The following is a 70,985-nucleotide window of genomic DNA, read 5'->3' on the forward strand; positions in this document are numbered from 1 at the left end:
CCTGCCGTGGGATGCTGCTTGTCCACCATTCTATCATAGTGCCAGTAGGTTTGAGGTCAGATGGACCCAGCTGCAGATCCAAGCTCCATCACACTAGTGGGGTGACCTTGCAAAAACTCCTTGACCCTGCTAGCCCTTGCATCCTTGTTTATAAAAGGGAGGACCCACAGCGTCCACTTTGTACAGTTACCCTGGGGATGCAAAAAAACACATGGGAACAAAAAGTGCATGACATACAAATGGCCCTCGGCAACTGGCCATTGTTATTTATAGATATTCATAATAATAAACTATAGAAACAGGCACATTAAAAGTCTTGGTGCAGCGGGTTGATGCCCTGGCCTGGGGCGCCAGCATACCATATGGTTGCCAGTTCGAGACCTGGCTGCTGCACTTCCGATCCAGCTCTCTGCTATGGCCTGGGAAAGCAGTGGAAGATGGCCCAAGTTCTTGCGCCCCTGTGTCCATATGGGAGACCGGGAGGAGGCTCCTGGCACCTGGCTTTGGATCAGTGCAGCTCCAGCCATTGTGGACAATTGGAGAGTGAACCAGTAGACGGAAGACCTCTCTCTCTCTCTCTCTCTCTGTGTGTGTGTGTGCGTGTGTGTGTAAGTCTGACTTTCAAGTGAACGAAATAAATCTTTAAAAAAAAAGTCTTGGCTAACCTGACAAGGCCCCTCTAAGAGCCCACATGTTGAACGCTGACAACAAAACACCTGCCTATGTGCACAGAGGCCTGGCCTGCCCTCCTTGGCTTTCAGGCTGGGAGCCTTAGTGTTCTTCATCCCAGCTCTGACAACTGCTCTACCACAAGCTAATGCCCTGTTCATTGGCCTCTGATCCTAGGGTTCTTAGAATTTTTCCAACGTCACACTCTTCCTCCAGGAGCCAAACACATGACTTCTTTTTTTTTTTTTAACAGGCAGAGTGGAAAGAGAGAGAGACAGAGAGAAAGGTCTTCCTTTTGCCGTTGGTTCACCCTCCAATGGCCACCGCGGCCAGTGCGTTGTGGCCTGCTCACCGTGCTGATCCGATGGCAGGAGCCAGGTGCTTCTCCTGGTCTCCCATGGGGTGCAGGGCCCAAGCACTTGGGCCATCCTCCACTGCACTCCCTGGCCACAGCAGAGAGCTGGCCTGGAAGAGGGGCAACCGGGACAGGATCGGTGCCCCGACCGGGACTAGAACCTGGTGTGCCGGCGCCGCAAGGCGGAGGATTAGCCTAGTGAGCCGCGGCGCCGGCCCAAACACATGACTTCTACAGCCTGCAGTGCCAAGTGGAAAGCAGGTGGGATGGTGCTGTGGACATGACTGGCCACAGGGAGAATATTGGGGCTTCTGAGCTGGAGCTCATGGATGATTCAGTGAAGGGAATCCCCACTAGGAGAGGGAGACAGGCTCTTGAACACTGCACCCATACCTACCCTGTCCGCTTTCTCGCCCTCTGCCCTCCTTCACCCAAAACCCCCAGTGAGAAGGGGGACTTGAGACTCTGCATGGAACCTTCCCGATGGGTGATTAGCTCCTGGTTTGGGTCTGGCTCTCAACATGATCCTACATGGAGCCCAACCCACAGGGGCAGCTGGCTCAAGAGGCACCCAGTCCTGAGAGGCGGCTGCCACCTGGGAAGTCCTGTGCCTCAGAACCTCCGATGGCTCCCAATTGTCCCTGTGATAAAAATCCCGACCGCTTGACCAGCTAGGCCTATCATTCAGTTTCCCCCTGACATCTCTCACCCTAGCCCATTGAACCCCAGACACCTCATCCTTTATATTTCTCAGTATGGCGAGTTCTTCTGCACCCTATGGAAGGTTTGCACCTGCTGTTTCTTCGGTCTTGGGATGCTCACCTCGCAGCTCACTACCTACAGAGAGGCCTTCGCCGGGTGTCCTCATGGGATGTAGTCTGTCCCGCCCCTCTGGTTCATCTCTCCGGATCTGATTTCCCTTTCTGTAAACCCCTAGATTTTCCGTTTTCTAATTACTGGCAGGAAAAAGTAAAAAGGAACCTCATTGTCTTACTCATTCACCCCTGTATCTCCAGAACTTAGAACAGCGCTAAGATGCCCACTATTTTTAATACCCAAGGTTAGGGGAAGGGCAGCTGATGGAATTCTAGGTCTAGACCCATCACAACAAAGGAAAGTAAAATTCTCTCCTTGGGCCAATTCTGGCTGCAGGGGTCAGGTGACAGACTTGGAGCAGGTCACAATTTCCCCAAACTGGCCCCAGCCTACCCTAGCAACCAGTTTTCCCAGTATTTCCAGGCGCTCTTAAAAGTCTTTGCCTAGGGCACTGGGCCTCCTTACTCTGTCTTCACCCTAAATTCCTCATTCCCTCTGTCACCAACCTTTTCACTACTTCACCTCGGGTCCACCTTCAGGACGGCTCCCATGGAGCAGCCACGTAAGCGGAGGCTCCTGTGTTTCTCCTGCAACAGCCAGGGTCCCAAGACGAAAGCTCTGACTGACGAAGTGCTGACCTAATGGGAGAGAGATGCGCTGGCAGAGCAGACCCCAGGGGCATGGCCGATCCAAAGACTGCACGCTGCCGCGGGGCGTGGAACACCGAGAGCTGTGTCTGACTCTGACAGACCTCCCAGGCACTGTGCTTCGGGAACACTGCTGCGGGGAGAGCCCTAGTCGGGTAGCAGCCCCTGGGGAATTCACATTTAGCACGTCAGGGTATGCCATCACAGAGAGGAATGATTGCAAGTATATCTGACTCAATGACATAGGAACCTAGGCCAGTGTCCCCTGCACAGCTCCCTTGGCCCCTTCCAGAGGCCACTTCTATGTTTCAATTTTTTTTTTATCGTAAGACGTAGAGTTACAGACAAAAAGAGGGAGAGACAGAAAGAGGGGAGTTCCATCCACTGGTTCATTCCCCAGTTGGCAGCAACAGCTGGGGCTGGGTCAATCCAAAGCCAGGAGCCAGGTGCCTCCTCCAGGTCTCCCGGAGGGTGCAGGGGCCCAAGCACTTGGGCCATCTTCTACTGTTTCCCCAGCCACAGCAGAGAGCTGGATTGGAGGAGGAGCAGCTGGGACACGAACCGGCACCTATATGAGGTGCCAGTGCCACAGGCAGAGGCTTAGCCCACTGCGCCACAGCGCCAGCCCTGCACTTTTACGTTTTGATGACCATTTCACTCATGGGACTTACTCGGGGTTACTGCTTAAAAATCTCCAGCACGTCAAACATTTTCTTCTGCTGTTCCCACATTTTCAGCTATCATAAATACTATGTAATGAAATGAGACAAAAAAAACAGGTTATTTACCAATTTTTAAATTTTTATTTATTTATTTGAGAGTTAGAAACAGACAGAAAGCTCCCACCTGCTGGTTCACTCCGAATGCAATAGCTGGGATGGTTGGGGCCAGCGCCGTGGCTCACTTGGCTAATCCTCTGCCTGCGGTGCTGGCATCCCATACGGGCACCGGGTTCTAGTTCTGGTTGCCCCTCTTCCAGTCTAGCTCTCTGCTGTGGCCCGGGAGTGCAGTGGAGGATGGCCCAAGTGCTTGGGCCCTGCACCTGCATGGGAGACCAGGAAGAAGCACCTGGCTCCTGGCTTCGGATCGGCACAGCACACTGGCAGAGGCAGCCATTTGGGGGCGAACCAATGGAAGGAAGACCTTTCTCTCTGTCTCTCTCTCTCACTGTCTATAACTCTACCTGTCAAATAATTTAAAAAAAAAAATAACTGGGACGGTGCCAGAGCAGAAGCGGGGATCTGGGAACCCCATTCATATCTCTCACATGAGCACGAGGCCCCCCGCTCAGCTGAGTCCTCACTGCTGCCTCCCGGGGTCTGCACTCGCAGGAACTTAGAGTCAGGAGCCAGAGCTGGGCACCAAATCCCATGTGGGATGCAAACGTCTTACTGCTAGGGTCAACACCCACTCCCAATATTACCAATTTTTAGTTCAGACTGTTATCGCACTGCTGCCTGATCCGTTGAGGCCTACTATAGCAAAGAATCGCTTATCAGCACTTCTCCAAGCATGGTAAGGAAGACGTCACGCAGGACCGTTGGGACAGGTGTAAGGACCACAGCTTCAAGGCCGGGTGCAACCCCCAATACAGCAAGTGGGAAGGTACCAGGAGCTGGGTAGGGATCGGTGGAAGGGAACTTGCTAGGAGAAGTCGTCAGGGATAAGGAGGAGTCCGGCTAAACTGACCTAGCAGGATTTTGCTGCAGACTGGGTAAGGTGGCTGAAACCTCGTGACGTGGGGAGGCGGGGGTGATGGGGAGCCTGCTCAGCGATTGAAAGTAAGCAGATACCGGGCAGTGGGTGTTCTTGCTGAATTGACTTAGCAGGGTTCTTTGCTAACATTGGGTTTTACAAGACAGCACCCAGATGAGCCTAGCAGAAGATTTGAAACGCTTGCTAAAGTTTAGCCAAGCAAACAAACTCTTTGTCAAGTTCTCGGTGGGCCTGTGCCGTTTGCAGCGGCTGGACCGATTTCTGGACGAACCAGAAAATCTGGACTTCAGGCCAAGCTCACCCCTGTGTGGGCTCAAAGATGAAAAGATTGATGGCCTCCAGGACTGCCCACGTGGACTGTCCATCTCCCTCCCCCTGAGCCAGCGTGGAGCGACACGGGATCACACAAAGAACACGTGCTAACCAGGCCCAGAGCCCAGCCTCAGGCTGCTCCTTGTAAGCTGTGTGACCCAGGACCTGTGGCTGAACTTCTCTGAGCTCTTTCCACTGGTATAAAACCAGAACAATGTCTACCTGTGGCATTGCTACAGGGACTAAATATGATACGGGCAAATGGCCCTCACCAAGTGGCCACTGCATGGTTGGCTAAGGTGACTTTGGAGCCATTTAAAATGCAGATGACCGCTCCCCTCCCCTCAAGAGTATCATCTGTGGCTGACCCCACCGACTCCAGGGGGCCGCAGCAGCACCCAAGGATGCGTCTCTGTCCTTCCCCTCCATGGGTGGTCCTGTCTTCTCCAGGACTTGCTTCTGCCATTACCTCTTTCCTGTTTCTTGAATCTCTTTGTCCATTGGCTCTTCTCTTGCAGGCTTGCTCAAGTCTTTGAAAACTTAAAAAGCCCGACCACGAATTTCAGGTGTCTTCCAAGACTCGGCTCGCTCTCATCTTCCCTTTGCATGTGTCTTTTCAAAAATGTGAGAAGTTGTAGGAAAACACTTGTATGAGAGGCTGGGGGGATGGATCACGCCCCTTGGGCTGAGACAGAACTTCCCAGAGCTGCTCAGGACAGGCTAGGCAGCTCCCCTGCTCTTCCAAGAGCTGGCGTGCATGGTGGTGGGCAGGGAGGAAGCCCTGGGATCCCAGCGGACGGCCGGAGCAGGCTGGGAAGGACAGGACAGCGGCTGAGAAATGGAGCCCCATCCGCCCTGGTTCTTCTCCGTGCTGCAGGAGATTCCAGGGGAAAGCCGAGCCTCCATTGTGGCTGAGCCCCAGCCTGACCTGGGCAGGGGCAGGTTGCCTGCGGCTCGCCTCCAGGACCCCGAGGATTGTACTTAAATCAATCCCAAGCCACATCCTCAGCTTCTCCTACAGAAAGTCCATGTGCCGGGGAGGGGTGGGGTACTTCGCAGGAGCAAGCCTGCGCCCCTTGGAAATGCTGGGGAATCTCACATTCCATAAAACACTGGCCCTCCAAGACCACAGGAGACGGGGCAGCTGGGGTTAAGGAAATCAGAATGTGAGCTCCTTGCCATTCCAAACTGGAGGGAAGGTGCCCAGGAAACCACGCTGACCCTAACTGTCCAGAGCCGGGCTCCCCTTCTTCCTCGCAGATGGCACCACTGGAGCCCCCGTGGGTGGTCAGGCCCCCATGGGGGGGAGCTCGGCTGGGATGAGGACCTGGAACCCGTCATCCCGCAGTGGGGAGAAGGATGGAGGTGGCGCGTGAAAGTGGGGTGATGTTGGGAAAAGGCACCAGCCTGACTCCAGCACTCAGACTGGCTTCCACGGCTCTTCCTGTGCATTTTGAGGGTTCTGGGATCTCGGCTCCTAGGCAGACGGGAAGGCAGAGGAGAACGGGTGTCACAGAAGCAGCCGTGGTGTGCACCAGCCTCTGATGGCTAAGCATCCCAGCAGGCTTCACGAAAGAACAACCATACTCTGTTTCCACCTCCCTCCCTTCCACTCCTCAACCTGCAGCTTCCCACCAAATCCCTGCCACCCCTGTTACCAGGGTTACCAAAGACATCTTTTGTGCAGAATCCAATAGGCATTAAAAACTTCTTTTTTTTTTTTTAAATTCTAGAGTCAGAGAGAAAGAGACAGAGTGCTCCCATCTGCTGGTTCACTTCCCCAGCACCTGCAGAGGTCAGGGCCAAAGCTAGTAGCCAGCAACTCAGCTCGGGTCTCCCACATATGTAGCAGGAATCCAACTACTTGAGCCATTACCAGGGTCTGCGTTAGCAGGAAGCTGGAGTTGGGAGCCAGAGCTGGGAATTGAACCCAGGTCCTCCCATGTGGGATCCAGGGTGTCTTCACCTCTAGGCCAAATGCCTGCTGTGATTGGATATTTTAGGTCCTTTTTTCCTGGGCCGCTCTTGAGAGTTGCCATGCCGCCTTCCCCTCGAACCGCTTCCCGGCCCCTGCGAAGCTTTCCTTCTGCCTCTCCTTCTCTGCTCCCAGGCTTTTGTCTGCATGGGTTTAGCCTCTGCCTGCACCTTAACAACAACCTGCTGGGGCCAGCGCTGTGGCGCAGCGGGGTGAATGCCCTGACCTGAAGTGCCGGCATCCCGTATGGGCACCGGTTCTAGTCCCGGCTGCTCCTCTTCCAGTCCAGCTCTCTGCTATGGCCTGGGAAAGCAGTAGAAGATGGCCCAAGTCCTTGGGCCCCTGCACCCATGTGGGAGACCTGGAAGAGAAGCTCCTGGCTCCTGGCTCCTGGCTCCTGGCTTCGGATCGGCGCAGCTCCGGCATTGTGGCCATTTGGGGAGTGAACCATCAGATGGAAGACCTCTCTCTGTTTCTATCTCTCTGTAACTCTATCTTTCAAATAAATAAAATAAAACTTAAAAAAAAAAAGAAAAACCAATCTGCTGCCCAGGGATCTTCCTCTGTGTCACCTGGGCAACCGCTCCCGGTCTCGGATTTTTGTGGGTAACCTGTCCATGTGTATGGCCAGCGCTGTCTTCTCTGAGTGCCCAGCGGCTAGAATATACCTGGAGGCCGAGCATCTCCACTGGGAAACCCCACAGAGGCCTCCAAAATTAACATTTTAAAGTGTAAACTTACTACATTATTTCCACTTTGATTCACCGCCTTCCCTCCCAGATTCTACAACATGAGCCATGGGATGTGTGCCCCAGGGGTCCATGTAGGAGTTCGCATTGCCACCATCTGCTCCAACATCCCCTTTGGACGCCACCATCTTCCTTATCCTTCCTTGTCACATTCTGTTCCAGGGGCCGGCACTGTGGTGCAGCAGGTTAAAACTCCATCTGCCGTGCCTGCATCCCACTCCAGCGCCGGTTCGAGTCCTGGCCGCTCTGCTTCCGACACAGCTCCCTGCTAATGCGCCTGGGAAAGCAGTAGAGGACGGCCCAACTGTTCAGGCCCCTGCATCTATGTGGGAAGCCTGGTAGAAGCTCTGGGCTCCTGGTTTCAGCCTGGCCCAGCCCTGGGCTGTTGCAGCCATTTGGGGAGTGAACCAGCTGATGGAAGATTTCTCTCTGTTTCTCCTCTCCTCTCCTCCCCTCCCCCTTTCTGTGTGTAACTCTGATTTTTAAATAAACAAATTTTTAAAATAAAACAAATATACACACATGTATATAAATTAACACTGTGTGCCCCAATACCAAGTCATGGTGCCATGTGCTTCCTGAACGCTCCACTGTGCTGGTCCACAATTCCCCATCTTTCTGCCGCCGCTGTCCTCCTAAACCACCCATGGCCCAGTGCCTCGTGAAACTCCGGCTCCACCCTAGAGAGCACTGGGAGCCAGGGATCCTGTTGTCCCTCTTGTCTGAAAGCCATGAAGGACCCCCTCTCACCCCTGACACTCCCGGGTCTCCTTGATTCAGCCCGGATGGATTTCACAGCCACCCAGCCACCCCACCCGCACTCAGGTCAAACTTGTCACTCCCACGACTTGCCACGCTGTTTCTGTTCTCCCTGCCCGGGGCTCCAGAGGCTGCCTATCACCCTCCCCGTGATCATAGGTCCTGGGAAGAGGAGCCATCCGTCACCTGAGACACTCCTTAGCTGAGATGCCCGTGCAGGCTCCCTCTTCAATGTGGCTGACTCAGAACCTGGTTTTACCAGCAGGCTAGGAACAGGTCTAGGGTCCAGCTTTGGGGCACAGGAAGTTAAGTCACCACTGGCAACAGCAGCACCCCATAGCAGGGCAGTGATTCGAGTCTCAGCTGCTCTGTTTCCTACCCAGCTCCCTACTAATGTGCCTGGGAAGGCAGGGGCAAGGATTGGCCCAAGTACCTGGGCCTCCAGGAAGACCTAGATGGAGTTCTGGTCTCCGGTATTGGCCTGGACCAGTGCTGGACATTGCAGATATTTGGGAAGTGAACCAGGTGATGGAAGAGCTCTCTCTGTCACCCTGCCTTTCAAGTGAATAAATAAATAAATAAATCTATCTTAAAAGGTAGGGGGGGTATTGTGGCAAAGCAGGTTAAGCCTCTGCCTGCTACATTGGCATCCTATATTGGCACTGGTTCAAATCCTGGCTGCTCCACTTCCAATCCAGCTCCCTGCTGATACACCTGAGAAAGCAGCAGAACATGGCCCAAATGCTTGGGCCCCTGCTTGGCCCCGGAAGAAGTTTTGGGCTCCTGACTTCAGCCTGGGCCAGCCCCAGCCGCAGCAGCCATCCGGGGGAGTGAACCAGCAGATGGAAAAAATCTCTAATCTCTCTCTCTCCTTCTCTGTGTCTCCTCCTCTCTAACTCTATCTTTCCAAGAAATAAAAAATAAATCTTAACAAAAAAATTTTTTTTGAAAAAGAATAGATCTACCTCTCAGTGGCAGACTCAGACGAACTAACTTCTTGGAAAACCCATAAAGTCTGCATAAGAAGAGACTCTTGTCCATAAGGACTTCGCCTTTACTAAGCACTGTGGCACCACGCTGTGAGACCGTAGTGCTGACAGATGTCCCATGGAAATGAATGACAATCGGTCAGATCATCAGACCACCGGATAAACAAGGCCTCTGGTTCCATACCCGAGGAGGGGAGCAGGCCGAGACCTTTGCTTAGCTGCCCTCCGCCATGGCTAACCCCTGGGTGGTCACCGCCAAGGCTAGTCTCTGTGATTCCTTTCTTATCTCCCTCGTCCACTGTGGTTGGGGCGCTTCTCGCTCATTAATCCTGCAGCTTGGAGCTGGCGCTGTGTTGTAGTAGACCAAGCCTCTGCCTGCAGCGCCAGCATTCCATATGGGCGCCAGTGGTTCCAATTCCCATCCAGCTCTCTGCTCTGGCCTGGGAAAGCAGTAGAAGATGGCCCAAGTGTGTGGGCCCCTAAACCAGGGGAGACCTGGAAGAAGCTCCTGGCTTCGGATGGACCCAGCTCCAGTCATTGCAACCATTAGGAGAGTGAACCAGCAGATGGAAGATCTCTCTCTCTCTCTCCCCCTTCATCCTGCAGCTACCACTGACGGGGCCTGGTAGCAAGGCCAGCCCTGTGGCTCAAGCTCAGACCTCCTGTGCATTCCTTCCTTTGTGAGCTGAAACTTATTTGCAGTTCTCAATGGAGGCCTCTAAGTAGCAGCCCCACGGAAATTAGAAACAGTAAAGTGAGTCCGTAGTGATGGAAGCAGGGGCGGAGGGCGAGGGTGGGAGGCTGGGGGAGAACTTCAAGCAGCGATCCCCCCTCCACCGCCATCTCCTCTCCGGCACCGTCTTCAAAGGCTGCAGCAATGTGATGGGTTAAAAGCTGGCACGGCAGATGGAGGGGCTCCAGGCTGCTGAAACTCGGCCGGTGTGGCCGCTGGTCTGGGTTTTCACAAACCCTCAGGGTGAAGGTGACCTGGGGAATCTCTGGGCACCACTGACCTGGGCAAGGGCCCAGAGCCCTCCTGCAACCACGCCCAGGGAGACCTGCTTCATGCTGGGGTCACCCTGAGGTTAGGAAGCCGCTTTACCCTGGTAAAGGCCCTGTTACTCGCCTGCGGTCTCAAGTTCTAACGCGCAGAAGGTACGGGGCAGGAACCAAATGGAATTGCGTGTTGTACGTCTGTTTGGGATAAGTTAACTTCTATTCATTCTGCCTTCACAATTTCACAATATCCTGGTTCTCTTCTCTTCTTGATTTTTTAAAAATTATTTTTATTTGATTTGAAAGGTAGAAGAACAGAGATCTTCCGTCTGCTGGGTCACTCCCACAAAGCCCCACAGTAGCCCCAGCCAGGTCTGGCCTAAGGCAGGAGCCAGGATGGCAATCCGGATCTCCCGTGAGGGTGGCAGGGACCCCAAGTACTGCAGCCGGCACACAGGGCCTCTCAGGGTGCACATTAGGAGGAAGCCGGGCCGGCAGCGGAGGAGCTGGGACTTGAACCAGGCACGGGTGTCCCAGGTGGCGACCGCACCACGCTGCAGAATGCCAGCCCCAAGCCCTCGCTTTCTCGGAGGCTCCTCTCCGGCTCCACTACCTCCCGGGTTCTGATAGCGGGAGCTCTCCAGTCTGCTCTTGCGCAGGTTCCGCGGGAGGTGCTGGCCTATTCTCTCAGGCGAGGCTACCCCTCGCCACCTTCCGCCTTCACGCCTCCCCCCACGCCCACTCCACGCCCACTGCCGCGACCCTCCATGCCCACTTCCCCACTGCGTTCCTCCTGGGGATGTGCCGCCATCCCCTCCCTGTGGTTCCAACCCGGACCCTTACTGACTCCTCCATCGGTCGCTTTTGTTCCATGCCGGTCAATGCCACAGCAGCCAAGGCCTCCATCGCGGGTGAGCTGTGATTGGCTCACCTGTTCCACCTGCCGTCTCTCCTCGCTCTGAGCCACCCACAGCGCAGCCTCCTCGGGCTCATGTTCACCAGACACCCCTGTGACAGGGAGGCGACCACCACGGAACAAAACTCAAGCACACGCCCCGCTCCTGGCCCTAAGGTCCGCCCCCAGCCCTTGGCCTCCGCTCTTGTCTCTTCCCAGCCCTTCCCTCTGGGACTGGCCTCCAGGACCGCATTATTTCAAGCTCAACTTTTTTTCCTGCTGTTCCCTGAGTGTGGCCTTTTGACAATAAAATTGGCCCATAAATGTGTTTTCTGAGTCCACATCTCCAGCTAAAGGCAGTTCTTTCTCCTAAGAGGGGTTCTGCAGACCATCTGTGATCTCAACAGTGGATGTCGGGCCGGCGCCCTGGCTCACTTGGTTAATCCTCCGCCTGCGGCGCCAGCATCCCATATGGGTGCGGGGTTCTAGTCCCGGTAGCTCCTCTTCCAGTCCAGCTCTCTGCTATGGCCTGGGAGTGCAGTGGAGGATGGCCCAAGTGCTTGGGCCCCTGCACCCGCATGGGAGACCAGGAGGAAGCCCCTGGCTCCTGGCTTCAGATTGGCACAGCTCGATCTGAAAAAAATACAGTGGATGTCATCTCCCTGCTGCAGAGTGCTGGAGGGGCACAGGAATGCAGGCTACAAAAGGGCCAGTGGCTTCCTGGGTGTGTCCCTTTCCTCAGGACCAGCAGAGAGAGGGCAAGAACTGGAGATCCAGGGGCCACAGGGCCGCCCGAGCACGCAGCCGTCTCCCGGCCAAGAAGGCAAACCCGTACATTTCCGGGGACAGTGTTCACAGATGTATCCAGATAACACCACTGCTTCCTTAGTGGACATCTCTCTCTGCATCCTGGGAAGATTTAGAATTAAATGTAGACGGGGCCGGCGCTGTGGTGCAGCAGGTGAAGCTGCTGTCCGCAGTGCCGGCATCCCATAAGGGTGCCAGTTTGTCCCAGCTGCTCCACTTCCTATCCAGCTCCCTGGGTAATGCAGAGAGAAGCAGAGAGAAATATCTGCCATCCACTAGTTCACTCTCCAAGTGCCTGCATCAGCCAGGGCTGGTCCAGGTCCAAGCCAGGAGCCAGGAACTCCATCCTTGCTTCCCACTTGGGTGGTGAGGAGCCCAAATCCTTTAACAGAGCTGCTGGTACTCAAACTGGCACTCTGATATGGGATGCCAGCATTGCAAACAGCAGGTACACTGTGCCATAATGCCAGCCTCTAATTAGAAATACTTTTAGGAGCTGGTGTTGTGGTGTAGCGGGTTAAGCTGCCACCTGCAATGCCAGAATCCAATATGAGCACCAGCTTGAGTCCTGGCTGCTCCACTTTGATCCCGCTCCCTGCTAATGCACTTGGGAAGGCAGCGGAAGATCGCCCAAGTGCTTGGGCCCCTGCAACCTATGTGGGAGACCTGGGGAAAGCTCCTGGCTCCTGGGTCCTAGCTTTGACCTAGTCCACTCCTGGCTGTTGTGGCCTTTTGGGGCGTGAACCAGCTGATGGAAGATCTCTCTCTCCCTCTGTCTCTTCCCTCCCTGTAACTCTGCCTTTCAAATAAAATTAAAAAATCTTTACAAAAACTACTTTTAATGTTTAATAAAGTATCTAAACATCTGTCTTGTAATGCTAATTTTTAAATGTATAGTTAACTGTTTTAGACTTTTTATTTTTAAATTAAAAATTCTTTAAAAGTTTACACACTGTTTTGGAAGTTTACAAGTCACCATATGAATTATCTTAATTTATTAGTTTAGTGAGAATTAATTAAGAATTTGGGAAGGTTTGTGAATCATAAAATTGAAGTGTTTGAAAAAATAATCAAATTATTAAATTAATAAGTGCAGTTTAAAATGCTTAACCAACTGGATCAGACATCAATTTGCTAGAACTATAAATAGAATAATAAACTGTTTAATATAAAGAAGGATCTTAATCTGCAGGTAATGAATATTAATTTTTAAATCCGAAGTGTCATTTTAGGGTGACAAGCTCTAATGCATTTTAAAAATCTCTACCTTTTCTTTTTCTTTTTTGTGCTGCTCTACAGCAAGTTCACAGGGAGCTCTCCAAATCCAGAATGTAAATTCTTCCCAGTAGTGAATCTCTGGGAGAGGGCGGTTGAGGCCGGGTGAGTAGGCAGCAGGTGCGCGCGCTGAGAGCGTCGGAGGTTAATAAAAATGACACCTCGTGAACTCTGACTTCTTACCTTCTTTCCAGGCTGCTTTCTCCAGCCCGCAGATGAAGATTCTTGCATCACCTTCAACCTTGCATTTCAGAATCTTAGCTGTCATTCCCTTATCTCCGTCTCTCTACTCGTGGCCTTAGCCCAGAGGCTTCCATTCAGAAGCACTGTGTTGATTGCACCACAGTCAGCCCAACTCCATAGACTGGAAACTCTGGTCATGTTTCACTCTTGCCTCACTCTCTCACCCAATCCTGATGAGCCTTTCCATGTTAGGTCTGCTTTCTTCCAACCTTTCTCAGTGACCATTATCATCCAGGGCCCCAAGGTCTTAACAAGGATTTCAGCCCTAGTCCTAGGTCAGTCTCCCTCTTTGGGGTTCATTCTCAACAGAGCTGGCACAAGAGTCACCAAATTCTGTTTTTTTCACTAATATTTCATTTGCTTGAGCATTTACCAACTCTCTAACATCTGTCAAATAAAACCCAAGCTGTCCTTGACCTCCATGGTCTTTCACTGATGGGAAGTACTCCTAATCTTAGCATCTTCATCTTTATTATTTCTTTTCTTCTTTTTTTTAAAGATTTATTTATTTATTTATTTATTTGAAACTTAGAGTTACACAGAGAGAGAAGGAGAGGCAGAGAGAGAGAGAGAGAGAGGTCTTCCATCCGCTGGTTCACTCCCTAATTGGCCACAATGGCCAGAGCTGAGCTGATTTTCGAAGCCAGGATCCAGGAGCATCTTCCAGATCTCATACTCGGATACAGGGGCCCAAGGACTTGGACCATTTTCTACTGCTTTCCCAGGCCACAGCAGAGAGCTGGATCAGAAGTGGAGCAGCCAGGACTTGAACCGGTGCCTATATGGGATGCCAGCACTGCAGGCAGCAGCTTTACCTGCTATGCCACAGTGCCGGCCCCAAATCTTCATTATTTCTTGATGAGACCTGCTGTGGTTTGAGGTTATCTGCCAAACTTCGTGTCTTGGAAGCTTGGTGCCCAGGCTGTTGATGTTGGGAGGTGCTGGAACCTTTAAGACATAGGGCTTGGAGCTGGCATTGTGGCATGGTGGGTGAGCCTCTGTTTGCAGTGCTGGCATCCCATATGGATGACAGTTGAAGTCCTGGTTGCTCCACTTCCTATCCAGCTGCCTGCTAATGCACCTTGGAAAGCAGCAGAGGATGGCCCAAGTGCTTGGGCTCCTGCATCCATGTGGGAGAGCTGGAAGAAGCTCCCGGCTCCTAGCTTCAGTCTGGCCCAGCTCTGGTGTGAATCACAGGATAAAAGATATTCTCTCTCTAACTCTGCCTTTCAAAGAAACAACAAGCAAATAAATAAATTAAAAAAGAGGATCAAGTGATATATTTTATATGACTGTATTTTGTGCACTACAAAATTCTGTTCAAACATAGGGTTGGGTAGCTGTGCTGTGGCTATAAAAGCCGAGGATTTGGACTTGGAAGCTGTACGTGGAAGAGTTGAGTTCTTGCCAGTTGAGTTTTCAGCATCAACTAAACTTCCCTGAGCTGAAGCGGCTTCACCAGGAAAACGGCTCTAAAATGCTTCATGTTGAAGGAGTCGGGAAGATGAAGCAAATGGTCATCAATAAAAGCTTTATACAAACTTTGAAGGACCAATGTGCATTTCTCAGTGACGAGGAGGCAGGCACTTGGCTACTAAATGTTTACAGAGAGACCAATACGTGTTGACTTGATGACTCAGAAACAGTTTAAGATGAGGCCCACATACCAATATGGCGCAAGTAGCATCACTTTATGAATGGCTTATTGTGGCGGAAAAACAAGGAGCTTTAAGGATTCAAACGCAATGAACACTTCTAACCTACAAACGAAGTAAACAGGACTGCAGGCATCAAAAATGGCATCCAAAAATCTCACCGAAAATCAATATTTCTTTGAAAGCAAGTCAATATATTTATTCAATTAGGAGAGACTAGTTGAAAGTCATGGCCTTCATCTGCATTCTGTCAATTTCTGGGCCCTAGGTCTGAAATTGACTCAATATTTTCTCATTCACCATTGTTTGTGTTGGTTCCAGCAGATATTAGTGGCACATCATGCTGAGCCCTGTTTTAAGCCCTGGAGATACACAAGTGAAGATAGTTCAAGTTCCTGGGGATTTACATTCCAGCAGGAGAGAGATAACTAGTTACTAAACAAAATAATTACAGATTATAGTAAATGCTAGGAAGCAAGTAGTAGAGTGGGAATGGGGTTGGGGAGCACTCTAGATGGTGCATTCAAGGAAGACATCAGGGAGGAAGTGACATTTAAGCTGAGGTTGGAGGACGAAGTAGAGAACCACACAGGGAGTGCAGGAGGGAGCAGACCAGACTGCTAGAAGGGTGAGTGAGGACGGAGCGAGCTGCCTGTGTTCAGAGGCCTCTGCGGTTGGAGCCTGGGAATTTAGAAGTCTAGTCACAGATCATGCAAAGTTGGTGGGTCTTGGGGAGGAGGTGTATGAGTTTTCTTCTATGTGCAGTGGAAAACCACTAAAGAGGCTTACATATTATTGGAATGTAAATGGTGCTATTTAAAAAAAAAAACATATTCAGTGTTATAATACTAAGCTTAGTTAGAATTGATCCAACATATATGTTTAAAAGAAAACAGACGGAGTGGGCAATTGGCCTAAGCAGTTGAGACACTGATTGAGATGCTCACAGCCCACTCTATAGTGCCTGGGTTCAAATCCTGGCTTCACTTCTGAGTCCAGCTGCTTGCTAATGCAGATCCTAGCAGGCAGTGAAGTTACTGCAAGTAGTCGGTTCCCTGCCACTCATATGGGAAATCTGGACTGAGTTTCAGCACCCGGCTTCAGCCTTGGCCCAGTCCTAGCTGTTGCAGGCATTTGGGGAGTGAACCAGTAGAACCGAACTCTCTCTGTGTGTCTGATTTTCTGCCTCACAAATAAATAGATAGATGAACATATAAATAGATAAGAAAAAAGACCAGGCATTTTGAAATTTGGGCTTCTTCCATGTGGGTGGGGTGCATTGAGTAGGGGCTGCCACAAATTTCACCTGCTGTTCTCATTATCCATCTTGGGAAACTAGGATTCTTAACATTCCAAGTGCAGGCTGCTTTCTGGGTTGTGGAGATGAGGCCTTGCAGGTCTGTTTTTAAATAGCTTCTTAAGGCTCTGTAGTCATAGGAAGATGACTGGTACGGACAGATCTCTGCAGGACGCTAACAGGAAGAGAAAGGCTGTGTCCAACAATGATGTGCTGACACTGTGTATGCATAAAGCATCTTTGGGATGCCTAAGAAACTCATGGTGTTGGCCACACCTATGGCGAAGAGATCTGGGTAGCTGGGGGATAGGATGGGACAGGATTCTTATTGTATTTCTTTTTGTCTCTTTAATATTTTAAACAACATGAATATTATCTATTTAAAAATTAATTAAAACCCTAAACTTTTTTCTTTTTTTATTAAAAACTTTTATTTAATGAATATAAATTTCCAAAGTACAGCTTATGAATTACATTGGCTTCCCCCCTCCAAACTTTTTTTTTCAATATAGATCCTTATCTGAAAGGAAACAGACTATGTTCCAGGTTTGGTGAGGAAGAATTTGCATCACTGGACAAACATGAAGTTGTTCTATCTGATTGAAATCTAGACCTATGACGTCCGATACAGTAGACACCACCTTAGTTGTGTCTACCTTACTTCAAATCAAATTGAATTGAATTGAAGAAGTGTGGTCCTTGGCCATACCAGGCATATTGCCAGTACTCAGTAGTCATATGCCTCACGTGACTAATGGCTACCAGATTGGACAGCACAGATGTAAGACATTTCTCTCATCACAGAAGGTTCTATTGGACAGCCTGCTGTAGACTTATGCAAAATATTGCCAGAGTTATGCAGGAGCTCTTAAAACTTGAGATCAATACATAGAAACTCGGGAGTACAATAATTCAAATATATTCCAACACTAATTTTCCTAAGATGACTCACTAGAACGACATGTTGAGATGCAATCAAAACTCCCAGTATTAGATTTCTAAGGTAGGCAGGGACATGTTGGAAAGGTGCCTACACACACAAATAATTTTGTCACTACAAAAAAAAAAAATCAGTTTGCACCAGTGTAGACACAGGCAGTTATAGCCTGAGCATTAAAGAATTATTTTTCTAAATGTAGATTTAAGTAAAACTAACATGCTTGCTGTTTACTGAATTTGGCGCTCTGCCTGATATAATAAATGAGTCCATAGTACTAACATGATAACAGGGTGAGTAATGAGATTCAATTATATTCAACATCTTAAGTGCAATTTGTCAACTTTTCTCATTTTTTGCTATCAGTATGCACTCAAAGCTTTTCACAAAATGTATTTTAACCAACCATAGTCATCATTTTTCTATTGATATTCAAATTGATAGAATTTAATCAATGGAAGTCCCTTGAAGCTGGTTTCTGCATTCTTTTATGTACTACAATATTTTTTAAAAACATCTTTGCAGGGCCGGCACTGCATGGGCACCCCATAAGGGCTCAAGTTCAAGTCCCGGCTCTCTACTTCCAATACGGCTCTCTGCCATGGCCTGGGAAAGCAGTGGAAGATGGCCCCAGTCCTTGGGCCCTGCACCCTGGTGGGATACCCAGAAGAAGCTCCTAGCTCCTGACTCCTGGCTTCGGATCGGCCCAGCTCCAACTGTTGCAGCCATTTAGGGAGTGAACCAGCAGATGGAAGACCTCTCTCTCTCTCTCTCTCTCTTTCTCTCTGTCTCTGCCTCTCTGTAATTCTGCATTTCAAATAAATAAACATTTTGAAAAAAGATAAAGCACATTACCACAAGCTTAAAAAAATAAATAAAAGCATCCTCGCTGGGGCCGGCACTGTGGCGCTTCAGGTTAAAGCCCTGGCCTGAAGTGCCAGCATCCCATATGGGCACCAGTTCTAGTCCCGGCTGCTCCACTTCCAATCCAGCTCTCTGCTGTGGCCTGGGAAAGCAGTAGAAGATGGCCCAAGTGCTTGGGCCCCTGCACCCATGTGAGAGACCCGGAAGAAGCTTCTGGCTCCTGGTTTCGGATTGGCGCAGCCATCTGGAGAGTGAAACAGCGGATGGAAAACTTCACTCTCTGTCTCTACCTCTCTCTGTAACTTTCAAGTAAAAATAAAATAAAAATCTTTTAAATTTTTTTTAAAAAGTCTTCCCTTAAAAAAAAAAAAAAGCATCCTTGCTTTCTGACCCAGCAAGATGTTCCAAGACTCACTGGTACCTTCTAAGGCTGAGACATGCAATTGGTATGTCTCTATGGCATGCTGGTTCTTTTCATTGAAAATGGCATTTGATCCAAAAATTTAGATAGCAGACACACATACGATCATGTTTACAATGGAGCAAAAATATTGTTTCTTGGACATTTCAATGAACAAACCAAGAAAAGATATATGTTGTTAAATGGTAATGGTTTCTATTAATATTTCCAACTTAGTTCTCACATAACCACAAGCTTGCTTCCACTTTTTATTTTTTCAGATGATAACTGTATTTCCCTTTCTTTATAATCAATGAAACATTCAGTTATCACTCCAAATAAAAATGTTGAATTCTTGGCAAAGTTAGCAAAATTGCTTTTATCTGCCAATGCAGGAAAGTATAAGATAGTAATGCAAATATTAATCCTAACAGTAAAACCATTGAATAACATTCACATTTTTCTTTGCTTTTCTCTTCTAATGTACCTCACTAAGGATGGTCAGATCAATTATTTTGCCATTCATGATAGCTCTTCGTCCTGTGTGCTTGTCTAATATTTACAAAGGTATGGTCTAGTCCTCTTGTCTTGGTTCACATGTGGACATGACAGGCAGGCAGACAACTGTCACCTCTGAGTTCTTGGATGGCAGTGATTCTTTTTTTAAGATTTATTTATTTGAAAGTCAGAGTTACAAAGAGAGAGAAGGAAAGGCAGAGAGAGAAAGAGGTCTTCCATCCACTGGTTCACTCCCCAGATGGCCGCAGCAGCCGGAGCTGCGCTGATCCGAAGCCAGGAGCCAGGAGCTTCTTCTGGGTCTCCCACGTAGGTGCAGGGCCCCAAAGAGTTGGGCCATCTTTTACTGTTTTCCCAGGCCATAGCAGAGAGCTGGATCAGAAGTGGAGCAGCCGGGTCTCGAACCAGTGCCCATAGGGGATGCCGGCACTGCAGGCAGTGACTTTACCCGGTACGCAACAGCGTTGGCCCCTGCAGTGACTTTCAGCTTCTCACTTTTTTCTCATGAAAAACTAGGATTCTTTTAAATATGCAAATCATCTTATCAATAGTTAAAAAGGCAGATAGGCTATCTGCACATTATATTTTTAAAATAGATTTTTATATAGAAGGAAATGAATGGTGTTCCAGAATTATTAGTGAAAATGAAATGGTATCACTGAGTAACTTGTTATAGCAATTTTTAAAATTTGCAGTTATTTATTTTAATTTTTACTTGAAAGGCAGAGAGACAGAGAGGGGACTTTCATCCTCTAATTCACTCCCTAAATGCCCACAGAGGCCCGGCGCTGGGCCAGGTAGAAGCCAAGAGCCAGGAACTCCACTGAAGACTCCCCATGTGGGTGCCAGCGACCCAGGTACATCAGCGATCGCCTGCTGCCTCCCAGGCACAGTAGCAGGAAGCGGCATCAGAAGAGGAGTAGCCAGGACTTGAACCAGGCATTCTGATATGAGATGAGGGCATTCAAAGTGGTGACTTCGCCTGCTGCGCCACAACGCCAGCCTTACCTGAAATAATTTTAGCCAATTAACAACAGATTTAAAATTTTAAATTTAGACACCATAACCATAGATTTCCAAGACCCACACTGAACACACATAATTCTGTCACCATAAGCACTCCATATATACAGATGAGGATGCACGAGGTTAGCCATCATTTGACATAAATGTATTTTCTTGTTCAGCCTATGAATGAGCCAATGGAATGATTTCTGGAAGGAATTTGTGCATACTTGGTTGGTTTCCTAGAAGAAAAATAAATAAATAAATAAATAAATAAATAAATAAATAAATAAAATCAGGACTGCCTAATAGTAATAGTGAACCAGAACTGATTTGCCCTTACATCTGATGGGTAGATCACGTGGGACTCCCTGAGCTGCCTCAGTGCGCCAGCAGAGCCTGACTCAGAGCGAGTGGCACTGTTGTCTCATGCATTCCCGGTGGGCCTGGGGCTGGAGTCCAGCTGCATGCTGACCTTCTCTGGGCCTCACTTTGCTCTCCCGAGCTGTTGCTTTGAGCAAGAAGGCCCGTTATGGGGTGGTTACTATCAAATTAGAAAAACTCAGCCTGGTCACGCCTCTACGTCCCAACTCCAGCTTGTACACAACGCACCTGTTTGTGTCCCCACAGCAGCCTGGGCTCATCCTACTTCCACACCATTTATTGCGTTGTTTCATAATGGCCGGCAATCCTGACACCTTTCATACCATATTTTACTATTATAGGACTTCAGAAAGTATAACCTTTCAGTTGGGAGTTGCTGTTCCCTCATTACTTGCATCAGATAGGCCTCCTGAGGTTAGACTTAAAGACTTCATGAAACCACTGAACTCTGATTTATCTTACATAATGAGATACAAGCTTTTTGTATAAATATATATATATATATATATATGTATATATATATATCCTAGAGAGCAGCAGCTTGGAAATTATTTATAAATCTCTAAGGAAGTTCAAAGAGTCAAGTTTTCTAGGGAACTCTGCAATCTATGTACTAAGACTTAAAAATAAGACAGGTGAGTTGTCAGGGGTTGACGTTGTTGTACTTTCTTCAAGGTAGAGATGCTCTTGTCCGTGTCTCTACCTGCGATGTTTGAAGGCACTAAACGTATCACCCAGTGAATATATGTGGAATGAGTAAAGCACACGAATGTCAATACATACACCTTTTCTTAATCACCAGCCCAGGAGGGCTGTCCTGTAGTCACCGACCAGAGGCTTTAGTAGGACCTGGACTTCAGTCTAGCTCTCGAGAAAAGCCCAGGTGACAACACGGAGAGCTGAGGTGTGCTGCCTAAAGGCTACACAACCATGAGCTTCTACTGATTTGGTGACCTCTGCGTCAAATTCAGTTCTCCACAGAAGCACCTTTACTGGGTTATGATTAGTCATTGCTGAGTTGGAACAAAGGAAAAAACCCACAGGACATTGTTGCTGTGTTGAGAAACAAAATCACTATTTAAGACAACTGCCCAATCCTTTAGAAAGTAAGCTCAATGAGAGCAGAGACTTGGCTGTTCTCAACATTTTATATTTTAAAAGATTTATTTTTATATTATTCATTTGAAAGGCAAAATAACAGAAAGAGGGAGAGACAGAGATAGATTTTTCCATCTGCTGTTTTGCTTCCCAAATGCCCTCAGTGGCCAGGGCTGAGCTAAGCCAAAGTCAGGAGCCAGGAATTCCGTCCAGGTCTCCCATGTGGGTGGCAGGGACTCAAGTACAGGGGCCATCCTCTGCTGTCTCCTAGGTGCATTAGCAAGGAGCTGGATCAGAAGCAGAGCAGCCAGGACTCAAAACGGCACTTCAATATGGGATGCCATTGTCATAGGCGGCATTTTAACCCACTGCAACACCAGGCTGGTCCCTTAATATTTTTTTGTAGTGTTATAAATATCACACAATGTGGGCCTAGAAACATATTTAATTTATATTGGATGAATGAATGAATTTTATCACCCAATATCCTTTATGTAAAGAACTATACAGTACGTTCTTTTTTGATGTACTACATGAAGAAAGTTAGTCTTCCTGAATAAAACTGGTGTGCATTTTTTCACTAGACAGCATGAATTTGTTTCTCTTTGACTTCTCTTCCAGGAAGACCAAAGTGAGCCATTCCAAGAATATATTAATTGGACTTCCTTTGTCTCTCCTCTTTCTAGTCTAGTCCGCCACAGCCAGGAATTCTTTATGGAAAAAATCATGAGACCAAAAGATTAGATCCTGTGTCCCCTTTTCATTCGAGCCCCAGTCCATTTCTCCCGTACTCAAGGCCTCATCTATTTGTTCTCTCCTTGTCCCCCTGTCCCACTTGCCTTTGCCTTCTGCCATCTGCCATGTTTCAAATATGAGATCCATCATCCCCTTAGCACAAGCAGTGTATTCCCACCTCCAGCACATTTCTGCTACTTTACAATACTCTTTCCTCTCATATCTCAAGTGCTGATCCTCCCTGAACTCCCTGACCAGAGACTTCATTCTTTTTTAATTATTATTTTAGAATGTGATTTGTTTGTTTTCATTTTATTTGAAAAGCAGAGAGACAGAGAAAGACACATAGAGAGAGATCTTCCACCTGCTGGTTCACTCCCCAAATGCCCGCCACAGCCAGAGGTGGGCCAGGAGCCTGGAACTTTATCTGGATCTCCCACACAGATGGCAGGGACCCAAACACTTGATATAACCTGCTGCCTCCCAGGATGCACATTGGCAGGAAGCTGGATCCAAAGCACAGCAGCCAGGACTTGAATCAAGCACTCGGATATGGAATGCAGGGGGCCCAGTTAGCAGCTTGTACTGCCTGTGTTTGAATCAAAGTAGCTCCACTTATTATGACTCAGTTTCTTCATTAGTGCTACTGTAGTTACTGCCTGGTAAGGTTATGTAAGGATTCAATACAATTTTACCCATTTTCAATATTAGCTACTAATATTCTCCCTCTCTCTAACTCTTTCAAATAAAGAATCTTAAAAAAAAACAAAAACAAAAACAAAAACAAAAAACCAGACATTTACTTATTTGGAAGTTAGAGTTAGAGAGAGAGAAAGAGAAAATCTTCCATCCTCTGGTTCATTCCCCAGGTGGTTTTAATGGCCAAGGCTGGGTCCATGCCAAAGCCAGGAGCCAGGAGCTTCATGCAGGTCTCCCACGTGGGAGGCAGGGGCCTAAGCACATGGGCCATCTTCTGCTTTCCCAGGTGCATTAGCAGGGGGAGCTAGTTCAGAAGTGGAGCAGCCGGGGGACTTGAACCTGAGCCCATAGGGGATGCCAGCATCACAGGCAGCAGCTTAACCCACTACACCACAGCGCTGGTCCCTGGGTGTCTCTTAACAACAGGGACGTGTTCTGAAAAAATTGTGTTGTTGGCCATTGTGCCATTGTGCTCACCTCCTGCGATGGGCCTGCAGCAAACCCACAGTAGAGGTCAATCACTCGAGATAGCTTCTTGGAGCAGTTAGGAGGTCTACACAAGAGCGGAATGAAGCTGCTTCCAGCATAACATGACATCCTGTTTTACAGTCACCTTTTTTTTTTAAGAGTACACTCTAAAACAATGATAGTCCGTGAGCATTTAGCCCACCTGTTAAGATGCCCATGTGCCTGGGCTCAGTTCTCACCTCCAGCTGCTGACTCCAGCTTCCTACCAACACAGACCCTTGGAGGCCACAGTGAGAGGACTCAAGAAATTGGACCCCTGCCACCCACGTGGGAGACCTGTACTGAGTTCCCAGCTCCTGTCTTTGGACCCTAGGGGACATTGCAAACATTTGGGAAGTGAACCAGTGGACAAGTGCCCTGTCTCTTTCTCTGTTTGTCAAATGAACAAAAATTCTTCAGAAAATGATTGAGCATGGTCTAGTAAATACAGATCAATAACAATATTTATTAGCACTACCAGGTATTATGTGCTATACATAACTGAATTACTATATTTTTGCTATATGATTGGCAGTATAGTAATTTGCACCAGCATCACACACGAGACGATGAATAGTGCATTGCACTATGACATTATAGGGGCTATGATGTCACTAAGCAATAGGAATTTTTCAGCTCCATTAGAATCTCAGGGGGACCATGATTGTATATGTAGTCCAGCCTCGACTTAAATGTCATTATGCAGTGTGTGACTGCATTATCTTACTTAAGTCTCACAGTCATTCTATTAGGTAGGAGGTAGTATCTTGGTTGTAGTAAACACGCATTATACAAGTACACTGGTTTAATACACATGACTGTGGCATCCAAAGAGCACTTTGTAAGAATCCTTGGTACTCTGAGATTTCCTTTCAGTTTCCTCTCAATATTGTTTCTTTTTTCTTAGTCTGTTTATGACCCTGCCTGGGTTTCTGTTTCAAGATTCAGGTCTTCTTACTTGGCAGCCTTTTTCTCAGAGCAAGTGACAGGTTATAACATCCGACACACACTCCTGGGCCAGGACCCAACTTCAAACTCTTCTCCAAACCCTTTGTTCTGGGTAGGTATGAGGAAAACACGGAATGCACATGGAAGAAAGTGTAAAATCTGACTGAGAGTCATTACAGGACATCCTTCTGACCGTGGACATGATCATTCATTGTCTTTCTCCTCACCCCAGCAAGCTGGTGTAGGAAGACACTAATAATCGTTGAAGCATTACTTGGTTTGGGTCTTATCATGACATTGTATTAGATTTTTCTAAGTCGAGGACTTAGGGAAGGTATCCTCTTTCCGATGGGAGGAGGCTGTTCTATCCACTCATCTTCCCTCTCATACATGTATCTCAGTATTATCTAAGGACCTTAAAGTGCCAGTCAATCTTGGCTTCGTCTTGCATCATACAGGATACTCTAAACTATTATGGGCTACATTCTGAAGACACATTGGATAGAGACTGGAAATTATTTATACGTGTCCAGTGAAATTCAAGTGCACAAATTCCCTGGAGAACTTTACAATACAGTCATTTAAATAAAACAGGTTAATTGAAAGAGGTTGATGTCATTAGACATTCTTAGGCCCCCACAGTGAGATGCTGCACATATAAAGACAGGATTCTATCCCACAGCTTGCAATCTAAAATTAGATAAACACAGGCAAGCCAGACAAACATAGGCAGCACTTTTTTTTCAGCCAAAAAGAAATGATGGAAGAGAAAAATGAACATAGTGAGTTAAAAAGGCAAAGGGAATTGGCAAATATTTTATCTCCTGCCTTTCATCTGTAGCCATAATTAGCTCTGCAGAAGCAATGGTATTAAGTTAAAGAGGGAGGCTGTGTGAGGGTCCCTGACGGATGTTGGAACAGCACCCCCAGTCTCAGATGTCCGGAAACTCCTTTTGTCCAGCACTCCTGGTAAGTCCCCACTTGCCTGACTTTGGGTCCCGAAAGTCTACTATCTCCAAGCTCAGCACCAGGCCTGACAGCCCGACCAGCATGTTAGGAAATACAGCTTCCAACAGCTGATGGAGTTTGGAAGTTACACTGCAGCAGGCCACGTGCTCTGGAGGTGAGCAGCCTGGGTGCCCACGTGAACTTCAGGTTGAGACTCCCCGTTAACCCCCATCCTATGTGGTCAGTCCACAAGCCAAGTTCACGGCCAAGCCTGGCTGACTTCCTCCCTGATGTTAGGTTACACACACACACACACACACACCCCTAAAATGTGTCTGGCTTCAGGCTAGGTGGTAGGGATGCAGGTAAATATGCCTTCTTTTGGAGCTTACAATTTATTTTGGGAGACAGCTGACAGAACATTTTAATACAATGTGGTAAATGCAGTGGCAGAGGGCTGGTCAGGGTGAAGCTCTAAGCAAAGCTACCCAGCCAGATTGGGTGGTCAGGGAAAGGTTACTGGAAAAGAGCATTCTGAGAGCCGGGCAGAAGGAAGGGAGCCAAACGCCAGAAGAATAGGTTTTAAAAAGAGAAAGGGCGGGCGCCGCGGCTCAATAGGCTAATCCTCCACCTTGCGGTACCGGCACACTGGGTTCTAGTCCCGGTTGCCCCTCTTCCAGGCCAGCTCTCTGCTGTGGCCCGGGAGTGCAGTGGAGGATGGCCCAAGTGCTTGGGCCCTGCACCCCATGGGAGACCAGGAGAAGCACCTGGCTCCTGCCTTCGGATCAGCGCGGTGTGCCGGCCGCAGCATGCTGGCCGCAGCAGCCATTGGAGGGTGAACCAACGGCAAAGGAAGACCTTTCTCTCTGTCTCTCTCTCTCACTGTCCATTCTGCCTGTCAAAAAAAAAAAAAAGAGAGAGAGAGAGGGAGGAAAACGGTCAAACTCCACAGCTGTCAGGTAGAACGGATCTGGAGAAAGTCTGCTGGACTGTCAAGTAGCAGCAGGTCAAGGGCGGCCGCGGGCAGGGAATTCAGGAGGTGAAGGCAGCCCCACTGCCCCGCAGGCTGAGGAAGTACAGGGAGATAAGACACAAAGCGTGGCTGAGAAAAGAAAGTGAGGGGATGATGTCATCAAGGGAAGTTATGTTTTCTTTTTGATCAGCAGGGCAGGTTTCTAATCAGAAAAGAGCTGATGGGAGATAAAGAGAAAAAAGATAATTGATGGACAAAGGGAACAGGTTCTTCCTTCCAGATTTCACTTTTGTTCTCTTGGGATGGGCTCTGATCCTCCTCCTGATGCTACGAGCTCCGAGGCAGACCTGGCTTCTAGTTTCCCTTGCATGGAATGCACCTCCCTAAGAGATAACAATGACATGGACTAAATCACACAGAAGTCCTGATGGCCGACTCCCTTTCCAACAAATTAATCTAAGAACTAATGTGCCTACAAACACGTGACATACCTTTCTAGTTTAGAACACTTGCGTCTACAATTCAGGGCTCCCATGTCCCATGTCCTGGAGGCTTAACTATTAACCAGACTAACCAATTGGAAGGCTCTTGGTTTGAAATGGATTTATAACAAAGAGGGCTTTAGAGGGTTATTTAATCCAGGCTCGGGTGAAAACTGAGGGCAAGACCCCTATAACCGCTGGCGTACTCAGCCAAGACAGTGCTTGCCAAATTTGCTCCATGACAAATCTTCACCTTCGTTGTTTATCAGCATACATTACTGAGGCCATCAGAAACTGCACCCTCTGTTTCCTCCACAACAAGTATATGAAAAGGTCTTGGGTAGACCATCTTAGTAACTATGTGTGAGTTTTGGTAATTTTAACTATTGGTGTAAACTAATTTCCAAGTTACAGGAGGTGATTTTCTTCCACTCTTTTTTTTTTTTTTTTTTTAACAGGTAGAGTTATAGACAGTGAGAGGGAAAGACAGAGAAAGGCCTTCCTTCTGTTGGTTCACCCCGAAAATGGCCGCTATGGCTGGAGCTACGCCGATCCGAAGCCAGAAGCTAGGTGATTCTTCCTGGTCTCCCATGCGGGTGCAGGCCCCAAGCACCTGGGCCATCCTCCACTGCCTTCCAGGGCCACAGCAGAGAGCTGGACTGGAAGAGGAGCAACCAGGACTAGAACCCGGTGCCCATATGGGATTCTGGCACCGCAGGTGGAGGATTAGCCAAGTGAGCCAAGGCGTTGGCCCATCTTCCACTCTTTTATACTGAGAACACCTCTTCCATTATGCTGGCTTGGTTTTTCATATTGTTTAGTAATTTAACAAAAATGCCAAAATGAAGTTATGTCTTCTTTTAAACTTCAACAATGGCACTTAAGAAAAAAAATCGGAGCTGACAGCCAAAAAGAAACAGAAAATTGCTGCAGCCCAATAAAATGCCAGAATTTGATTTTTTTTTTTTTAAGATTTATTTTACTTGAAAGGCGCACTTACAAAGAAAGGGAAGATACAAAGAGATCGATCTTCCATCCACTGGTTCACTCCCCAAACGACCATAATATCCAAGGTTTGGGCCAGGCCAAAACCAGGAGCCAAGAACTCTAGCCAGGTCTCCCATATGGGTTGCAGGGGCCCAAGCACTTGGGCCATTTTCTGCAGCTTTCCTAGATGCATTAGCAGGGAGCTGGATCGGAGGTGGAGCAGGTGAGACCTGACCCATTAGTCAAATGGGATGCCATGTCCCAGATGTCCCAGGCAACAACTTAACTCACGACGCAATAATGCTGGTCCCTGTTGCACTTTTTTTTTTTTAATTTATTGGGGGTCCCGGTGCTTAGGCACAGCAGGTTAAAGCCCTGGCCTGAGGCGCCGGCATCCCATATGGGTGCTAGTTCTAGTCCTGGCTGCTCCTCTTCCGATCCAACTCTCTGCTATGGCCTGGGAATCAGTAGAAGATGGTCCAAGTCCTTGGGCCCCTGAACCCATGTGGGAGACCTGGAAGAAGATCCTGGCTCCTGGCTTCAGATCAGCACAGTTCCGGCCATTGCGGCCATCTGGGGAGTGAACCAGTGGATGGAAGACCTCTCTCTCGGTCTCTACCTCTCGCTGTAACTCTTTCAATAAAATAAAATAAATCTTTGGAAAGGCACAGTTACAGAGGCGGGTGTGTGTGTGTGTGTCTTCCATCCGTTGGTTCATTCCCTAACTAGCTGCAAACGGCTGGCCGGATCCGAAGCCAGGTGCCAGGAGCTTCTTCTGGGTCTCCCACATGGGTGCAGGGGTCCAAGGACTTGGGCCATAGCACAGAGGTGGATCAGAAGTGGAACAGCTGGGACTCAAACTGGAACCCATATCGGATGCTGGGGCTGCAGGCAGTGGCTTTACCTGCTAGGCCACAGCACCAGCTTGGCACTGATTTCAATGCTTGTATTTATTATGTGCCAGGGAGCTCATCATAAGCCTCTTGAGAACAGGAATTGGTTTTTGTCTGTCATCTATTCCCCTTACGCACAAATACAGTACTTACCATTTTGTAGGAATTCAGTGAACACAGGTAATAGTGGGTTGATTTTAAAAAAGTTTTAATATAAGAGGCCTTCAAAAAGTTCATGGAAAATACATCTAATGTAAAAAAAAAATACATGGGTTTAAACTTTTTTGCACCAAAATACATTTTTAAAAGATTTTATTTACTTTATTTGAAAAGCAGAGTTAGAGAGGCAGAGAGAGAGAGAGAGAGAGAGAGAGAAGAGGTGTCCTCCATCCACTGGTTCACTCCTCAGATGGCCGCAAGGGCCGGAGCTGCGCCGATCCGAAGCCAGGAGCCTCTTCCGGGTCTCCCATGCAAGTTCAGAGGCCCAAGGGCTTGGGCCATTTTCTACTGCTTTCCCAGGCCATAGCAGAGAGCTGGGTTGAAAGTGGAGCAGCCAGGACTTGAACCAGCGCTCACATGGGATGCCGGCACTGCAGGCGGCAGCTTTACCTGCTATGCCACAGCACCAGCCCCTAAATTTACTCTTTATTTCTGTTTTTCCACAGAACTTTTCAAAGTACCCTCCTAGATTTGTCATTTGGTAATACAAGTATCTTCCCAAAGCAGAGTCCTAAGTTTTTTGCTCTTTTAATAAAAGCACACAAGGCAACATGCTTTTCATAAAACATTACCTTCCTGCTACCAAGACTGGGGAAAGCGCATTTGTGAGTGATTCTTTTGGTTTAAATTCTGAAATTAAATGCGATCAGCTATCAAATACTGGCATGCAGATATACACAGCGCACACCTGGCAACACAGTTGGCATTTATCAACACTTATTGAATTAAAGAACGAATTGGGCAATCATTCAACCTGAAGCTGTTCCCTCACCAGTAAAATCAAGTTATTACTTCTCCACCTCCCACCCGAGATTACTGTCAGGAACACACGACAGAACAGTTGGGGAAATGGTTTAAATGCTGTAAAGGCTCATCACCACCTTCCGGCAGATTCTGTATGTTGACCTGTCACTCCCATGAGCTGGCATTTTTAAGGCTACCAAGTGAATCTAGTGTTTAATTAAAGCTCACAACGAACGCAGGAAATTATTTTAAACATTTATAACTGGGGCGGTGTAGGCCATTCCTAATTCTGTCTGGTTGCGGGGCTGCGGTGCCACGTACCAAACGGCTGTGACCAACTCCCACTCTCAGGACAAACTCGTTTTTCTCCGGTGTGCGAACAGCTAAGCTAATACACACACAGCACGAACCAGGGACCCCAACCTAGCACCCCAAGGCAACGCGTGGTCAGACCCCCCCAGCCACGGCCGCCCCGACCGCCGCCAGCGGCGACCCGGCGACACCGCGGACAGCGAGGCTCGGCGCCCAGCCTCCCCTCCCCCTCCCCACGCAGCCCCGGGCGGCGCCGCGGGCCCCTGGCCCCGGACGGTTGGGGTCCCCGAGCGGTGGCCGGCGCCCGCGGCCAGTTGGGCAGGGCGAGCGCCGCGGCCGTTGAGGACTGCAGCTCCCGGCAGGCACCGCTTCCGCGGCCGACGCGCGTGGCGGCGCTGCCCGCTGGGAGTCGTAGTGCGGTCCGGGTAGGAGGAAAGGGGGAAGCAAGCCGCCGCCACCGGCTCCCCCCGTGCACGTCTCGGACACTGGGCCTGGAGGGGCCCTCGCCGGCCTACCCGTGCCCGGCGTCCCCTCGGAGCGTGGGGAGCGCGGAGAGGGACCCGGCGCGGCGGGAAAGAGGCCCCGGAGGCCGCGCACGTGCGGGGTGGTTAGCGCTGAGGAACCCGGAAGCGCCGCGCACCGCCCACCGCGGCGGGGACGGGTTAACGCTTCCTGCGGGTGGAGGTGGGGGCGGGCTGTGCGCCACGAGGGGCAGCCCCAGCCGACTCCGCCGAGCAGCGCCTGCCAGCCGGCCCTCCCTTCCCCCCCTCCCGCGGGCCCTACGCCGCGAGGCCCCGCCCCCGGCAGCGGCGCGTGCGCAGAGACCCCGCCCCTCCGCCCAGCCCCACCCCCACCCCCGCCGCCGCCACCTCTCTCCCTTCCTCTGCGCTCTTTCCTCCTCCTGCTCTCTTCCCTCCTCCCCCTCGCCGCCTTGACTCCGCCTCCTCCGGCGCTGACGCTCGCGTAGGGCTCTGGCGTCAGACGCGCGGGGCGGGGCGGGTGCGGCGGGGGTATAAGTAGAGGGTGCAGGAGGCGGTGCTTCCCCTTCTCCCCGGCGGTTAGTGCTGAGAGTGCGGAGTGTGTGCTCCGGGCTCGGAACACACATTTATTATTAAAAAAATCCAAAAAAAATCTAAAAAAACCTTTAAAAACCCAAAAAAAAATTTACAAAAAATCCGCGTCTCCCCCCGCCGGAGACTTTTATTTTTTTTTTTTCCTCTTTTATAAAATAACCCGGTGAAGCAGCCGAGACCGACCCGCCCGCCCGCCCGCAGCAGCTCCCAGAAGGAACCGAGAGACCGAGGCCTTCCCCGACACCGCCACCCTCGCTCCCAACCGGCAGCCCGCAGCCAGCGGCAGCGGATCGCCCCGGTTCTGCGGCCGTTGAGTAGTTGCCGATTCCGGTTGAATTTTGTCCCTCTGCGCTTGCCCCCGCTCCCATCCCCCCCGGCGCCGGCCCCCCGGCCCCAGCACTCGCCCTCCTCCTCTCACGGAAAGGTCGCGGCCTGTGGCCCTGCGGGCAGCCGTGCCGAGATGAACCCCAGCGCCCCCAGCTACCCCATGGCCTCGCTCTACGTGGGGGACCTGCACCCCGACGTGACCGAGGCGATGCTCTACGAGAAGTTCAGCCCGGCCGGGCCCATCCTCTCCATCCGGGTCTGCAGGGACATGATCACCCGCCGTTCCCTGGGCTACGCGTATGTGAACTTCCAGCAGCCGGCGGACGGTGAGCGCCGGGCCGGCCGGGCGGGCGGGCGGGCGGGCCAGGCCATGAGGCCCGGGCGGCGGCGGGCGGGCGGCCCCGGGGCGGGGGTGGGACGGCCTGTCACCCACCCGGCGGGGCGACACCCCTGGCCCGCGCGGCCGGCCGCCCCACGCCCCCCGCGTGCCGGGCCACTTCCTCCTCCGCGACCATTTTCTCGGCCTCGGCGGCTCGGAAACTTTGGGGGTGATGACGCGCCGGGCAGGGCGGCTGAGATGTCCGGTCCCTGCCCGGCGCTCCGGCCGCCCGGCCGCAGCCGCGCTCGCCGGCGTGGGCGGAGGCGCTCGCTCCGGCCCGGCGTCCCCAGCCCGGGGAGGAAGTGCAGCTCGGTGCTCGGAAAACACCACGTGTTGAACCCTGGAACCCCGCAGGCCGAGGCCTGTGCCTGCTCCCGGCCCAGTCGCCTGGGGGAGCCACCGGGCCTTAGTTAGGATGAAGTTGGAGGTGGGGAGGAGTGGCGGGGGTCCGGGGCCCCGCGGCTGTGCCGCTCCCTCGGAGACCGCACATGGCCCGGCAGGCTCTCCCCGGGGTGCGGCAGCGTGGTGGGCGGGGGCCTGGGCCCCTCGCGGCCCACTCGATCCCCTCCCTCCCCCGGTTTCGCGGTGCTAGTTAATTGGTTAACCGTTCTCTGTCTCCAAGGGTAGCTTCTGTGGTCTCGGAGGGCTTTTTCTAAAGACTGCTCCGCGATGGTGGTGGTACTTGGTAGGGGGCCCGGCCCGGACCCCTGAGGTGGTTGGAGTTTGTCTTTTATTTTTAGCAGTGGCTCAGACTGTCCTGGAGTCTTGGGGAAAAGTGAGTATTGAGTGCAGACTAACCGAGGTGATGGGCGGGCGGGAACTGCCGCCAGCCTGGTCTTTTTACATTTGTGTTCAAAAACAAAATTTGGAAATCAGGGGGAAAAAAAATCTGAGGCTTGATGGGTTTTCGTGTCTGGCCCGGTGGACTTGCAGAACCAGCTCCTCGTGATATGGCCCGATTTTCTTTCCTCTTCTGAGCTGCTTGGATCCGTGTCAAGTGTTAGAAGATGGGGAGAATTCCTTTTTATTCTAGGGGAAAGGGTCTTCGAGGGTGGCCTTGGCGCTTTGATGTCATTAAGTTCCCCAGCGGGACTGGGGTCAGCCGCCAGTGCTCCCCCGGGTGAAGTGGGTAGCTGTGATTGGGGTGAGCAGGAGGTGACGCGGAGCCCGACGTTGGGAAGCTGCAGTGCAGGCTCCCTGCCCTTTGGCTCTCCAGCCGGAGTTGCGAATGTCACTTCCTGGCAGCCCTCACTCTGGGCACGCGTGTACCTGGAGATCAGAGAGCGGAACTCTGGAGAAGACGTGATTGCGTGCTAGAGACAGAAAATGGCAGCTTGGACGTGGCGGTAGCTCCACGGTGAATGTTTTTAAATCCCCAAGAACAATTGTTTGAATTTCTTGGGACTTGAAAAGTTGGACTTCCGGTTACCGTGGTTACGGTATACTGTGTGATCAGTCCCTCCAAGTTGACTAGTACGGTGACTGCTCAAGAGAAGGTCGCATTTTTCTGTCTTCTATTTCTTTGGTTTCTCGATGTACGGTTTACCATCTTTCCAGATAGATTTTGGAGTGTGTGTGTTTTCCCCTCTGCATTGATGGACTTGTAGAATAGCTTCTGCAAGTGACCAGTATTCAGTTAATGAAAAGAGGCTCAGCAAAGTCAGCTAAAAAAAAAAAAAAAAACCACTAGGGGAGCTGAGTGGGTGTGGTCAACTGATAATGAGCTGACAGCTGTGTATCATCAGTATATTCTAGAAACTGGAACATTCATTTATACAAAGAAGTGCCTGGAAAGTTTGTCCTGTCGATAACTTTACATTTACTTTGGAGTGGAATTTGTGTGTTTCAGGATTTCAATTCGACCGTTTCTCCCTACTTAGGACTTACTCTTTGTACTTAAGGATAGAATTTTCCATTTAGGATCTCAACTTTAAAAAATGTTTCTTTAATGGTATAGGTACACATAATTCAGTCCTTTAGAAACCCTCATTTTTAACTGTAAAATAGGTATTTGAAATTTTCTGGCACTTTCCAGAAGTAACTATAGTAAATTGATTATCAATTGTGAAGAAAACTAAAATGATAAAATTGAGATAAAAATTAATTGTGCGTCAAGAAAGCATTAAAAGTGAGTTGTGAGTATTTTAGAGCTGATATTCAAAAATTCTGTAATGACACAACTAAGCATGTCCAACTTCATCAGTTTTTGAAGGGATTTTCAAACCTTCCTTTGGCTTTGCGTTGTTTTTCCCATGGGAATAGGAAGTTGTGCCATGAGTCACTGAAATGCCCCCCATAATTTAGGAGACTTTGTTTTTTAAGGCTGTTGAATAGTTTTTGTATGATACTGGCAATGATAAGCAATGAAGTGACCGATTCTGGCAGATAGGAAAAATGTAAAATGCTCAAGTCTGGAAACTGCTTTGAGCCTGTCAATAATGTGCAGTTGCCTAGTGTCTTATATTGCTCGTTAAACAGGCTGTGGATGAAGAACCTGGGTTTTAGTTTTACTGGATACAAAAAGGTACCTTTAATGGCAATTAAGGGAAGAGATTGTCTCAGAAAAACGTTAATTAGCAATATGCCGCCTCTGAGTCTATGGGAAACTTGGGGTTTCTGGTATTTGTCTTTTGGCACTCTGGACGGTCAGAGGCTGAGTCCAGCTGTGGGAGCGGGTGCCCAGCCACCACCCCGGTGCCGTAGCTGGTGTGGCCTCCAGTGGCCGCTGAGTGTGGAGTAACCTCTGCTCATGTCCCCTCTGCAGCGGAGCGTGCTTTGGACACCATGAACTTTGATGTGATCAAGGGCAAGCCAGTACGCATCATGTGGTCTCAGCGTGATCCATCCCTTCGCAAAAGTGGAGTAGGCAACATATTCATTAAAAATTTGGACAAATCCATTGATAATAAAGCACTGTATGATACATTTTCTGCTTTTGGTAACATCCTTTCATGTAAGGTAAGCAAACATGAGACGAGTAAACACATTTAGAGTGTTTACCCACTTTTAGTTTAGTCCTTAAAATAGTCATTGCAGTCTGTTAATGAGGGGTGTCTTTACTTCCTAAATACTTAGGTTAAATGGCTGACAGATGATCTCTGAACACTGGAAAAATGTTGATAGCAAGTAATGAAAAGGGGGGTGTTTACTTTTTCCCTAGGTGGTTTGTGATGAAAATGGCTCCAAGGGCTATGGATTTGTACATTTTGAGACGCAGGAGGCTGCTGAAAGAGCTATTGAAAAAATGAATGGGATGCTTCTAAATGATCGCAAAGTGTAAGTATAAAGAGTCGTTTTTGCAGTTCTGTTTATTCTAAGTCCACTCTTTAAAAGATACTGTGCTTTTAATAGGTAGAGTGGAAATAAACTGCATCTTGATAAGAGGTTTCATAATTATCTTTTTCCTCAGTGTAATATACAGATAATGTTGAATTTAGTGCAACTGGTCAGCATTCAGAACAAAAAGAAGCAAGATAAGTTACCAGGGACATAAAACTTTTTCAAGATAGGTGTATTTGAAAACCAGGACTTCGTTCACACTTAACATGAATACTTCCTGATTAGGTTGGTCCATGTCACAGTCGAGGGAACTAAAGCTGAAGTATTAGTTTTGACATGTTAGTAGGAAAGACGAGTTGACTGACTTGACGTAGCAAGTGTTTTTAGCCTCAGTGCCAGTGCGTTTCTCTTAACCATCTGGGGAAATTCAGCTGTAAGGTCACACGATAAGGCCGGAAGTGATCTCTGGGAGTCTGTTGCTGTGTGACCCGCATCACTCTTCAAGGTGTGGGTCCCCCAAGTCTCGTGGGGAGGGCTGTGATCTGTATCGATTCCATAACAGGGGAAAGCCTTTGTCACAGACGTCTCTGAAATCCAGTGTCTTGTAGTGCTCACAGAGGCCAACTCCTAGAAATGGTTCCCCTCTTGAAGTGAGAATACTCACCGCCGTTAGTCCAGGTGGAATGCTGCTGTCTGAAGTCTGACATGCTCCGAGTTGGAAGTGGCGGGTTTTAGTATATTTCAGATTTTTTAATTAGGGGTCCTCTATGCAAGTATCTCAGAATGCAAAAACCTTGGATCTCTGAAGAAATATTTCTGGTTCCTGGCACTTTGGGTAAGGAATACTCAAACCTGTACTCAACAGGTGAAATGCTTGCCAGCTGTGTTTCAGAAAAATAATTAAAAGTGCCTCACACTGGTGAGATCCAGAAAAATGAAGTGATTGAAGCCTTTTGGAAAATAGATTGTATATATATTCCTAAAATGTTTGTGTTACTTTGAATCACAAGGACAAATATAAAGCATATAAGACTAATAACGTGGAAAATGCATGCCGTATTTTCATGGGGATAAAGAAATAAGACAACACATGCATCCATTACTGAATGTATGGGGGAAAAAAATTAAAGGTTTTTATATCATTCTGTTGATAATGCTGCAGTTAACACCAAGCTGTTTTCTGAAGGTACTTCTTAAGTTTTGTGGAATATGGAATTAAAAGATGTTTATTTCACTGCAGAAAAATCTTGAAATCACACAGGTTTTTTTTTTTTTCATAACATGTACTTTCCATAAACTTTGTAGACCCTTAATATGTGGATTTCAGAAATTTTTACACCAGGGTCACTTTCCTATCAACCATGTAAGCGCCCTCATGTCACCAGTTGTAAGTTCTTATCTTAGGAGCTGGCACTGAGGGCTGGAGCCCCTCTGCAGAGCAGTTTCAGGAAGGCTTTGACGTGGGTCCCTTCCCTGGCCCGTTGCATGCTGCTCTCAGGCGGAGTTGCACTTTGACCCGGATGTGCCTCCCGAGGAGAAAGTGCTTACGGAGAGAAATGTTGCATTATTGTGATTGTGCTTCAGAGGCTTGTTCTTTTTAGTTCCTGTGTTCAGTGAAGACCCTGTTTCTGTTTCATAGTAAACGTTTTGTTAGTCTGCAAATTCTTAGTAACGATTTGAATATCAACAGTCTGTTTTAATTGATCGACTTTATTATAAGATAGAACCTGATGTTGTAGTCCTTACATATTTTAATAGATTTGTTGGACGATTTAAGTCTCGTAAAGAACGAGAAGCAGAGCTTGGAGCTAGGGCAAAAGAGTTCACCAATGTTTACATCAAGAATTTTGGGGAAGACATGGATGACGAGCGCCTTAAGGATCTCTTTGGCAAGTTTGGTAATGTGTCTGAATTAAATTTTTATATTCTGTCTCTTCCTTTCTGTATTTCCTTCTGCCTTTCAGATAAACTAATAGATGTTTGCTCTCAAAGTTCTGAATAATTGCTCAATGCTTAGTTGTGACCAATATGTCAGAGAAAAAACTGAGATGCCTTTCATGGAACTTAAAAGTACTTGCAGTTACTTGAAATAAGCTACTGGCTGTTGGACAGACTACAATGTAGCATAAAATAGAGTTTTATCCAGTTAGATTAAAGGTTAATAGTGTTGGATTAGCACAGTAAGGTGTGAGTGAGTAATTAGAACAGATTATAAAAGGTGTTGCTTTTAAGATGCTGGATTTGCACATATTTAGATCTACCCCCTCCAAGTCATGCATTTGCCACAGCCAGCTTACAGTGGTGTGCAGTCTGTAGTTACAGGGGGGAAGGTGAGTCAGTCTCAAAAGCATCATGTTTGAGCCATTTAAACTGACGGTTTTCAAAGGTGAAGCCTTTGCAGTGATAACCTCCTTAGAATGGCCTTCTCAACCAGTGGGATCTTAAAATACTGTTGCCTTGGATTCATACATGATGTCATTTAACTTGAAATTAATCAGCTGTACACCAGCCTGCCTTTGAGGAGTGGTAGAGCAGATCAGTGGTTTGCTTAAGCCCCCTTAACCTTCTGTTAATAGAGATGGCGTGTGTGTCTGTGTGTGTGAGAGAGAACTACCAGAGCAAAGAATAAGAAAATGTATTGCCAGCCTGCATTGAACATATGCTCCTTTGAACAAAAAAATATTTTGCACAAAGATAAATCATTTAAGGCAGAAAATGAGTGACTTGTTTTACCTCTTACTCCAGATTGGTTTGAGCCCCGCCTTTTGTGTTTCAGCTGGTCTTCCTCCTTAGTCTTTCTTCAGTGAGGCTCTTTCTAAGGTTGATGCTCACTTAACCTGGATGAGTAATGCTATGTGAGTTGACCACCGCGTATGTAGACACGTCAGATATTTTCACTTTGTCTTGCAAGGTGGAGATTAGAAGATTAGAAATAGGCCAGGAGTACATAAGAAAGTCTCTATTCTCACACATCCTCCAAATTCTCTGATTAAATTATTGATAATCTTGATTTCCTCCACATGGCCTGAGATTTACGTGTGTGTGTGTATGTTTGTGTGTGTGTGTGTATACACCTGCCTCTCCCGTTTTGAGTTTCCCTCTTCTCAGAAAGGGAAGGGGGAACCTGTCTTAGGAAGCCCACCTGCTTCAGGTGACTGAGCTGTGTCTGAATGGAGGGCCAGCCATGTACGCCCTCCACTCCCCTGTTGAAGATCAGCTGGGTGAGCGCTTAAGGAATTAATACTTCCACTATCAAATCAGATTTTTGGCTAAGAAGAACTGTTAGGCTAAGAGTAAAACATCCTGTCTTAAAAGAAACATACAGGGGCCGGCACTGTGGCGTAGCAGGTAAAGCCACTGCCTGCAGTGCCGGCATTCCATATGGGCGCTGGTTCAAGTCCCGGCTGCTCCACTTCGATCCAGCTCTCTGCTATGGCCTGGGAAAGCAATAGAAGAAGATGGCCCAATTCCTTGGGCCCCTGTACCCACATGTGAGTCCTGGAAGGACCCCCTGGTTCCTGGTGTCAGATCAGCACAGCTCTGGCCATTGGCAGCCAATTGGGGAGTGAACCAGCAGATGGAAGATCTCTCCTTCTCTCTTCCTCTCCCTCTCTCTCTTCTCTCTCTGTGTAACTCTGACTTTTAGGTAAATCTGTAAAAAAAAAAAAAAAAAATACATTATTTAATTGAAGGAAGACTTTAGAGAATAGGAATTGCTTGCTTTCTTAATGGAAATAAAGAGCCTTAGAAGAGATTTTTCCTAGGGATCAATTTCTGAAGTCTTAGGTATTTTTCTTTTAATTCCATTTCCCTCCTACCATGGCTTTGCTTTTTGTATGTTGAAAGTTGACAACTAAATATTGTGTGGAATATCTGAATTATTAAAAAAAACCTTATTTTTTTCAGGACCTGCCTTAAGTGTGAAAGTAATGACTGATGAAAGTGGAAAATCCAAAGGATTTGGATTTGTAAGCTTTGAGAGGCACGAAGATGCACAGAAAGTAAGACTTAAGGGTACTAATTCAATGTAATGTGACCACCTCTGCGGTGAGGAGGGGGTATATAGCTGAGTTGCTCTGGTATTGAAATTTCTGTGCATACCAATGGCTGTTTTATATGTTCTTGTGTTGTTTTTAGTGATTTACACTTAAAGCATTGGGTTTTTGAGAATGTAAATTGGGATCCTACATTGGGGATGAGTTTTTTATATAAGTTTAACATGAACAAGTTTCTCTTACTGTTAACGAAGTTAACTTCTACGTTACAAGTTACTAATTAAGATTTTGTTGTGATTTCTGCAAGGCTGTGGATGAGATGAATGGAAAGGAGCTCAATGGAAAACAAATTTACGTTGGTCGAGCTCAGAAAAAAGTGGAACGCCAGACGGAACTTAAGCGCAAATTTGAGCAGATGAAGCAAGATAGGATCACCAGATACCAGGTTCAGTTTTAATTGAACAAGCAAAATAAGACAGGGATGAGGAAACCTATTTTACATGCATTTCAGTTACTGCAAGGTAACTGGAGGGTTTGAGAGGGGGAAGGAGAAGAAACATGGGGTGAAATAAGTATGTGTAGGTGCAACTGTGGTTTCCCTTATACTTCTTCTACAGTTGTCCTTTCTTTTTATTAGGGTGTTAACCTTTATGTGAAAAATCTTGACGACGGTATTGATGATGAGCGGCTCCGAAAAGAGTTTTCTCCATTTGGTACAATCACTAGTGCTAAGGTAAAATGACATGATAGCACACTTTGGAGCATTTGGGAGGGAAAATCTGTATGTGGAGAGATCTCAATGTAGCACGGGTGTGAGTGGGTAGCCAGCAGTTCCCTTCCAGATCAGTAGCAGATCTTTTCATTTTCCTAGAAAAATTTTGCTTCATTAGTTTAAAAACTGAAGCTCACATTTGAAGTGGGACTTGTAGGATGATGGCCTGTTTTCTGCAGTCGGTGAGTTCTGAACTCACATACAGAAGGCTGCAGGGGGCCACCTGGCAGCTGAAATTCTTGCTTGGGGAGCCGGCATCCTGTATTGCATTGCCTGGGTTCGAGTCTGCCACTGCACTTTGATCCACTTCCTGCTAATGCAGATGATGGCTCAAGTACTTGGGTCCTTGCCATCGAGTGGGAACCCAGATGGAGTTCTGAGCTGGCTTCAGCCTGAACCAGCTATTGAGGGCATTTGGGAAGTCAATCCATTTTTCTCTCTCCCCTCGCCTGCCCCATTTGCTTTCTTCGAATAAGGTGAAAGTAAGTTATTTTTTGAAGACTGCACTTGGTGACCATAGTTACTGATCCTCATGTGATATGTGTACTTCTAGAGTCTGTTGAACTAGTTATTTTACTGGCTAAAAAAAGAAATTTATTAGGGGATAATTGTTACTACAGTTTGTGTATACAACTCATTCTAGGTAGTCAGATCCCACCCCTTGTCCCCTAACGATAGTAAAGATAGAGATTATATTTCCTTCTCACAGTCAAATCAGAAACTAGTCCAAATCCTGAACTTTTGATTTAGGAACTTCTGCTCTAGATGTCTGTGTCCTGTGTCCGTTGGCCAAAAGGCCTTCTGCATACACATAATTTTGCTGGGGTAGGGGAAAGCAGTAAAGGGACAATCACAGCCACTAATCTGGACTGACCCCGTCTGTGGTCTTTTCTACTGAGCTTTCCCTGGCAACCCATAGACCAAGGGAGCTTCTGTGATGGTGAGGAAATGTTTTAGGTGAGGTCGCATACAGTTAAAAATGCAAATGCTGTGTTGGAGCATTTTCTGAGAGTACTTGCAGTGTTAAGGGAAAGGGAATTCATTCCTGAGTGTCCATGTAGTCCCTGAGTCGTTTAAATGGACCATTGTGCATCTGTTTTATTTTGAACGGATGACGCGTGCATGTTTTTAAGGGAGAACTCTTATTACATTAAGTCCTATGTGGATTATAACACTCAGGTGAGAAGGTTAGCAAGAATTTATTCTAGAGGAGGTCTAGTTTGACTTGCCAGAATAAAATTTCAGATTTTTACAGTGAACGTCAGTTTAGTAGATCTTGAATGTATTTAGATATTTAAAATTTAAACTTAATTGCCTTTCCAAATTAGCTATCTTGAAAAGTTGACTGTTTACCTCGTTCCTTCCTTTGGCTTTCTTGCTTGGCTAAGATAATATTTAATGTGTGGCTTGTCCTTAGTATTGGAACGTTAAGGGGCAATTTTGAATACAAGGTGATCACAGCATTAGCTGGGCTTAGGTATTCGATTCAGCAACTGGTGTTCACCATAAGTGGTAATACTGATTGTGCCATTGCATTAACTTTACATTTTTCTTCTCTCTTACTAGGTTATGATGGAGGGTGGTCGAAGCAAAGGGTTTGGTTTTGTATGTTTCTCCTCCCCAGAAGAAGCCACTAAAGCAGTTACAGAAATGAACGGTAGAATTGTGGCCACCAAGCCCTTGTATGTAGCTTTAGCTCAGCGCAAGGAGGAGCGCCAGGCTCACCTCACTAACCAGTACATGCAGAGAATGGCGAGTGTGCGAGCTGTGCCCAACCCCGTGATCAACCCTTACCAGCCAGCACCTCCTTCAGGTTACTTCATGGCAGCTATCCCACAGGTGGGTTTTAGGAGGAACCGGAGTTTCAGGAGAGTCGTTTCCTGGGGGTGGTGCCCCCAGAATAGGAAAGGCACAAGATGCCAATAGGAGGGGAAATGGTGATTCAGTTGGGTAAGCACTTGTCGCGTTGTTTGCCTTTCCTCTAAGCCTGACACACCTTTGCCTGTCTTTCTGCAGACTCAGAACCGTGCTGCATACTATCCTCCTAGCCAAATCGCTCAACTCAGACCAAGTCCTCGCTGGACTGCTCAGGGTGCCAGACCTCATCGTAAGCCGCTGGGTTGGGTTGGGTTGGGTTGCGTTTGCTTTTTTTGGGGGGGTGGGGAGGTGTTTGTTTGTTTAATGGATGTTCATTTTGGGGATTCTAGCATTTATTAAAGGCGCCCACAAATGCCTCACCATTCCTGTCATAATTAAACAGGAATGTCTGCTGGTTTTGGTTTTTCCTATTATGAAAGTTGGGGGAATAGATCCAGTTCTTAGTTTCCTATTGGGTTATTCAGTAGCTTTAAAAGATCTAATTGTGTGTCTTCACCTAGGAGTGTTGAGGTTCTGGCAGTCGTGCCTTGCCCCTTAGAGAACAGGGCTGCCTTGTAGGAACACCTGGGCTTTGAGGAAGGATACATTGTTTGAGGTTTACTAAGTACTTGCTTCCTAGTCTGAAAACAGCAGCTGTGAAACTTAGCCTTTAAATGTTAGTACAAACCCAGCTCAGAAAATACAGCCTGAACATTGACTCCGTGAGTTGTCTCAGTTCACGTCTGTTCTGTCTCTAAACGTAGCATTCCAAAATATGCCCGGTGCTATCCGCCCAGCCGCTCCTAGACCACCATTTAGCACTATGAGACCAGCTTCTTCACAGGTTCCACGGGTCATGTCCACACAGCGTGTTGGTGAGTCTTAGCCCTTCCTGTACCAGTTGATCTCTAATTCGAGGTAGCAGGGTAAAAATAACAAGAATGTTCTTCTCCTGTAGCTAACACATCGACACAGACAATGGGCCCACGTCCTGCAGCTGCTGCTGCTGCAGCCACTCCTGCTGTCCGCACCGTTCCACAGTACAAATACGCTGCAGGCGTTCGCAATCCTCAGCAACATCTCAATGCACAGCCACAGGTTACCATGCAGCAGGTGTGTGGAGTCCCGTGACAGGCCTTGGTTGTGTAGGCAGCCGTGGAGGGGAGGTCAGGCTATCGGAACATCTTGCTAGTTGCTGATAGGATCTAAAAAGGAACTAAAGGAATTAAACAAGACTAGAGGAATTAGACTAAAGGAATTAGATAAGCAGCCAGCAGTGTCCAACCTGAGTTACTTGCACGTGGTTTGAGATGTTTGTTTGGGATAGTTGTAAGGAAGAAATGAAAGAAAGTTTTGGGGTTTTTTTTGTTTGTTTGTTTAAATTTATTTGAGAGGCAGAATAACAGAGGGAGAGATAGAGGTCTTCCATCTAATTGTTTGTTCCCCAATGGCTGCAACAGCCAGAGCTGGGTTGATCCAAAGCCAGGAGCTTCTTCTGAGTCTCCCACGTGGGTGCAGGGGCCCAAGCACTTGAGCCATCCTCCACTGATTTCCCAGGCTATTAGCAGGGAGCTGGCTGCTCCACCCCATATGGGATGCTGGCACCACAGAGGCTTAACCTGTTACGCCACAATGCCTGCCTCAAGAGTTTTATGTTGGACTGTGAGATTGAGATTGAACTCATTTTGTTCTAACCCTGGTACCAAAACCCATCATAGAGATGGGACTATAAGGAATACCTGGGTAAAAAAGTGATAGCTATCAAATGTGGTTATGTCTGTTGAGCATTTGATATTAATTAGGTTTCTTAGTCTGTATTTCTCATCAGTCACTCTAGTGGTTGTCCGCTGATGACTTTGATTTTGCTATTGCCTCTGTATGTAAAGCTTAAGACTCTTTCTGTATTATGTCTAGCCTGCTGTTCATGTACAAGGTCAGGAACCTTTGACTGCTTCCATGTTGGCATCTGCCCCCCCTCAAGAGCAAAAGCAAATGTTGGGTAAGTGTGTTTGTCCCACCTTCTCAGCGACAGACTGGAAGGACAAGGATCACTTCGGCATCCTTTACAGTTAAAACTAATGGGGTAGTGGGATTTGAATTGGCTTAAACCTAAGTGCCATTAAATTCTTAATTGTAGCTTTTTTTTTTTTTTTTTAACTTTTATTTAATGAATACTTTTGAACGTTTGTATTCCTAGGTGAACGGCTGTTCCCTCTTATCCAAGCCATGCACCCTACTCTTGCTGGTAAAATCACCGGCATGTTGTTGGAGATCGATAATTCAGAACTTCTTCATATGCTTGAGTCTCCGGAGTCTCTCCGTTCGAAAGTAATTTACATTTATCATTTGTCTAGTTGCTTCTTTTATTATGCATTTCACAGCTTTTTATGGGAACTTAACTCTACAGAGTGTTTACATAGTGCTTTGTGTAAGCCATGCGCGGTGCTAAGAGCTTTGTAAATATTAATTGTAAATACATAACCTGGGCTGCTCATTATCCCCCATTTAATGTAGATAGGGAAACTGAATCATAGCAAGGCTGAATAAGCTGCCCAGTGCTCACCAAGCTAGTGAGTGGCAGAACATCATTCAGGTCCAGTCAGCATCTGTGTTCATCACTGCTCTGCTATTAGCGAAAGGAGGAAAAATTCACTGCTGGTCAGCCTTCTTGCCCCCCCCCCCTTTTTTTTTTTTTTGCCAAGAAGCACAGGGGGTTCCATAGTGAGCTGACTTCAGAACAGGCCGTTCCACACTGATCCAGGGGAAGGCTTGACCGCTCTGCAGTGTGTCTCCTTAGGCCTGTTCTCTGCCCGTGTGTTTCCCTCCGTAGGTGGATGAAGCTGTAGCTGTACTACAAGCCCACCAAGCTAAAGAGGCTGCCCAGAAAGCAGTGAACAGTGCCACCGGCGTTCCCGCTGTTTAGAGTGAGTGTGGTCCTCCCCCCTCCCCCCTGCTGGCTTATGTTTAAACTTTGTTTCTTTCATCTTTTCTTAAAAGTTAGTGGAGTATATTTTGAAACATACTTAGGAAAAATGTCTTTATAGGTAATTGAAATGTATTGTTAATTCGCAGAGAAGTAGAAATACAGATACAGAGAAATGAAAGGAGATCTTGCTCTTGGATTGACTGGAATTGTTTGTCACAGCCTTGTCTTAGCTGCTCTGTAAGGGGCTGGCTCTTGTAGTTCAGACCTTTCAGTAGTGGATGTCGGCTCCAGTACTTCGTTGCTGTTTCCCTAAATAGCTTTGGTTTTTTAACTGCTAGTGCTGCTGTAGGTTTTATTTATTCAAGATTTTTTTTTACATTTACAGATTGATCAGGGACCACGAAAAGAAACTCGTGCTTCACCGAAGAAAAATATCTAAACATCGAAAAACTTAAATATTATGGAAAAAAAACATTGCAAAATATAAAATAAATAAAAAAAAAAGGAAAGGAAACTTTGAACCTTATGTACCGAGCAAATGCCAGGTCTAGCAAGCATAATGCTAGTCCTAGATTACTTATTGATTTAAAAACAACAAAAAAACCACAAAAAAATAGTAAAATATAAAAACAAATTAATGTTTTATAGACCCTGGAAAAAAGAATTTTCAGCAAAGTACAAAAATTTAAAGCATTCCTTTCTTTAATTTTGTAATTCTTTACTGTGGAATAGCTCAGAATGTCAGCTCTGTTTTAGGGAACAGAATTGATAACTGAGCGAGGAAACGTAATTTGGATTATAAAATTCTTGCTTTAATAAAAATTCCTTAAACAGTGTGTGGTTCTTTTTTTTTTTTTTTTCTCATGGAATAGCTTAACGGTACTGAGCTGGAAGTAGCTGGCAGTCTTTTCCATGAAAAAAATGTAAGATATAAAGATTTTAGTTTTGTGTAAAAAGGGCACAGGAGACAGTTCCTCTAATGTGTTTTCTGGGCTCAGATTTCCATATGAATTGGACCAACAATACTTGTTAAATAATCCTAACATTTCATATACAAAACTGACAACCATTAAGTTTTGAAATCAGGCCAGTTGATGACTGGGAGTTTTTAGCTAGATCATTAGTTGAAACTCTTAAGTGATATAAGAGAAAAAACAACTACAGTATTGGGAAAACAGATACTGTTACTTTGGATAGTAAAGCAGGTTCGTTTTAAGCTGCCTTTTTTTTTTTTTTTTTTTAACTGGTTGGCTCCCCAGATGACTACAACCCGCAACAGCCAGAGCTGGAGCCAGGAGCTTCTTCCAGGTCTCGCACATGGGTGCAGGGGCCCAAGCACTTGGCCCTTCTGCTTTCCCAGGCCATAACAGAGCTGGATTGGAAGTGGAGCAGCCAAGACAAACCAGCGCCCATATGGGATGCCGCTACTGCAGACCAGGGCTTTAACCTACAGTGCCACAGCAGTGGCCCCTCAAGCCTTCCTCTTGAGAGCTCTGTGTTTCGGTAGTTGATGTTTATGCTGTAGTAGTAGCTCATTAACTCACTTGGATCATCGCAAATGGAGGTGCTCACCTCCCTGCAGCCCAGGACCATATCTTTCTGCGCACCACTAGAAGAGTTCCCCCCTTTTTTTTTTTTTTTTTTAAAGATTTATTTTTATTTGAAAGAGTTAGAGAGCTAGAGACAGAGAGAAAGGTCTTCCATCCGCTGGTTCACTCCCCAAATGGCCGCAACAGCCGGAACTGCGCCAATCCGAAGCCAGGAGCTTCTTCCAGGTCTCCCATGTGGGTGCAGGGCCCCAAAGCCTTGGGCCATCTTCTACTGCTTTCCAGGCCATAGCAGAGAGCTGGATCAGAAGTGGAGCAGCCAGGTCTTGAACCGGCATCCATATGGGATGCTGGTGCTTCAGGCCAGGGCATTAACCCTCCTGTGCCATAGCGCCAGCCCAAAGAATACACTTTCTAAGTTGGACTTCTGGTTCTCATTACCTGCTAGAAGTAACTAGATTGCCTTTGGGAGCAAATAAATCCAAATTAAAACCCTGGCCTATGACAGTGATAGCCCTCCCTTCTGTAGCTGGAATGTTTCTCCCTGCAGCGGGAACCCCCACCCTTCTACCCTGTGGCTTAAGTCTGTCTGTAGAGGTCATACTAATGATTACATTTTGCCTGGTCTGTGTGTACCCCTTTAAGGGCTGACTGTTCATTGAGATGACAGGTTTAAGATTTGCCTCAAGGCTTCTGGAAAGCAGAGAGGTGAGTATATACCATGCTACTTGAAATTCTGATGGAAAGTGGTTCAAAATGGAGTAAGCGTTAGGGACAGGGTTGTGAAGTTTCCACAGTAGCTTCAGAATCTGCTGTTGCCAGTAGGGGTGGTACGGATGGTAGCTTTCCATACCTTGAGTGCTTGGAACTCAGTGTTTCTGGTGGGTACACAGATCATGCCCGTCTGTCCTCGAGATGCCTGCGTGTCTTAGGTATCACGACTTTGCATGACTGTTGGGCCGGAGCCAACAAAGGTGGGAGGTAAACTTCACAGGCATTATTTTAGGAAAAGTTAAGCTGAAATGTGTAACTCCAAAATCAGTCCCCAGGCTGCCTTCAGTTGTTAGTGGACGTGTACAGAGCAGCAAAGGATTTCAGCCACCTGACGGCCACTGGCCTGGGATGGGGCTGACATCCTGCCTTCCTGTTGGAGCTATCCTGGAAACCAGTGTGCTTCTGTCTAAGGGAGTGCACTGCTGTTGCTAAGCTCTCAGGGAGGAAATGAGGTGTTAGGTCGGTCTTTTTCAGGCAGCGGGGCCGTTGGCAGTGAGTTCATTATTTAAATACGTGGTTAGGGTGTCCTAAATGGAAAACAAGGGTATGTTGAATCGAGAACGGGGCAGGCTCACGGCAACTTAAACCTGGGTTTCCTGTAGACGGTGATTCAGTATTTGCTAGTGCGGTGTTTGTGGTCACTTCATAGAACCTGACTTCATGAAGAACAGGAACTGACAATACGTCATTCATCTACAGTGGCTCTGGAGTGGAAAGCTGCTGTCACTGGGCTGCCACGTGTCCTGTGTAAGGCATGTGTGTGGGTGGCTGCATCACCTGGACGTGTTGACATGAAGTTGATAGGTGACTTCGTTTTGTGGCTGCTCCATGTATGATGACCAGTCCAGTTCCTCCCCTCCACGTTAACGTGTGTGCTAAGACCCGTGTGGTTGAATGAGATGAGCTACACCTTGACAGTGTGCTGTCTGGGGAGATGCCTTTCCCTCTAGCTCAGCGGATGGGCCACCAGTGAGAGGGGAAATTTCTCAGTCCTTGTAGATAACGTGGTCCCTGATTGCTCACTTAGCAGTGAGTGTAGAACTGAAAAAGATCGGATACTGAGGTTTAACATATTTATTAGATCTTACGTAGGCAAAGGGAAGGCAGAAAGATGGGTGGAAGCGAACAGTACACCAGCTAGTACTCTCAATCGGGATGCACACCTCTGCCAGGGGACCCAGCCAGCTGTGCAGATGTCACAGAGCGAGCAGGCAGGGCAGACACACTCGGACGATGCCAGAGCTACAAGGATGAGGATCTCCCTTTTTCTAGCTTGCTGCTACTGCCTCTGCTGTCGGTGTAGCCTGTCTTCAGACAATCTCGTAGGATGGATTTAAGGGTTCTTGCTTACCGCTTTGTAGTGACACATCACTTTGATTTGTCTCGGGGCAGTGTTGCCCCAAGCCTCTGCTTTCAGATGCTCTGTGAATACTGGGCAGGATTACAGGGTAACCTAATTCAGATTGACTGTTGTAACCACGGCTGGAAAAGATTGCATGATGTATAAACGGAGGAAAACGTGCAATTTACTTTTACAGACAAGGGTGCTTTCAAAAGTTCACAGGAAGTGGACATTTTGAAAAGTCTGTGTGGATTTCAGAATTTTTCTCAACATGTTGCACTGTATGGACTGCCAAGCATTCTTTAGGACCCTCTGATCATTTTCCTAAACTGCTCATTTTCGTATTCTGGTGTGTCTTGGAACTGGCGGGCTTAACCCACTTCAGCCTTTAATAGACTTAGCCTTTATCCACATGACCTGTTTCACTTCTGTGCCAGTTAGGAGGAAATCAACCTTTTCTCCTACTAAAGACGACATTCCCACCAAATGGGACGTGTTACCTTTCAGATGAGTGACATCTGCTAGTTCAAGGCAAAGCTACCTCCAAGTGGGGCTCCTAGCTGACTCCGGGGTCTGTGCTATTAACTTCTGGTTTAACTTAGCTTTTATTTCTTTAGTTTTTAGTTTGTTTTTTAAAGATGTTTGTTTGAAAGGTAAAAAGACAGGGAGACACAGATGTTGTTCTGATGGTTCACTCCCCAAATGGCCCCAGTGGCTAGGGCCAGGAGCCCATAATCCATCTGGATCTCCCATCAGGGTGACAGGCCCCTTAGGCATGAGCAGGGAGTTGGATCGGCAGCAGGGCAGGTGGAACTTTAGCTGGTAGTCTGATATGGGATATCATTGTCACAGATGGCTGCTTAACCCACTGTGCCAAAATGCTGGCCCTCTTGCTAATTCTTGACCATTTTTTGGTGTTTTCTTTACCGATGATATTAATAGTAGTTTCTCAGAGATTATTTTGGTCACTTAAACTTAGCTTTCATCTGAAGGAGCAGTCATGATTGGTAGAAGTCCCAGTTCGCCCCTTAAAATACATGGACCAGTGAGCTCTTGGAGAGATGGTGAGTGAGCTAGCACGTGGGAGCGCGGTTAGAAGTCTTCACACCGGCGCCATGGCTCATTAGGCTAATCCTCCGCCTGTGGCGCCAGCACACCAGGTTCTAGTCCCAGTCGGAGCGCCAGATTCTGTCCCGGTTGCTCCTCTTCCAGTCCAGCTCTCTGCTGTGGCCTGGAAGTGCTGTGGAGGATGGCCCAAGTGCTTGGGCTCTGCACCCGCATGGGAGACCAGGAGAAGTGCCTGGCTCCTGGCTTCAGGTCAGTGCGGTGTGCCGGCTGTAGCGGCCTTTGGAGGGTGACCAACTGCAAAGGAAGACCTTTCTCTCTCACTGTTCACTCTGCCTGTCAAAGAAAAAAAAAAAGAAGGCTTTGCATGCTGTAAGCAGCTGCCCTTGAACTGGCTTCTGACCACGCCCCTATGTGGCCATGAGGAAAAATCACCCCTTGCCTCGCTTTTTAAAGTTGTTCTTAGGGCCGACGCTGTGGCCTGAAGCACCAGCATCCCATATGGGTGCTGCTTCTAGTCCCGGCTGCTCCTTTTCCGATCCAGCTCTCTGCTATGGCCTGGGAAAGCAGTGGAAGATGGCCCAAGTCCTTGGGCCCCTGCACCCACGTGGGAGACCGGGAAGAAGCACCTGGCTCCTGCTTCGGATCAGCGCAGTTCCAGCCGTTGCGGCCATCTGGGGAGTGAACCAGCAGATGGATGACTCTATCTCTCCTGTCTCTGTGTAACTCTGACTTTCAAATAAATAAATAAATCTTTAAAAAGAAGTTCTTTTAATTCCACCCAGAGTTTAAATTTTACTTCTTGTTGAGGTACCATTTATATAGAGCTAAGTCTAAAGCTCTAAAGACAGCTTTCTGATTGCTGACAAGTGTTTATACCCACGCAGTCACCTCCCACGTAAAAAGAATGGACAAACATTTCCAGTCCGTCCAGGCTCCCGGGGGGTCCCCACTCAGTTCATTTTTGCCCCTTTCCCAAGAGAAACAGCTTTCCTACCTCTATCACCATACGTCCATGTTCGCTGTTCTTGCACGTTGGATGCTTGGCTCCTGTCTGCCATTATGTGTGCGAGCTTCACATGCACAGTAGTAGTAGTTAGCTCATTTCTGTGTGTGGTATTCCACCTTGGACTGCATCGCAACCCATTCTCTTGCTGATGGAAACTTGAGTTTTCAGTTCTTGGCTGTTTAGAGAGAAACGCAAGCCACAGTGAGGTGGCAGATAGAATCTTGGGTGCCGCAGTGATAATTGCTCTGCTAGGGCCACCAGCAAACTACAACTTGATTTATTGCACTGAACCACAGCCAGAAACTCCAGACAATGCAACATTGATTTTTGCAGAACAATCAATGTCTTTACATTGATTCCGAAACAAAGGGGAAATATCTTCAAATCTCTGAAAAATGTGAGCAAGTCTTAAAATGTGGACTGCTAATGCATTAATAAAAATGTCTTGAAATGGATGCTAGTACCTCGTGCCTTTAACCTACAACCTCCTTTTTTCATTTTTTAGCTTTCCTCAAGTGTTAAGGCTTTTTCAAGATTTTATTTATTTATTTATTTATTTGAGACGCAGAGTTACAGTTGGGAGGGAGGGGGACACAGAGAGAGAGGTCTTCCATCGGCTGGTTCACTCCCCAAATGGCCGCAACAGCCAAAACTGGGTGGGTCGATCCAATCTTCCAGGTCTCCCACATGGGTGCAGGGGCCCAAGCACTTGGGCCATCTTCCACTGCTTTGCCAGGCCGTAGCAGAGAGCTGGGTTGGAAAAGGAGCAGCCGGGGCCAGAACTGGCGCCCATGTGGGATGCCGGCACCACAGGTGGAGGCTTAGCCCACTACGCCACAGCGCTGGCCCCTGGAGCTTTTTCTATTTGAAGACAACCAACTACAGAGAAACAGTGCATGGAGCCATCCCCCCTGAAGACAGGGTCCCGGATGGGAGGGACTTCAGCAAAATGGAAAACGCAGATTGGAGATGCTGTTCGCTGCTTGTTGAATGACTGGTTCGAACAGCCCATAGCATTTCATCTCAGGTGACGATTTTTGAAGTGAGGAACGTATTCCTTGCATAATGCTATACATTTTTACTTTCCATGGAGAGAATTTCAAGCTTAAAGAACCTTACATAAACAGTACTGAGAATTTCCACCTTCTCTGTGCCCAGTTCACATCTGCTTTTTCATTCTCTCCACGTGTTTGCTTCAGAACCGTGTTAGAATGGACTACAAAGATCATTCCCCTTTACTCTGTGTTTCCCAAGCACAAAGGTCTTTTATGTGACTGCAGGAACTCAACACTGATGACCACAGAAGTCGTGGGTCTTGACTTCGCCAGGCAACTCCCACGGTGTCCTTGGTAGCCTCCCCCACCCCAAGCCAGGATGTTGAGCCTTTGGTTGCCTTGTCTTTTGGCTTCTTTCATCCGCTGCTTTCTCAGCCCTTTTTTGATTTTTGTGAAAAGGACGACCCCCCCCCCCCCTTTTTTTTTTCTTTTGGACAGGCAGAGTTAGACAGTGAGAGAGACAGAGAGAAGGGTCTTCCTTCCGTTGGTTCACCCCCCAAATGGCCTCTACGGCCGGCACTGCGCCCATCTGAAGCCAGGAGCCAGGTGCTTCTCCTGGTCTCCCATGCGGGTACAGGGCCCAAGCACTTGGGCCATCCTCCACTGCACTCCCGGGCCACAGCAGAGAGCTGGCCTGGAAGATGAGCAGCTGGGACAGAACCAGCGCCCCAACCGGGACTAGAGCCCAGGGTGCTAGCGCCGCAGGCGGAGGATTAGCCTAGTGAGCCGCGGCGCAGACCAGGACCCTATTTTATGAATGTTTTTTAGTTAGGGTTCATTGGAAGCTCTGCTTCTGATTCCAGCTTCCTGGGGATGCATCCCTGGGAGGGCTCAAGTAGTAGGGGCCGTGCCACCCATATGGAATGAATTTAGGCCTGGCCCAGTCGCAGTCATTTGAGGAATGAGCCAGCAGATAGAGATCTCTGTTTTTCTCTCTCTCAGATTAAAAAAATTCAAGGTTTATTTGTACCTCCACTTGGACCAGGCATTTCTCTAAGGAGCCCTGGTGCCTTGAGCAAGGAAAGACGCTTACCAAGATGAAGGCGTTCGCTTAGGTCTGCTCTTTGCTACTGATCTGGCATTGCTTCCAAGTCAGGAAATACAAGTTATACAACCCAACCCTCACACGTTCTCCCCCATCCCATATGTGCATCTCTACTCTCCCCCAGCAATGTCAACACATTCACTCCAGCTCGCCGAACACAGGTGGCAGTGTCCTCACCACTGCACCCCCACCTCCACAAACCCCAGCCTCCAGAGGCAGTTCCAAACACCTCTCCCGGATCCAGCATATCGGATTACTTTTCCCCTGCCCTACCCCACCCCCTCCCGGCTTATTTACGATAGTCATTTGAAATGCAATTGGATTTCTTTCTTTCCTTCCTAGACTTAATAGCTGAATCTCTAAAGCACATAAAACAGTAAAGGCTTACTGTTGGATTTTTTTGGTTGTTCAGGTGAATTCCTGGAAATGGGATTGCGGAGGCAGTTTTCTGGGGTGTCACCAATTCCCGGGCGGCCTGTTGTCCCCTCAGCCATGAGCGATGGTTCTTGTCCACAGAGCATGCCACTCTAGTGGGTGAAAAGGGAAGGGCAGTGTGATTTAAGTTTACACTTCTCTTGCTGTGAATGAAAATGAACATTTTTTTTAAAGCTTTATTTACTTATTGATTTATTTGAAAGGTAGAATAAAAGAGAGGAAGAGACAGAGGTCTTCCATCCACTGGTTCATTCCCCCAGACGACCACTACAGTTAGGACTGAGCCAGGCAGAAGCCAGGAGCCAGGAACGCCATCCTCATCTCCCACATGGTTGTCGGCATCTGCTTCTCAGGCATGCTAGCAGGGAGCTGGATTGGAAGTGGAGTAGCTGGACAGGAACCAGGCCCTCTGAAGTGGGACGTGGCGGGAGGGCGTCCCAGGAGGCTGCTAATCCACTGCACCACGATGCTTCCACACATATAAAGACTAATTTTATCTCTTCACGCCTTTTGCCCATTTTTAAATTGGGGTTTTGGTGTTTCTCCCTTTAATTTAGTGACTGATGTGTATATTAAGGATATTAGTCATTTGTGATATTTGTCGGGAATACTTTTTCCCAAATTGTATTTTGTTTTTTAACTTTGTTTATGATGGGGTTTTGTCATACAAAAGTGGCTTTTTTTTTTTTTTCTAAAGATTTATTTATTTTTAAATTTTTAAAAAAGATTTATTTATTTATTTGAAAGGCAGATTTACAGAGAGGTATAGGCAGAGAGAGAGGGCCTCCATCCGCATCTCCCACGTCTCCCACGTGGGTGCAGGGGCCCAGACACTCCAACCATCCTCTGTTGCTCTCCCAGGTGCATCGGCAGGGAGCTGAATGAGAGGCAGAGCAGCAGGGGCTCACGTGGGTTACCAGCATCACAGGCAGGGCCTTAACCTGCTGCACCACATTTTGGTCTCTGATCTCTTTGGAGTTTATTGTGGACAGTGTGAAGAATGGCTCTAATTTTCTTTCTCCGAAAGCTTGTCCCGATGTTTTAATGTCATTTGTTTAGAGCCCATTGTTAACCTTGTGATATGAGATGCCATGTCTGTCATACTCCACATTTCCATCTAGAGCTGCAGCTATTTCTGGACTTCTGCTCTTTTCTGTAGTCTTTCTATTCATGTTCCCATACCTCGGCCTTCATTACACCGAAGCACCGAAGCACCGTTGTCTCCAAGCCTTTTCCTAGCTACATTTGCATGTTTTTTCCTGTGTGATCAGTTCAGTTTGTCTTGCTGCAGGGGAAAAAAGTTTCTTGGTAATTTTATTGGGATCACATTAAATTCGTAAATTAACAGAACTGAAATCTTAATAAAGTTGAAGTATCCTAACCAAGAACAGATGTCTTTCTGTTTGTTCAGGTCCATGTTTTTGTCTTTCCAGATTATTTTATAGTTCATTTGTAGATTTTGAACATTTCTTGTTAAGTTTTATTCCTAAGTATTTGAGCTTTTTTACTGCTCTTGTAAATGGGTTTTTTCTTCCATTATATATCTCAACTGGTTATTACTTATGTGTATGAAAGCTACTGGGTTTTGTATGTTGATGATATTTCCTGATATATTGACTTTTTAAATTAAAGAATTATTTGTTCTATTTGAAAGGCAGACAGTGAGGGAAAGAGGGGGAGAGAGGGAGAGAGACGCGGTGGGGAGAGAGAGAGAGAGAAATATCATCCATTCACTGGTTCACTCCCCAAATGCCCACAGCAGCCAGGCTATACCGGACCAAAACTCATATCCAGGAGTTCCATCCAGATGTTCCATGTGGGTGTTGGGGTGTCAGGGACCCAAGTACTTGAGCCATCTTCTGCCTCCCAGTCAATTAGCAGGAAGCGGGATCAGAAGCAGAGTTGTTGGGACTTGCGGGTGTCCAAGCAATGGCTTTAATCTGCACCATAAAACCTGGCTCCGTTCATTTTTTTTTTTAATTTGAGTTCATTTTATCATTTCTTTCTCTAAAATCTCCTAGGTGTGCTAACATGTCATATGCAAAAAAAAAAAAATACAGTTTCACTTTATCTTCAATATTTGTATGCCTTTGCTGTATCTTAATTGCATTAATTAAGTATGGAGACCACAGGAATCTTGTGCTGTTTCTGCCCTCCAGTGTTTCATGGTTAAGTAAGAAGCCATTTTTAGGATGGAGATGTCTCCTTACACACACAGAGCACACACAATTTATATAGGAGACATGTACACACATATAATGTACAGGTGTATGTATTCTGAATAAAGTAGAATAAATACATGTGTGTGTATCCATTGTAAGTTGTGTCTTTTAGCATTATACAAGTATCCTCCTTTTTTTTTTTTTTTTTTTTTTTGACAGGCAGAGTGGACAGTGAGACAGAGAGAGACAGAGAGAAAGGTCTTCCTTTGCTGTTGGTTCACCCTCCAATGGCCACTGTGGCCAGCGCATCGCGCCGATCTGAAGCCAGGAGCCAGGTGCTTCTCCTGGTCTCCGATGTGGGTGCAGGGCCCAAGCACTTGGGCCATCCTCCACTGCCTTTCCGGGCCACAGCAGAGAGCTGGCCTGGAAGAGGGGCAACCGGGACAGGATCGGTGCCCCGACTGGGACTAGAACCCGGTGTGCCGGCGCCGCAAGGCGGAGGATTAGCCTAGTGAGCCGCGGTGCCGGCCAACAAGTATCCTCCTTTGACTAACGTATACTTTGTGAGCTGTTTGTGACATATTTTTCTTCCAATGGGAGAGAGTACACCTGTTCATTCACGGACAAGGCTGCCAGGTACAGTCCCTTCGCTAGCATGCCCATTTGTATTATGAGTACCAGATACCTAGTGTTGTGTTTCTGGTTTACTTTATGTGGTATCGCCGCTTTTTTCTTTTTAGATTTGTTTATTTGAAAGTTAGGGTTGCAGAAAGGGAGAGGGGGAGGGGAAGGGGGAGGGGAAGGGGAAGGGAAGGTGGAGAGAGAGAGAGAAATCTTCTGTCTACTCCCCCCAGATGGCTACAACAGCCAGGGTTGGTCAGACCAAAGCCAGGAGCCAGAAGTTTCCTCTGGGTCACTGTGTGCATGGCAGAGGCTTTTCCCAGGCCATCAGCAGGGAGCTGGATCAGAAGTGGAGCAGCCAGGAAACAAACCAGTGCCCATATGGGATGCTGGCATTGTGGGTGGCAGCTTTACCTACTATGCCACAACACCAAACCCCTTGTCTGCGGTTTTTTTTTTGAAACCCTTTTGGTGTTTTGGAAAGATTGCATTTTTGCTCTAATTATGTTGCCATTTTTTTTCTTACAAACCTTTTATTATATGGTCAATTGTTAATGGTATCTTTTGACTTATATTTTTTAAATTACTTAAAAATTTGTAACTGATATAAACATTTTAACTGGCATATTTATTGGTTATAAGATATTTAGATACATGTAGATAATGTATATATTATATGGGTATATAACATAAAATGTAGCATCAGGGTAACATCTCTTTCCTCAAACATGTAGCATCTCTTTATGGCGAGAACATTCAAAATTCTTTTGTCTGGTTGGGGTTTTGTATAGAAGTTAATACAGCACCCTGCCATGACCTACAGCCACCCTTCTGTGCGGTGCAACACCGGAGCGTCCTCCTGGTATCTAACTGTCGCTCCCTACCCATCAGTCAGCCTTCTCCGACCCCTCCCCTCTCACTCAGCACCACTCCACTCTCCACTGCCAGGAGCCCAGCCTGGTTGGCTTACAAATATGAGTGAGATGCTGCAGTGCCGGTGTTTCTGTGCTTGGCTCATTTCTGTTAGCATAACGGCCTCCAGTGCATCCAGGTTCATATTAACTCCTTAAGAGCCACTGATGTTAACTCTACCTCCCGTCTCCTTTCCCTCTCCCTTCTCCTCCCAACTTTTACTTTTGTCACTTTGCCCTTTTCTCTTTTTTATTTTGGTGTGCAAAAGTAGAGAAAATATAATAAATCCCATGTTTCCATTCCCCACTAAACATTTGACCAATTTTCTTTCATCCATATTTTCTGACCCATATATCTCCAGATTGTTTTCAGGCAAATTTCTTTTTTTATTTTTTAATTTTATTGTTTTTTTAAAAATATTTATTTATTTATTTGAAAGGCAGAGGCAGAGAGAGAGAGAGAGGTCTTCAATCCACTGGTTCACTCCCCAGATGGCCGCAACGGCCAGAGCTGGGCCAATCCAAAGCCAAGAGCCAGGCGCTTCCTCCAGCTCTCCCACATGGGTGCAGGGGCCCAAGGACCTGGGCCATCTTCCACTGCTTTCCCAGGCCATAGCAGAGAGCTGGATGGGAAGTGAAGCAGCCAGGACTCAAACTGGTGCCCATATGGGATGCCGGCACTGCAGATGGTGGCTTTACCCGCTACGCCACAGTGCCAGCCCCTGAAGCAGAATTTAAATAAGTTTTCTAGTTGCTGGTATTGGTTGACATGTCTCTTAAGCATCTGTTGAACTAAAGGTTCCTATGGCTTGTAAGCAATGACATTGAGCGCTTTTTCTTGTTTATTGGATTTTGTTCAATTTTTAAAAAAATTTTTTTTTAATTGTTGAGGAGGAGTTCTTTATGTGTTCAAGATGCAAGTCCTTTGTCAGATCTCAGTTTTCAAATGCTTCCCCCATTCTGTACCTTAAGATTTAAATGTGGATAAAGTCTAATATATCAGTTTTTCTTATTTAGTTCATAATATTTGTGTCCTTTCTCTTTTAAAGAAAGATTTATTTTTATTTATTTGAAAAGCAGAGTTAGAAAAAGAGAGAGAGAGAGAGAGACAGAGAGAGAGAGAGATCCATCGATCCATCGATCCATCTTCCATCTGCTGGTTCACTCTCCAAATGGCTACAACAGCTAGGGCTGGGCCAGGCTGAAGTCAGGAGCCTGGGATTCCATCCAGGTCTCCCACATGGGTGGCAGGGGCCCATGTATTTGGGACATCTGCTGCTGCTTTCCCAGGTGTGTTAACAGGGAGCAGGAGCAGAAGTGGATCAGCTGGGACTCAAACCAGAACTCATATGGGATGTGGCATCATAGGCAGCAGCCTAACCCACTGCACCCTAACACTGGTCCCAAGACCACTCTCTTTTTTAAAAATTAATTAATTTTTTAAGGAATACAAATTTCATAAGCACATTTAAGGAATATAGTTATTCTCCCCTCCATGCCTGCCCTCCCTCCCACACTACCACCCCTCCTCCTCCTCCCTCTCCCCTTCCCAGTCCCATTCTCCATTAAGATTCATTTTCAGGGCCGGCGCTGTGGCGCAGAGGGTTAACACCCTGGCCTGAAGTGCTGGTATCCCATATGGGCGCCGGTTCTAGTCCCGGATGCTCCTCTCCTGATCCAACTCTCTGCTATGGCCTGGGAAAGCAGTGGAAGATGGCCCAAGTCCTTGGGCCCCTGCACCCACATGGGAGACCTGGAAGAAGCTCCTGGCTCCTGGCTTCGGGTTGGTGCAGTGCCAGCCATTGCGGCCAGTTGGGGAGTGAATCATTGGATGGATGACCTCTCTCTCTCTCTCTTTGCTTCTCCTCTCTCTGTGTAACTCTTTCAAATAAATAAATCTTTTTTAAGAAAGATTCATTTTCTTTTTTTTTTTTATTTTATTTTATTTTTTTTATTTTTTTATTTTAGACAGGCAGAGTGGACAGTGAGAGAGAGACAGAGAGAAAGGTCTTCCTTTGCCGTTGGTTCACCCTCCAATGGCCGCCGCGGTAGCGCGCTGCGGCCGGCGCACCGCGCTGTTCCGATGGCAGGAGCCAGGAGCTTATCCTGGTCTCCCATGGGGTGCAGAGCCCAAACACTTGGGCCATCCTCCACTGCACTCCCTGGCCACAGCAGAGAGCTGGCCTGGAAGAGGGGCAACCCGGGACAGGATCGGTGCCCCGACCGGGACTAGAACCCGGTGTGCCGGCGCCGCAAGGCGGAGGATTAGCCTGTTGAGCCACGGCGCCGGCCCGAAAGATTCATTTTCAATTAACTTTGTGCACAGAAGACCAACGCTATACTAAGTAAAGATTTCAACCATTTGTACACACACACACACACACACGAAAACTGTTTGAGAACAAGTTTTACAGTTAACTCTCAGTACAACTCATTGAGGACAGAGGCCTGCATGGGGAGTTAGTGCACAGTGACTCTTGTTGTTAATTTAACAATTAACACTACTATGTATGATGTCAGTGACCACCCAAGACTCTTGACATGAGTTGCCTAGGCTATGGAAGCCTTTTGAATCCACAAACTCTGTCAGTATTTAGACAAGGCCATAAGCAAAGCCTACCTTTAAAGAAAAGTACATCCTTCTCTGATGGCCACTTCTTTTTGCTGGGGTCTCAGAAGACCTCTCTTGGCACTCAGTCACGTAAAGGTATTACAGCTAGGGGCCAGCGCTGTGGCATAACGGGTAACGCTGCCACCTGCAGCTCTGGCATCCCATGCGGGCACCGGTTCGAGTCCCAGCTGCTTCACATCTGATCCAGCTCTCTGCTATGGCCTTGGAAAGCAGTGGAAGATGGCCCAAGTCCTTGGGCCCCTGCACCCATGTGGGAGACCCAGAGGAAGCTCCTGGCTCTTGGCTTTGAATCAGCTCAGCTCCTGCTGTTGCAGCCATCTGGGGAGTGAACCAGCGGATGAAGACCTCTCTCTCTCTCTCTCTGTGTGTGTGTGTGTGTGTGTCTGTCTCTATCTATCTCTATCTCTCCCTATGCCTTTGCCTCTCTGAAACTCTGCCTTTAAAATAAATAAATGCCTTTTTTTTTTTTTTTTTTTTAGTAAAAAAAGGTCTTACAGCTAATCTTGTAGATTCCTTTATGACTGTTGGAGGCAGAGTGTGAACAAGCTCCAGAGCACAACCTCTTTGTGCATCTTTGTAAGCCTTTATTGTTTTTAACTTTCCTCTTATTTCAAGAAGCAACTCAGAGCAAAGCACATTCTAGAAGTACTCCTTCCCCGGGTGCTGGGTGGGTGCTGTGGTGTGGAGCTGGCTCTAAAGTTTTACACTCTGAAGCGAGAGAGGTTAGCGTGGTCCCTCTGAACACCCGGGGCTGTGCCCACGCCTCCGAATCCCTGATCCAGACGTCCTGCCCTAGTGCCAAGCAGTTTATGGTTAAACTTGAATTTAATTTTTTACTTCAAAACAATCAGGAAAAGGAATAGAAAACTAGAAGCACAGTACAAAGAGCTTCTTTTCTCAGCTACTGGAGAGGACATTGTCACGCCGGGACCTGGGCATGTCAGTATGTATTTCCTGTGCACTGGGACATTGTTCTACATACCCATCCGCCACCACCCAGGCCATTGCTATCACGTTTAAGCTGACTTCCATGACCTCCATAGCTCTGGACATTACAGACCAGCTATTCTGTCAAAGTTCCCTCAATGCGGGTTTGATGTTCCTTATTATCACATTGAGATGATGCCTTTTTTGGTGAGAATGCCACAAAATTAATGCTGTGTTTTCCAAATGGTCCATGGTTTCATTTTATCCCATTACTGATGTTCATTTTGAGCATTTGATTGATTAAGTAGTCATCTGTCACTATAAAGTTGCTGTTTTTCTCTTTATGATTAATAAATATTTTTGTAGAGAGGTATTTGGAAATTATGTAAAATATGGCTCCTCATCAAACATCCAATTTATTCAATGACTTGTTTATACTTATATAGATTCATAGTTTCCGATTTTATTCAATGAGATAATATGTTACATGAATTTTTTTAAAGGTTTTTAAAATTTATTTGAAAGGCAGAGTTATAGAAAGAGAGAGGCAGAGGCAGAGAGAGAGAGAGAGAGAGGGAGAGAGAGAGAGAGAGATTGAGATCTTCCATGCACTGGTTCAAATCACCAAATGCCCACAATGGCCAAGTTGGGACCAGGCTGAAGCCAGGAGCCAGGGGCTTCATTCGGGTCTCCCATATGGGTGGCAGGGTCCCCAGTGCTTGGCCATTGTCTACCGCCTCTCATGAGCATTCGCAGGGAGCTGGATTGGAAGCGGAGAGGCAAGACTCAAACCTCTCACTCAGATTTGGGGTGTGAGTGTCTCAAGCAGTGGCTTAAGCTGCAGTACTACCATTGAGTGCCCCACTTCCATTGTTAATGTTAGTGCTCAGATGATCAGCGAGGTGGCTGTCGGCTCATTCAAACTGGTTCTGTGTCCTTTTGCCACGTCTCATAATTTTTTTTTTTTTTTTTTTTTGGACAGGCAGAGTGGATAGTGAGAGAGAGACACGAGACACAGAGAAAGGTCTTCCTTTTTGCTGTTGGTTCACCCTCCAATGGCCACTGCGGCCGGCACATCTCGCTGACCCGAAGCCAGGAGCCAGGTGCTTCTCCTGGTCTCCCATGCGGGTGCAGGGCCCAAGCACTTGGGCCATCCTCCACTGCCTTCCTGGGCCATAGCAGAGACCTGGCCTGGAAGAGGGGCAACCGGGATAGAATCCGGCGCCCCAACCGGGACTAGAACCCGGTGTGCCAGCGCCGCAAGGCGGAGGATTAGCCTGTTAAGCCATGGCGCCGGCTCCTCATAATTTTTTGAGTACTTTTGGCTCTATGGCACAAGATATTCCAGACTTTTCTTATGCTGTTCCTGAACTGGAATTAGCCATTTCTCCAAGGAGCCCTGTTTTCTTTTAGGAAACAAAGGGCATTAGAAGTCAAGATCTTGGCTCCCAGTGTGCTTGTATATTGGGGTCTCTGCACCCAAGCCCCTTCCTAGGTGACCTAGGCGATCCACGGGCACACGGGAAGCACCACTCTCCCACAGAGTGGACGTCACTGGCGACCGTGGCTGTAGGAGCACCAATCGTGACTGCTCTGTTTCAGGCAGCAGGAAGGAGGAAGCGGGCAAAAGAATTCTCCTCTTGTTGAGTCAGTTCCCTTCCCTCCCAGAAGTCTCCCAGGACAGTTCTGCTCGGGTACCACTCCTTAGGACTTAGTCACATGGCTTCATTGAAGGCTGTATTATTCAGTTGGGCCCAATGTCCTGTTTCTAAAGACAAGAGGGTGGTAGCAGTTGGGTTGGGTCAGTTACAAGCGTCTCTCCCTCCGGCCTTGGCTGGGAGCAGCCTGGGCATCCTCTCAGCATGCCAAGAAACCTAAAGGTGTGCACCTGTGACAGCGACCTTGACAATAGCACACCACACCCGGGGCCTCCTGAAGCAGCAGGAATGTCCCTCACTGTCTCGCCCAATGAGGGTTAAGGGCAAATACAGATGTGGCCCTTGTTGCTGGTATCCCATGGAGGCTGGAGGCTGGAGCCGCAGGTCATCTCGGCAGTGGGCTATCCTTGCCCTGCAGCTGGGCCCTGTCGGCTGGCTTTCCCATTCCACCTTTCCTGAGAACAGTACTTCCCTTCTATCAGGAAATTTGCCCCCATTCCAGGTCAATCTAGCGAGTTTGGCAAACCGCAGGGCCCAATCCTGCCCTCAGGGTTGAGGGTATGGCCCAGCCAAGCCATTCCTAGCCTTGTCCTGCATCTCCTTGGACATTTTCAAGTAAGCCAGGAAACTCGACATCCTTGATGACAATCTCTCCCTCTCCTGCCCCAGCCAGGCCTCAAGTTCTCCCCATGCTGCCTCCTGGGTGTCTTTCCTGTCTACCTTCCTGCCCCCCTTCCCCCAGCCACCACATCTCCTCCTGAACAACTGTGTAGCTTCCTAAAGGAGGATCCTACGTCTGGTGGGGGCCACGTCCCTCCAGTCCACTGCAGGGGGTGTCATTCTTTCAAAGGACAGATGTGGCTGTGTCTCCCCACCACCCCCTATCCTGGCCTTAAGATCACGATGAAGCTCCTTAGTGTGGCCACAATCCCCAGGGGCTGCTCCTGTCTCATCTCGTTCCGCTCTCCACTGGTTCTTTTCAGTGTGGCCATCCGGGCCTTCTTGAACCCCAGGGCCTGGCACTAACATGCAGCTTTGTCCATGCTGCTCCTTCCATCCAAATACTCCCCACCTAACTCTCCCCCTAGGTGATTCATCCTCTTGACCCTAGCTCACACGTTCTCCCCTCAGGGAAGCCCTCCCTCCCTCCAAGACCAAATCCCCCAAGCACACGCATGGCAGCACCTAGGAGCACTTGCTGCTGGTGACAGCTTGTCTCCTCCAGGAGGCTCCTGATGCTTCTGGAATGACCAGCAGCGAGGGAACTGGTGCACATGGTGAGCAGGCAACCTAGGCCAGGCCCCCTGGAGCCTGTCCCCAGCCTCCCCCCTCATCAAAGGTGGGCTCTGGGATGCAGGTGCCTTCCGGTGCCCGTGTGCCCGCAGAATGAGAGCTGGCAGGTGGAGAGGAGGTGAAAGTCCTGCCTCGGATTGGGGTGGAGGGGGTTCCCTTATTCCACACCCAGGCCCCAGAGTGCAGGAGCTCTTCCTTCAGTTGGCCAAGCCTTCCCAAGCTGTGCCCAGAAGGGAAAGCCAATGTATAAACTCATTTGAGTTGTGTTTTGTCATAGAAAGCTCCTTGGCCAAGGTTGATGACCTGACAGCCCAGCACTGGACACACATTGGGTTTGGACATTTGAAAAGTTGTGGTGGTGCAGTGCCACCCGTGACACTGCTACCTGTGACACCGGCATCTCCCATGCAAGCACCTGTTCAAGTCCCGGCTGCTCCACTTTCAATCCAGCTTCCTGCAAATGTGCCTGGGAAAGCAGCAGAAGAGGCCCAAGTAGCTGGACCCCTGCTATCCATATCAGAGGCCAGGCGGGAGTTCCTGGCTCCTGGTTTTGGCCTGACCCAGCCATCTGGAGAGTGCACCAGCAGATGGAAGATCTCTGTCTCCCTCTCTCTGTAATTCTACTCTTTAAATAAATGAATACATCTTGAAAATAAAAAGTTGGCCCAAAGGCAAGTTAAAAATTGTACTGATACGGCCAACTTTGCCGACTATCATTATACCACACAGAAGTCCTGGAAGGTGCCCCTTGCCCGCTGGTGAGCATCTGGGGCATGGTTAAAGTGTATATTTGAATGCTCAGAACGTTTCTGCAGCGAATGAGCCACAACAGATCTAAGCACCTCCATGAGCAAAGCAGATGCCGCAGGAAACCTGGAGTGCGATTCAGTCCCCGAGGGGTTTACAGATGCTGTTAAGGAGCATGGCTCAGCCAAGACAGGAAGTGCCGAGAAGCTAAGGGAGACAGCTTCCGGAAGGCTGCACGAGGGCAAGGCAGTTCACCACTGGGCACACAGAGCCTGACTTCATTTCCTCTACTATAGAATGGCCCAATAATTGCAAGGTGGTTGATGGGGAGGACGAACAGAGATCCAATACGCAGACTGGCCAGCAGAGAGGTGTTGAGCAAGTCGGAGTGAACGCTACTGCGGTGGTGCTTTGAGGGCCACCTAGAAGGAGTGTCTGCCCAAGTGGATACCCTGTCACCCCCATGCAAGCCAGTGCACGTGAAATGCCAGCATTAGGACTTTGGTTTTTGGGTTTGCGGCTTCACTGCTGGGAGGCCCTTGTTAAAAGGCAAATGTGTTACTTGACAGTGCTACTACAAGGAGCCATGAGATGGAAACACCTGTCCAGGTTCAGTGCCGGAGAACGGCAAGGAACAGGGTGGAACCTGGGGCATGAGACATGATGCTCCCAGCGAGCGGCACGCCACGTACTGCGGCACGAGCGTTTCTTGCCCAGCTGACCGTGACCTCGGACAGCTGCCCTAACCTCGTGGTGGCTTCCCCACGCAGTGTCCCTCTCCTCGGATGGTTCTGATGGTTGTTTTGATGTGGAAAGCACACGCTGTGAGTGGCAAGGAAGCGCTTGAAGACGCGGTCCACGCAGTGAGGGGCGGACACCAAACGAGAAGCAGGGGGCACTGAAAGTCCCCATCGTGGGGACCCCACCAGGGTGCTCTCCCCACCAGGGTGCTCTCCCCACCAACTGAAATGGCCAACGGTGCAGTTGGATTGCGTCATGGCGACCGCCCGCAAGACACAGAGATGGCGGAATGTCACTTCCTGGGGGATGTCTGATCCCGACCTGCCAGCGGTTCTGTGGCCCTCACCTTTTAAGGAGGGTTTTCTCCTCTTGTACCTCTGTATCTGGCAGGCTAAGATGGACCAGCTGACAACGAAATGAGGCAGACAGGAAAGCTATTTGTTTAAAAGATGTGAAAGCGATGCCAACACGGGAGACTTGGTGTTGCAACAGTCCACAGGGGGGCATTGCATGCCAATTCATCATCTGTGGAATTTTCCACTCCCTCACTAGACAACCCGAGATCAAAAAACAACTCCTGCACACAGACAGATGACAACTCTGTTATTTGTCTCAATGGGAGACCCCTTTAGGTCTTTATTAAATCCCTACTCCTCTCCTCGCTAGAAGCTAAGGGCCAATTAAAAATAAAGAGGCTGTTTGCTCAGCCTGAGATTTGGAGAGAACACACGGCTGGTGAACGCTCCCAGACACTGGCCAGCCAGCCGGCAGCAGCGGGGTCTCCCAGGGAGCCTTCCACAGGGCCTGCACCTCGGGAATCCTGATTCCACAAGGTCTGGCACCGGGTGTGGACATGGAAGCCACCTGGAATGCTGTACAAAACGGGAGGCCTGCAGACACCTTTCTGGAGGGCCTTAGGTGTGGAGCCTAAGTGGGCCCAGGAGACAGACCCATCATATTCAGTTCTCGGCAGCAGGTTTCCATAGGCAGAACATTTTGCTATCTGACGTCAACCAACCAAGGCTTAGCACTGAGGAGAGTGGGCATTTAGCCTTGGGGGTTGACATTCGCATCTGATATCAGAGTGTGAGTCCAATCCCGGGGCTCTGCTTCCTGACTCCAGCTTCCAGCCAACGCAGATCCTTGGAGGCAGTGGTGAGGGCTCACGTAACTGGGTCTCCCACATGGGTCGTGTTCCCAGGTCCTGGCTTTGGCCTTGACCCAGCCTTGGCTGTTGCAGGCATTTGGAGAGTGAACCAGCAGATGGAATGTCTCCATCTCTCCATCTCTCTCTCTCTCTCTCTTTCTCTCTCTGCCTCTCAGATAAATACAAATATTTCCTTAGTATTTGTAAAATACTTAGAGCAATTTCAGATAACTAGGAACTATTCAATAAATAACCACTAGTTATTCCACTGCCTCAAAAATGATAATGTTTTGAAGAAAAACACAACTGAGTTTGGAGGCAAAAAAGGTTGGAATGAGAAAAGAGGCTGGGAGGGAAATGGAGAGGGGTTATTTTAGCTGGAGTAGTCAGAGAGGGCTTTCCTGAGGGGATGGCAAATACAGAGAGCTTCATGAAGGTCTGGGGAAGAAAGAAAAGCAACACACAAGGACCGGAGGTGGGATGTGCTTGGCAGGCCGGGGAGAAGAGAGCAGGGCTGACAGGTGGAGGGGCCAGGGGTGAGAGCCCACCGGGCCACTCAGCATCTCAGCCGGTGGGGCTCAAGCCTTTGTCTCCCAATGTGCTGTGCCAGGCCATGGACTATGCCGGTTATTGAATAAAGGAAAATGAAGTACTAACCATGTGGTAGCCCCTCCATCTGCAAATTAGAAGATCAACCTTCCAAGCTCTACTGTTCACTCCCCAGTACATGCAAAACCCAACCAAGAAAATATATATATATATATATATAATCTATCTATTTATCTATCTATCTATCTATCCATCCATCTATATATATATATATATATATATATATACTGCAGCTCACAAAGCGGAAAGTCCAGATGGGCTGGCAATCGCGAAGAGCACTGGTTGGCTCTTCCAGGCGAGTGGATGCAATTCCCTTGGGGGCCCTTACGGTATACCGGTAGCTGCTTCCGTGCAGGCAGCGGTTACCAGAGGCAGTGCTTTGCTACTGTTTCCCAGGGACCCATTCCAGATTGGGCTGGGAGCCTGGCGGCGCAGCCAGGCGGGCGCACGCGGTTGTCTCCCACCGCGCGTGGGCAGGGCAGAGCTGCAGCGCCGGTGGCTTTCACGCAGGAAGTTGTGCTGGTGGTGCCGCCTCCACGGTGTTTGGAGGGGATCGTGGCTTCCCCCGCGCTGTTTCTGGCGTGTCGACGGTAACTTCCTGTTTCTCTGGGGTCCGGCGCTTTGGGTTGCTGTGGGTTTGTTTTGTTTGGGGGCTGGGGCCCGGGGGTATCTCCCCAACACTTGCGTTGCTTAGGTTTCTAAGTCATGTGCATGTGCGGTTTTCTGTGCAATCGGTGCTTCGGCCCACCCAGCTTCCCCTCTGCTCTCTGTGAGCTAACATGCCCACTTCCCCATCAGGCCTCCATGGTGGGGGGGGGGGGCGGGTTCTGTGTGTATCTTGGGGTCTTACTTCCTCTGCTTCCCTCCCTCCCCACACCCCAAGGAGGGGCCCAACTAGCCAGCCAGCCCAAGAAGGGCCAGGAGCCAAGAGAGTGCAGGGGCCCAAGCACTCAGGCCATCTTCCACGGCTTTTCCAGGCCATTAGCAGAGAGCTGGATCAGAAGAGGAGCAGCCGGGACATGAACTGGCACCTGTATGGGATGCTGGCGCTACAGGGGGAGGCCTAGCCCGCTACACCATAGCACCAGCCTCATTACTAATCCTTTAATATACTGAAAGGGAATTCACAGATAACGCACATGCCATTCAAAATGGTGTACTAATTATAACCCACAAGAGAAATAAAAGCAGCTCATAATAAAATGCAAAGCTACCTATAAGAATAGTTTGTAATCAAATAACAGCTCCTCGCTATGTGAATGCCAGGGGAGCCCACACTAGAAGTCATGACAAGGGAATCAGGTGCTTGCCCCAAACAGGCAGAATCACCGTGGGTGTGGCCGCAGTAGATCGAGGGCGTGGGCAGGTGAGCAGTAGGACACCTCCAGTGCCATGAGAGATGCTAACACTGGTGACATGACTTCCAAAGCAGTGAAACAGGGACCAGCGCTTGGTGAAGATCAAAAGCTAAGTAAAATACAACGTTCCCTCCCTTTACACACGGTACCATTCAGGCTCTAGTAAAACTGCAAGACAGCCTTTGTGTATATGCAAGAGGTCTTATGGGACATGTGCAATAGGAAAAAAGCTATGCATACATTTCAAACATCTCTTGCACCAGAATAAACCGACCTTTTAGCGCCATTTTCCATGAACTTTTTGAAGTACCCTTTTGTAAAATGGGGTTAAGTCTAGACTCGGTTCATTGTAAATAAATGTCCCATGGGACATGAGACATTTGTGGGGGAACAGGAAGGTTCTGGGGGGGGGGATCGCCCCACGCTTTGCAGCACGCCTATGATTACATGCAAGCAGTAGCTCCCTACCTAGGACTTGACAAAATCATGCCTACACGTTTTCAAGATGCTCCCTAGGGGGCACTACTGACAAGCCTTTCCCCACATGGAGACGCACTGTTTTGGGATTAGGAGCCGGAACCACCCCCTGGCTGGAGCTCCTTGTGTACATCTTTCCCAGCCGGATGGAGGCTGCCATCGGTAGATAGAACCAAGATATTTCCTGAGGTTCTGGATCTGTGAGCCCCTGAAGTCACACAGTATCGGTAGTGCCTATTCGGCACAGATGTTACATTTTGTTTTTGTTTGAGTTTAGTGTCTGATATAAGTGACAACAAAAAATGAGACTAACACAACTTCAAAAGTCAGTTATATGTGTGTGTGTGTGTGTGTGTATAATTTTACCCTTTCTCTTCTATATCGTTACTTTGTTATGTCAAAAGACAAAATGTCAGGGCTAGCCTTGTGACACGGCAGGTTGGGCCACCGCTTGAGATGCCAGCATCCCAAATCAGAGAGCTGGTTTGAGTCCTGGCTGCCCCACTTCTGATTCAGCTTCCTGCTAATACATCCAGAAAGATAGCAGGCAGAAGATGGCCCAAGTGACTGGGCACCTGCCACCCACGTGGGAGAGCTGGGTGGAGTTCTTGGTCCCTGGCTTCCGGCTGGCCCAGCCCTGGATATTGCAACCATCTGGGGGAGTGAAGCAGCAGATGAAAGATCTCGCTCTCTCTCTCTCTCTCTTTCTCTCTCTCTCTCTATTGCACTACCTTTCAAATAAATAAACATTCCAAAAAAGAAAAAAGGAAAAACCACTTTAAAAAAGACAAAATTACAAATTTCAAGTAAAAAAAAATGTTAATTTTTCTTGTTTGAAAGGCAGAGAGAGAAAAAGACAGGGACAGTCAGATAGAGATCTTCCACATGCTGATTCACTCCCCAAATACCTGCAATAGCTCTTTTCTTTTTTTAAAAGATTTATTTTATTTATTCAAAAGACAGAGTTACAGAGAGGGGTAGAGACAGAGAGGTCTTCCATCCACTGGTTCACTCCCCAGATGGCTGCAATGGCCGGAGCTGCGCCAATCCAAAGCCAGGAGCCAGGAGCTTCTTCCAGGTCTCCCACGTGGGTGCAGGGGCCCAAGGGCTTGGGCCATCTTCTACTGTTTTCCCAGGCCACAGCAGAGAGCTGGATGAGAAGAGGAGCAGCCGGGACTAGAACCGGCACCCATATGGGATGCTGGTGCTTCAGGCCAGGGCTTTAACCCACAGTACCACAGCACCGGCCCCCTAGCTCTTATTTGTAATTCCAGAACCAGGCAAGAGCCCATTCCTTAACCAGAGTGAGTGTTTTAAGGAGTCACGCAGAGGAGGTTGGTTTTATAGACAGAAAAGGCTGAGAAAAGCAGAACAGAACAGAAAGTGGCCTGGCCGTCCCCAAGTTACTTTCTTTGTATAGGCGAAAGCAGAGGGAGCTCCCCTATTGTGCCAGCTGCCACAGGCTTGGCCAGGGGTTGGGCCGGTCCCTCCTGCTCTCCCGCCTGCCTGCACAGTCAGACACGGGGGCATCAGCACTAATGATCTCACTTTGGTTCTGGCCAGTTGGACCTAGTCCAAACCAAAGGCCTCCTAGACCTGGGATCGAATAATTAGTATCACTGGTGCATTTTTTAATTCTGCAAAGTAGGACTAGAAAGAGGAAGTGAGCTTCAGAGTGTTATGTCCGTGTAAATCAGAACTGCTCTACACATGCGTGTGCACACGCGAACACGCATGACCATGTTCTCTGTGCAGAGCTCTTCCCCAGGAACCTCGAGCCAGGGTCCCGGCAGACTGAATCAGTCACCTGGAACTCACACGGGCCAGGGGAAAGCTGGGTGGGGCGAGGGAGCTGTCAGGCGGCTGCACTGTGCCAGGTGATGTAGGGAACCAGAGGATGCTGGTTAGCAGATGGCAAATGCAGAGAGAACAGAGAAGCAGAGAGTCCCAGAAACTTCCCTGTTCTAAGATCCCCCCCTTCTCAAGACCCAGCTATCACCTGCCCGTCAGTCCCTTAAGAACCCCTGTGCTGCCGGCGCTGCGGCTCACTAGGCTAATCTTCCGCCTTGCGGCGCCAGCACACCGGGTTCTAGTCCCGGTCAGGGCACCGGATTCTGTCCTGGTTGCCCCTCTTCCAGGCCAGCTCTCTGCTGTGGCCCGGGAGTGCAGTGGAGGATGGCCCAAGTGCTTGGGCCCTGCACCCCATGGGAGACCAGGAGAAGCACCTGGCTCCTGGCTTCGGATCAGCGAGATGCGCTGGCTGCAGCGGCCATTGGAGGGTGACCAACGGCAAAGGAAGACCTTTCTCTCTGTCTCTCTCTCTCTCACTATCTACTCTGCCTGTCAAAAAAAAAAAAAAAAAAAAAAAAGAACCCCTGTGCTGTTAAAGTCCATCTCCCCTTTCTGCTCACCATGTCTAGGGTATATTTCTTTTCTTTTTTTTCCTTCTTTTTTTAAAGATTTATTTATTTGAGAGGCAGAGTTACAGAGAGAGGAGAAGCAGAGAGAGAGGTCCTCCATCTGCTGGTTCACTCCCTGAATGGCCACAACGGCTGGGGCTGTGCCAGGCTGAAGCCAGGAGCCAAGAATTTCATCCGGGTCTCCCACATGGGTGCAGGGGCCCAAGCCCTTGGGCCATCTTCTGTTGCTTTCCCAGGCCACAGCAGAGAGCTGGATTGGAAGTGGAGCAGCTGGGACTCGAACCGGCGCCATATGGGATGCTAGCACTGCAGGTGGCGGCTTTACCTGCTATGCCACAGTGCCAGCCCCCTGATTGCTCTTTTTTTTTTTCTTTCTTTTTTGACAGGCAGAGTGGACAGGGAGAGAGAGAGACAGAGAGAAAGGTCTTCCTTTGCCGTTGGTTCACCCTCCAATGGCCGCCGCGGTTGGCGCGCTGCGGCCGGCACACCGCGCCGATCCGATGGCAGGAGCCAGGTGCTTCTCCTGGTCTCCCATGGGGGTGCAGGGCCCAAGTACTTGGGCCATCCTCCACTGCACTCCCTGGTCACAGCAGAGA

General features: G+C 48.2%; 1 protein-coding gene across 1 annotated transcript; it reads left to right on the forward strand.

Moving 5' to 3' along the window:
- The first annotated feature begins 30,852 nt into the window (after positions 1 to 30,852).
- Positions 30,853 to 45,248, forward strand: PABPC1 (poly(A) binding protein cytoplasmic 1). Its single transcript, XM_062188170.1, has 15 exons — positions 30,853 to 31,532; positions 34,350 to 34,543; positions 34,746 to 34,861; positions 36,623 to 36,762; positions 38,771 to 38,865; positions 39,167 to 39,304; positions 39,497 to 39,592; positions 41,198 to 41,470; positions 41,648 to 41,738; positions 42,253 to 42,363; positions 42,447 to 42,601; positions 43,403 to 43,487; positions 43,686 to 43,816; positions 44,319 to 44,412; positions 44,800 to 45,248. The coding sequence occupies exons 1-14, from the start codon at positions 31,340 to 31,342 to the stop codon at positions 44,409 to 44,411; spliced, it is 1,911 nt and encodes a 636-aa protein (XP_062044154.1). The 5' UTR covers positions 30,853 to 31,339; the 3' UTR covers position 44,412; positions 44,800 to 45,248.
- The last annotated feature ends 25,737 nt before the right edge of the window (positions 45,249 to 70,985 follow it).

Source organism: Lepus europaeus, chromosome 4 (genome assembly GCF_033115175.1).
Source record: "Lepus europaeus isolate LE1 chromosome 4, mLepTim1.pri, whole genome shotgun sequence".
Classification (NCBI taxonomy): domain Eukaryota; kingdom Metazoa; phylum Chordata; class Mammalia; order Lagomorpha; family Leporidae; genus Lepus; species Lepus europaeus.

Coding starts and splice junctions, on each gene's coding strand:
- PABPC1 (XM_062188170.1), top strand. CDS start 31,340: ATGAACCCCAGCGCCCCCAGCTACCCCATGGCCTCGCTCTACGTGGGG. Junction 31,533..34,349: donor CTTCCAGCAGCCGGCGGACG/GTGAGCGCCGGG, acceptor TCCCCTCTGCAG/CGGAGCGTGCTTTGGACACC. Junction 41,471..41,647: donor TCATGGCAGCTATCCCACAG/GTGGGTTTTAGG, acceptor GTCTTTCTGCAG/ACTCAGAACCGTGCTGCATA.